The 60,948-nt window shown below is 43.2% G+C and overlaps 1 protein-coding gene across 1 annotated transcript; it reads left to right on the top strand.

The window, feature by feature from the left end:
• The first annotated feature begins 3,106 nt into the window (after nucleotides 1-3,106).
• On the top strand, nucleotides 3,107-50,843 carry LOC124605092 (ketohexokinase-like). The gene is made up of 6 exons (XM_047136541.1): nucleotides 3,107-3,240; nucleotides 3,332-3,507; nucleotides 18,519-18,638; nucleotides 28,209-28,416; nucleotides 28,537-28,766; nucleotides 50,377-50,843. Exons 2-6 carry the CDS (start codon nucleotides 3,410-3,412, stop codon nucleotides 50,648-50,650), a joined length of 930 nt encoding a protein of 309 aa, XP_046992497.1. The 5' UTR covers nucleotides 3,107-3,240; nucleotides 3,332-3,409; the 3' UTR covers nucleotides 50,651-50,843.
• Nucleotides 50,844-60,948: the final 10,105 nt, after the last annotated feature.

The following is a 60,948-nucleotide window of genomic DNA, read 5'->3' as shown; positions in this document are numbered from 1 at the left end:
TGCAAAACATTTTTGGTGTGTGTATTACGTCTGAAGACTTCTCTCCGTTCAGAATGAAGTGATGTGTTCTGTTTTTGCTAGAAATTCTTCAGGTCAATCACACAGTTGGTCTTATTTTCGTACGCTAGTAGTTTGTTCATCAGGCGGCAGTGCGGAACTGTATCAAACACCTTCCAGAAGTCAAGGGACAGGCCATTTATCCTGGTGCCGGTATCTACTGCTTTTTGGATATTGTGGACTAAGAGAGCGAGCTGTGTGTCACTTTAACATTGTGTTCGGAATCTGTGTTAGTTCCTACACAGGAGTTTTTTCGCCTAGAGCAATGTAATTATATGCGAGCATAAAACGTATTCCAGAATTCTACAACTGACCGACGTCAGAGATATAGTCCTATTATTTTGTGCATTTATTCGACAAGCCTTCTTGATAACAGGAATGTCTGTGCTTTTCTTCGATCATCAGGAATGCTTCGCGCTTCCAAAACTGATTAGGGTTGTAATTTTCAGTGACAGGTAGAACAGGCACAAAAGTCCAGTATGGTTATTCGTGATTAGTGTAGTTACCAGACCTGGCAGGGTATATAAGGGACGTGAACAGCGTCACATATTTAGTTATCACTGTGAAGGACACGAAGATGCCGCGCCCGTTGTGAGACAGCGTTATCAGCTCCTGATGGAGTTTGAAAGAGGCCTCATATTGGGTCTTCGTTAGTCCGGTTGGTCGAATCGTTCGGCATATAGATGTGTGGGGCATTCGGATGTGCCAGAGGCTCGATGTTCGACTGCATCGGCACATGAGGATACATGTACTCGTCGTCAAGGTTCACGACTGACCACCACGAGGATAGGTCATCATTTTGAGCACCAAGTGCATCCAACCCTTTCACATCTGCGCCTGTCACCCGAGGACAAGTGTGTCATCCACACTGTTGGTAGGAGACTAGCAGCAACTAGATGAGAGAAATACAGTCCCATGCGAAGGGTTCCATTTACACCACTACACAAAGGGCTGCGTTTGGAGTGATGCTGTCATTGGGTAGCACGGACTACTGATGACTGATGTCACTTTGGTTCAGCAATGAAGCACAGTTCTGCAGTGTATTGGATGTCAATCGTCGGTGAGTATGGCGGCGACCTGAGGAGAGGTTCCATCCTTCTAATGTTTTGGAGAGGCATAGCGGTGTTACTTCTGGCATTGTGGTGTGGGGGAACCATGGGGTATAACTTCAGGTCACTGTTGGTAGTGAGTGAGGTATTTTGCCAGCACGACGGCACACCACAGGCACCCTGTGTCTCATGCGTTACATCTCGAGCAATAGTATTGTGGTGCCATTTTTCAGTAGGACAATGCTTATCCACACATGGCATGGCCAGCTTCAGTTATTGAACTTCATGAAAAAAAACGTAAATTAGTTACAAACTACGGTGTGCACACACTTTATTCAACATCTAAACGCCACTACAGATATTCGGATTTAGGTTATGACATGTTCGATACGTCTACCATCATTGGCGATAACGTGGCGCAGATGAATAGCAATATCCTGCATGACCCGCTGAAATGTCGGAATGTAGATACTGTCGATGACCTCCTGAATGACTGTTTTCAGCTCAACGATGGTTTTGGGTTTATAACTGTATGCCTTGTTTTTAATATAGCTCCACAAAAAGGAGTCGCATGTGTTCAGATTTAGAGACTATGGAGGCCATTCAAGGCCCATGCCAATGGGCTATGGGTACCACAGAGTCAGAAAGCGGTTCCCCAAGTGCTGTTCCAGGACATCAAGCATTCTCCTGCTTCGATGGGGTCGAGTTCCGTCTTGCATGAGCAACTTCCTTTCTTTCTTCCTTTCTTTCTTTTGCTTGTGCCTTTTCCTGCAGTTAGGCAGAGTCGGCAATGTTAATCGGATTTGGAAATGTTAGTAGAAGGGATGGCCGGATGTCCTTCCTGCCGCCACCCCTACCCCCCAGGACCGAATTAGTGTACCCCAACTGTTTGCGACTAGTGTAATCCATGGAATAGTACGAAAGTGTTCAAATGTCTGTGAGCCGTGTAACTGAGGCGGACTGTGGGGACCAGCACGGTATTCACCTAGGGGGATGTGGAAAACCGCCTAAGAACCACATCCAGGCTGGCCGGCACATCAGCCCTCGTCGTTAATCCGCCGGGCGGATTCGATCCGGGGCCGGTAGCCTACCCGAGTCCAGGAAGCAGCGCATTAGCGCTCTCGGCTAACCTGGCGAGTCCGTCTTGCATGAATCACATCTTGTCGAAATCAGGGTCGCTTTGGATAATGAAATCATCTTCCAAAAAATTTGTGTGTCATTCGGTAGTCACCGTGCCACCAAGGAATATCGCACCGATTATTCTGTGACTGGATATTGCACGCCACACAGTCACCTGTTGAGGGTGAAGAGACTTCTCTATCCCGAAATCGGGATTCTCACTCCTCCAAATGCGCCAATATTGCTTATTGACGAACCCATCCAAATGAAAGTGGGCTTCGACGCTAAACCAAACCATATATACGCATACTAGTTCCCATCATGCCCCGCGGCCAACCGTGCAGTTTGAACGTCCTAACGCAGACCGTTCAGAAGTTATGACGATTTTATTTCATATAGTTTAATAATTGTCACCATGTACCTATCCGGTGCACTGCAATCTCGCTAACGGTCAGTAAAAAACTCTGACGACAACACAGTCACGCGTCACGTCTAACTGTTCCTTTCACCATGGTGACAGACACGCTCTCTGACTGACGCAACAGGTCTGTAAAGCCATTTATCGTAAGTGTTGGTATTGACTTGTTCTAGTAACTGCGGAACAGGATCTACACACAGACGAAATTTGAGGTTTTCATGTTCGAAAGCCAAAAGGCGAGTATTCTTCCGTATTCGTTTACGAGACTCATAAATCAATTCTTGAGGCTTATATTGTACTTTTGGTACTCACTCAGACATTTCACTGCCATTGCACACGTGCGACAGTCACGCTGCAATGTCGCCCCTGCAGTCGTTTACGAGACTCATGAAGCAAATTCTCAGCTTCCTACGTAGAAAGACTTTTCGCCTCTGTCTTTGACCCGTGTTCCGTTGATAACCGCGGCTATTACTGCTCCCGCCCGTTATGTCACCAGTAGTCGGCAGCAAGGCCGAGTGCAATGTTCGCTCACTCATTTTCATGCTAAGCAGTAGCTTTAGAACGCGTTCCTTTTGCATATGGTGTAAATGTTACAAGGTAAGTTTTTGAAATCATGAATTTAATATTATGCTTCCTCGTAATTCATGTGCGTGCTCGTGTTTCTAAAACACCATGATATCTTTCATAGAAGTATTAAGTGCGCCGTATATTCCCGCCATTGGGTATTGCCGTCAAAACTAGTCTACACAATCAGAGACATACACAAATGGCTGGGAACGACCTCAAGTTCCTGTGTATTGGTATGGTGTGTCTGGATGAACTGTTATACTGCAAATATTATCCGATAGAAGATTGCCTTCAAAGGTAATTAGAAGTAATATACTTCAGAAATTGTTTGTTAATTTAATTTATTTCGCATGATATAAATTCAAGTACAAAAGTAAACTAATTAATTATTTTCTTCCAGTTCTTAAGAAAATTGAACGAACTGGTCAATTATTTTAATGCTGTGATGAATGTAGTTAAAGCAACATAGGTTACGTGCTACAGCGTATTCATCAATGAACTCTATCTAGGGTCATGCATCTGAGTGTCATTCAAGTAACGCTCTTCATTCACAACTCCATCAATATTCCGCATCGTATCTCCTTTTATTCGGTTCTGTAAGCCTCCAGAAGGTTTCACCATCCCAACGTACATTCCTTTGCGTTTGACACATTGAATTTAATAACAGGCTATAATATCAATAATTCGCTACACAACAACATCATCTTAATTTCGAGATTTAAAACAAAAATTAATACTACCGTTAATGATAAAGTGACAATCAACATGCGCAGTGCCTGACACTAAATATTGTCTTGTTTGTATATCACTGTTAAGCCGATCCTCTTTCGCAGAAGCTCAATAGGGGCAAAATTATCTTGTAGGTATGCGGGCGGCGTTATCCAGAAAACGTCCGAGAGATGATTAAAAAGAAAATACGTTATTGTTCGCTCTACGAAGGAATTGCTTTTCATTCGTTACTAGCCCGCGATTGTTTTTCGACCGCCAACTGAAACCTTACGTGACACGTTGGGATCTACATAATGTTTAGCTTTGGCGAGTAAACGAAGCTCTAAGTACATAAGTTTCTGGTTTCTGAAATTCGCAACTTCGTTGGGTATAATTATCTTTTGGGGATCTTAGGTCTGTCCAGAAGTGCAGGTATATTTTAATGTTGCACTGTTTATCTATCATTTTGCAACTCAATAAAAAAGAGTAGACCACACACACACGCACACACACTGATTAATAATTTAAGAATGGTTTACATCAGTGTTGACAATTCAGAATAAACTACTGATGCAAGACGTGTATCATACATTGCGTATCAACCTCCTATTGGCGCTTTTGCAGCGTGGCTGGTGACAATACTCAAGCGTCTGACGAGTCACACGTCATATTGACACGTCTTTCAGTTCACTTTACATTTTATATAATGTTAAATGAAGCTGAAAGCTAAATGCATGATGCAGAGTATCATAATACATTGACGGAAAAAAATTGCAGCATCAAAAAGCAGTTTTACGACATAAACGGAAGTTGGTAGGCGTGTTTCTAGGTGTGAAAGATGATGTCTATTCAAATTCGCACCAGTCGCACGATAGTGGCGCTAGTACTGTCACAATGGAAATGCAAATCACGTTTGTACACACTGTAATGGTTGTGAGAGTTAGTTACCTCTGACGGGGGATGTGGTAAGTTGATGTTTGTGGTGTCACCGCCAGACACCACACTTGCTAGGTGGTAGCCTTTAAATCGGCCGCGGTCCGCTAGTATACGTCGGACCCGCGTGTCGCCACTGTCAGTGATTGCAGACCGAGCGCCGCCACACGGCAGGGTGCGGGTGGCACAGCCTCGCCTGTTCTTAGGCTCCCCACCTCGTCACATACGTCAACATGGGGTCCTTCCCCACGGCGGGCGGAAGCCTTATAACACAACCGTACGCCGATTTGCGGGGGAGGAATGTGGTGTCACCGCCAGACACCACACTTGCTAGGCGGTAGCCTTTAAATCGGCCGCGGTCCGCTAGTATACGTCGGACCCGCGTGTCGCCACTGTCAGTGATTGCGGACCGAGCGCCGCCACACAGCAGGTCTAGAGAGACGTCCTAGCACTCGCCCCAGTTGTACAGCCGACTTTGCTAGCGATGGTTCACTGACAAATTACGCTCTCATTTGCCGAGACGATAGTTAGCATAGCCTTCAGCTATGTCATTTTCTACGACCTAGCAAGGCGCCATTATCATTTGCTATTAATCTTGTGATGCATGTACCGTCAAGAGCGATGTTCACCAATTATGGATTAAAGTTAAGTATTCCAGAAGCCACGTACCTTTTTTACTAGTCTCACCTCCTTTAACTGTTCCAGACCTCACGCCAGCCTGCGTGAGCTTAAACGCGTGCCTTTCGGCTTCACCTCATAGTGGCTTGGCTGTCTAGCCAAGTCACAACAATGTTAGTCAAGAATGCCTTTAAGGCGACAAAGACGTCACAAACAACACCTCACTGAGTTTGGATGAGGTCGTATTATAGGGCTACGAGAAGCTGGATGTTGTTTCTGCGATACTGCAGAAAGACATGGCAGGAATGTAGCCACTGTACATGATTGCTGGCAGCGCTAGTAACGAGGCACTACCGAAAGAGAAGACCATGGTGTTCGGCGTATGGCTCTAGCGCATCGTACTGCTTCTGGAGCAGCAGTCTGCGCAGCTGTTGGCATCACAGTGACGCAACGAACTGTTACAAATCCGTAACTTCAAGGACAGTTCCGAGCCAGACGCCCTCTAGCATCCCAGTGGCTCCAAACCGCCGCCATTTGCGACTTCAGTGGTGTAAAGCGAGAACTTTGTGGGTCAGGGTGGAGGTCTGTTGTGTTTTCTGATGAAAGCTGGTTGTGCTTTAGTGCCAGTGATGTCCTGTGTTGGCAAGAACGAGACCAGTTGGAAACATTAGACTTACGCCCGGAGATATGGTCTAGGGAGCGATTTTGTACGACAGCCGCAGCGCTCACATGGTTACCCCACGCACCTTGACTGTAAATGTGCACGTCAGTCTGGTGATTCGACCTGTCATGCTGTCATTCATTGACATCATACCAGGGGGTGTTTTCCAGCAGGATAACTCTTGCCCACATACCGCTGTTGTAGCACAACATGCTTTACAGAGTGTCGATATGCTGCCTTGGCCTGCTCGATCGCCAGATCTATCTCCAGTCGAGGACACATGGAACATCATCGGACAATTCCAGCGTCATCTACAAACAGCATTAACCGTCCCTTTATTGACTGCAAGTGCGACGGACGTGAAACTCCATCCCACAAACTTACGTCCAGCACCTGTGCATAGGATGCATTCACATTTGCATGCTTGCTTTCAGCATTCTAGCGGTTCCATCCATTATTAATGTACCAGCGTTCATATTAGCACTGGCTTACCTCACCATTACATTACTTGTGATCTTGCAATATTAATCACTCAAATATGTTACCCACACAAATGTAAGTATTATTTTCTTGGCACTGTGATTTTTTTTCCGTCAGTGTAAAAATGGAACTCCTTCATAGAGTATCTGTTCTGTAAGCTTGAGATAATGCTTATAATACGTTGATTCAACCGATATGGTATGAAAAGAATTAAAACCAAATTGCCGCAATTGAAATTCAATAGAGTTTCATCATTATGAATGTCGACGGTAGCGTTTGACTTGAGGGGTTTATGGTTCAAATGGCTCTGAGCGCTATGGGGCTTAACTTCTGAGGTCATCAGTCGCCTAGAACTTAGAACTAGTGAAACCTAACTAACCTAAGGACATCACATACATCCATGCCCGAGGCAGGATTCGAACCTGCGACCGTAGCGGTCGCGCAGTTCCAAACTGCAGCGCCTAGAACCGCTCGGCCACTCCGGCCGTCTGAGGGGTTTAAATTTGGAATCAGATTTCGTCTGTGCATTTAGAATGAAACTGATTTATTCTTTTTGATGTTTCAATTAATTCATATTAATTAGCACATCTTATTTCAGAAGAAAGTAGTCTAAAAGAAATAAGAAAAAAGTAGCTGCATCCATGCTCTATCAATATCTTGCAAACCACTGTGAACTGTGTGGCAGAGCGTACGTCGCATTGGACCAATCATTCCGTTCCATTCACTTACGAATCGCGGGGGAACGTTTGTTTAGACGCCCCTGTAATCACTTTGATCTTGTCCTCGCGATCCCTATGGGAGTGATACGTGGAGGCTGTAGCATATTCCTAGATTCATCATTCAATGTCGGTTCCCGAAACATTGTATGAAGGCTTTCTCGCGATCGTTTCAGTTCTTTCAACATCGCTGTGACACTCGCCAACAAGTCAAACAAACCTGTAACCATTTGTGCTACCCTTCTATGTATAAGTTCAATATCCCCTGTTAATCCTGTCTGGTACGGTCTCCATAAACTAGAGTAATATTCTCAGGCGGGTCGCACGAGTGATTTGTAACAAAACTCCCTTGTAGACCGATTGCATTTCACTAGAATTCTACCAATAAAACGAAGTCTGCAACCTGGTATACCGACGAATGAGCCTATGTGGTCTTCCCATCTCATGTTCACACACAAAGTGTTACACCCAGGAATTTTACGAGTTTATCGATTCCAGTTGTGACTGACTGATAGTACAGTCATAGGATACTACTTTTTTTCGTTTTCTGACACACAAGTTCACATTTCTGAAAATTTAAAACAACTTGCCAAACTGCACCAATTTGAAAACTTATCAAGAACTGACTGAATCTTTGTGCATTTTCTTTCTGACGGTACTTCGATACAGATAACGGCATCGTCCGCGCACAACTGAGGCTCCCATTAACACTGCAGGCAAGATTATAATATAAATAGCGAGAGACCGAACACACTTCCCTCAGGTACACCCGAATTTACCTCTAAATCTGTCGGTGACTCTCCATCCAAAATAACTTGCTGCGTCCTTCCTAGCAATAAATCTTCAATTCAGTCACAAATTTCGCTTGATACCCCATACGACTGAACTTTTGGCATTAAAGCGTAGGTGCAGTACTGAGTAAAACGCTTTTCAGAAATCCTGCTGCTTTTCTCCGTGGCTTTCAGTATGTCCTGTAAGAAAAGAGCGAGTTGAGTTCACGTGTTAGGTGTTTTCAAATCAATGCTGATTAGCACGGACTAAGTCATTCTGTTCGAGATACCCCATTATGTCGAGCTCAGAAGATTGTACAGGTCAAGGATCTTGGACGGTAGTTACCTGGATCAACTCTGCCATCCTTCCTGTAAACGGGTGCGTCCTGTGCTTTCTTCCAACAACTGGGCACGGTTTTTTGTCTGAGGGATTTGCCATAGATTATAGTTACCAGGTTTGGCAGGATTGTCTCATTGATTCTGTCTCTCATAAAATATTTTATCTCACTGCGAACAGAAAGTGGCACTAATTTCAGTAAAAGCAACGTTACACGTTGTTTTACAAAACCTGAAAGCTTGAATTACACGATGATAACCAACTGAGTAAATGGAAGTCAAGTTTGTGGTTTGAAAAGAGACGGATAATTGAGGCGATTTTATTTTCAACCGAAAGTGTGTGTTGCGTTACATCAGGACTAACTTATAATACGCGAAAATTTGGGTTAAAAGGAACAAGGAACTTCAGTCAAAAGCAGTCGATCAGATGTCGAACGTTTCCCTGCAGTCGGTCTTTGATTGTTAATAAGTGGTGAGTTCGACACAGTTGCATCACGATGTCTCACCAAAATCGACAAACTCAGTGAGAGTGGAGCAGTTCACTACTGACGAGCTCTTGCGGGACTCCCGTGTGGTCTCACGGAAAATGACTTGCGGAAACGTTTTGAGCAGCAGGAAAACGAACGGAAGTATATATCGACTGAAATGAGTTCTACTTTGAATGTGGCCAATACTAATCGAACATACCTGTATGAACGCAAATTGCAGCACGAATTTCGCACCAGTTACATGAGTGGCGCTAGCAGTGCCATTATGAGGACCCAAATCAGGTTTCCTTTAAATACATGCTGTAATGGTCGTGAGCGTTAGCTACCTTTGAAATTGGACGTACTGAGTTAATGTTAGTCAAGAATGTCTTTAAGTCGACAAAGACGCCATTATCAACACCTCAATGAGTTCGAACGAGGTCGTGTAAAAGGGCTACGATAAGCTGGATGACTCTTCTGTGATATTGCAGAAATACTTGGCAGGAATGTAGAAACTGTACTTGGTTGCTGGCAGCGAGAATGGGCGGTCACAAAAGACAGGGCTCCAGACGGCCACATGGCGCTGACGAGAGGGAAGACCACCGTTTTCGGCGTAAGGCTCTGGCGCATCGTACTGCATCTGCAGCAGCAGTTTAAGCTGCAGTTGGCACCACAGTGACACAACGAACTGTTACAAATCTGCAGCTTCAGAGAGAATTTCAAGCCACACGCCCTGTAGTGAGCATTCCACTGACCCCAAACCACCACCATTTGCATCTTCAATGACGTCAAGCGAGAGCTCGTTGGAGGGCACAGTGGAGGTCTATTTTCTGACGAATGCCGATTGTGCCTCGTTGTCAGTGATGGCCATGTGCTGGTAAGAAGGTGGCCAGTTGAGAGCCAGCAACTAACCTGTCTTTGTGCTAAGACACACTGGACCTATACCTGGATTTAGGGTCTAGAGTGTGATTTCGTATGGCACTCTCGTGGTTATCCCACGCACCCTCACTGCAAAATTGTACGTCACTCTGGTGATTCGAGATGTCGTGCTGACATTCATTAACAGCATTCCAGGGGTGTTTTCCAACAGGATAACGCTCCCCCACATACCGCTGTTTTAACCCATCACGCGCTACAGAGTGTCGACACGTTGCCTTGGCCTACTCAATCACCAGATCTATCTCCAATTGAACACACATAGGACATCATCAGATGACAACTTCAGCGTCATCTACAAACAGTCCCTGTACTGGCCGACCAAATGCAACAGGTATGGAACTCCATCCCACAAACTGACATCCTGCCCATGCCCAATACAATGTATGCAACTAGCATGCTTGCATTCAGTAGTCTGGAGGTTACACCGTTTATTAAAGCACCAGACCTCAAGTTTGCAATAGCTTATCTCCGCTTGCATCAACCGTGATCTTTAAATGTTAATCACTTAAATATGTAACCTAGACAAATGTATTCCAGAAATTTCATTACTCTATGTCAATTAGTTTTTGGTTTTGCGATTTTTTTTTCCCCAGCTCTCGTACAAGACACTTCTTGATGAAGCCTAAGGACACGTGGATAGTAAGGTACTCCTCCAAAATCACCGAGTTTATCAGTTTCAGCGAAACGTGTCACAGAATGGGGATACAGTTAAACGTAACAAAAAAGTGCACTCTATTACGCCATGAATCGCATTTCGTTAGTAATCCGAACAGTCTCGTTTGTTTATGGTCGGACTTTGTACGTCAACACTAAATTTAACTGTTGCCTTTACGAAGCCAAACATTGCTCAGTCTTTACGAAATACACACATCAAAAAAAGTTTTGCATCACCCCGGTTCCCAGAACTCATGAAGAGAGACGTTGACTGTGGATATTGTATCACAGACACAGTCCCTTTGACTGTTCAGAGATGTTCCCGCTGTTTTGGTGTGGCATTATGTGGGGCCGACGTACGGCGCTGGTGGTCATGGAAGGCGTCATAACGGCTGTACCATTCGTGAATGCCATCCTCCGACCGATAGTCCAACCTTATCGACAGCATATTGGCGAGGCATTCGTCTTCATGGACGACAATTCGCGCCACCATCGTGCACATCTTGTGAATTACTTCCTTTAGAATAACGACATCGATCGACTAGAGTGGCCAGCACAAACATGAACCCTATCGTACATGCCTGGGATAGATTAAAAAGGGCTGTTTATGGACGACGTGACCCACTAACCACTCTAAGGGATCTACGCCGAATCCCCGTTGTATTGTATCGCACAGGTGCAGGTGTCAGGCTGTAGGATGGAGTCCCATGCCTGTTGCACATGGTCAGTAATACAGCGACGGTTAACGCTGTTTGTGGATGCCACTGGAGTTGTCGTCCGATGATGTCCCATATGTGCTCGATTGGAGGAAGACCTGGTGATCGAGCAGGCGAAGGCAACATGTCGACACTCGGTAGAGCATGTTGGGTTACAACAGCGGCATGTGGGCGAGCGTTATCCTATTGGAAAACACTCATGGAATGTAGTTGACGAATGGAGGCACAACATGTCAAATCACCAGACTGACATACAGATTTGCAGTCGGGGTACGCAGGATAACCACGTGAGTGCTCCTGCTGTCATACGTAATCACATCCCTGACCATAACTTCAAGTGTAGGTTCAGTGTATCTTACATGTAGACAGGTTGTTGTAGGCCCTCAACAGGCCTACTTCTAACCAACGCACGGCTATCACTGGCACCTAGGCACAACCAGCTTTCATCAGAAAACACAACAGTCCTCTGTCCTGCCCTCAAACTAGCTCTCGCTTGATACCACCGTAGTCGCAAATGGCGGTGATTTGGGGTTAGTGAAATTCACGCTACAGGTCCTCAGGCTTGAAGCTGTCCCTGAAGGAACCAATTTGTAGCAGTTCGTTGTGTTACTGTGGTGCCAACTGCTGCTCAACCTACTGTTGCAGATGCAGTACGAGGCGCCAGAGCCATACGTTGAACACGATGGTCCTCCCAGTTGTGAGTGCCACGTGGCCTTCCGGAACCCCGTCCTCTTGCGACCGTACGTTCTCTTGACCGCCGCTGCCAGCAGTCTTGTACACTGGCTACATTCCTGCCAAGTCTTTCTGAAATATCACAGCAGGAACATCCAGCTTCTCATTGCCCTATTGCAAGGCCTCATTCGACCTCAATGAGGTGTTGATGTGACGTCTTTGTCGTCTTAAAGGCATTCTTGCCTAACACCAACTCACCATGTCCTGTCTCAAAAGTAATTAACACTCACGATCGTCACAGCATGTTTTGAAAGAAAACCAACTTCCATCCTCATAGTGGTCCTACTAGCGCCTCTCTTATACAGGGTGATTCAAAAAGAATACCACAACTTTAGGAATTTAAAACTCTGGAACGACGAAAGGCAGAGCTAAGCATTATCTGTCGGCGAATTAAGGGAGCTATAAAGTTTCATTTAGATGTACATTTGTTCGCTTGAGGCGCTGTTGACTAGGCGTCAGCGTCAGTTGATGCTAAGATGGCGACCGCTCAACAGAAAGCTTTTTGTGTTATTGAGTACGGCAGAAGTGAATCGACGACAGTTGTTCAACGTGCATTTCGAACGAAGTATGGTGTTAAACCTCCTGATAGGTGGTGGATTAAACGTTGGTATAAACAGTTTACAGAGAATGGGTGTTTGTGCAAAGGTAAAAGTTCTGGACGGCCGTGAACGAGTGATGAAAATGTAGCACGCATCCAGCAAGCATTTGTTCGCAGCCCAGGAAAATCGACTCGCAGAGCTAGCAGAGAGCTGCAAATTCCACAATCAACTGTATGGAGAGCCCTACGAAAAAGGTTAGTTATGAAACTACCCGAGGCAATGGATCGGCCGCCAGGCAGCCCGTGACAGAGCACTTCATCACTGGCCTCCAAGAAGCCCTGATCTTACCCGCTCCGATTTTTTCTTATGGGGGTATGTTAAGGATATGGTGTTTCGGCCACCTCTCCCAGCCACCATTGATGATTTGAAACGAGAAATAACAGCAGCTATCCAAACTGTTACGCCTGATATGCTACAGAGAGTGTGGAACGAGTTGGAGTATCGGGTTGATATTGCTCGAGTGTCTGGAGGGGGCCATATTGAACATCTCTGAACTTGTTTTTGAGTGAAAAAAAACCTTTTTAAATACTCTTTGTAATGATGTATAACAGAAGGTTATATTATGTTTCTTTCATTAAATACACATTTTTAAAGTTGTGGTATTCTTTTTGAATCACCCTGTACGATTGGCGCGACACATGAAGAGACATCTTCTTTACGATGCAGAAACGTGCCTACCAGCTTTCGTTTATGTCGCACAACTCCTTCTTGGTGGTGCAATTTTCTTCCGTCAGTGTATTTAGGACGTTGTGGACCGTTCTGGAGCACGTCCGACAGCTTTCAAGATTCCTTTCAGAGTGAGCTTCTGGCTCGCTGTTATTTACAGGCTGCCGTTCCTATTGCCTTCAACTCTAAATGAATCAGTGGGCGACCGCCGTATACCACACTACAAGTCATGTCTCTTTCCCATTAATAATTAGCGATTTCCTCGCCAGGGGCTGTTCTCACAGTTTCGTGTGACCATTGTAAAATTCTTCTCTCGAGTGATAGCAGGTCTACGGAATGTCTCGCCATTGTCGCTACGGACGTTTTAGCGAAAAACAACATAGGAATGCGCCCCTCTGGGCGCCTGCTAATTTGTACCCTCAGCACCACGGCCGATTGGTCATATAGGCCCCCAAGCACACCAATTCACAGCTGGACAAAAGCCAGTTAGCGACAGTGAAATCGAGAATCACTTCCTGTCTGTGAGTACGGAAGTCACAGCCCCACATACTCTGAGTCATGCGATATCTCCTGATATCGTGCCGGAGCTTCTTTTCTTCGAAGTAGCGCAGCAACTCGACGTGACATGAATTCAACAAGTCGTTGGAAGTCTCCAGAAGAAATACTGAGCCATGCTGCAGCATTCCATAATTGTGAAAGTGTTGCTGGTGCAGTACTTTTTGCAGGAACTGATCTCTCGATCATGTGCTATAAATGTTCGATGCGTGGTCAAATCATTCGCTAGAATTGTCCAGAATGTTCTTCAAACCAGTCGCACACATTTGTGGCCCCAAGACATTGTGCATTGTCATCCGTGAAAATCCCATCGTTATTTGGAAATATGAAGTCCATGAATGGCTGCAAATGGTCTCCAATGTGCTTAAAATAACCATTGCCAGTCAACAATTGGTTCATTTTGGCCAGATTACCCGACCCATTCCATGTAAACACTGTCTGTACCATCAGTGTGCACAGTAGCTTGTTGACAACTTAGGTCCATGGCTTCATGGGGGCTACGCCACACTCCAGCCCCACCACCAGCTTTTACTAATTGAAAGCGGGACTCATTTGACCAGGCCACGATTTTTCAATCGCATAGGGTCCAACCGATATGGTCACGAGCACAGGAGAGGCGCTGCATGCGATGTCGTGTTCTTAGCATAGGCGCTCGCGCCGGTCGTTTGCTGACATAGCCCGTTAACGCCAAATTTCGGTGCACTTTCCTAGCAGATACGTTCGTCGTACGCCTGACATTGATGTTTGCTGGTTTTTTTTTCACCCAGTGTTTCTTGTCTGTTAGCACTGATAACTCTGCGGAAACGCTGCTGCTCTCGGTCATTAAGTGAAGACCGTCAGCCACTATGTTGTCCGTGGTGAGAGGTAATGCGCGCAATTCTCAGCACACTCTTGACTCTATGGATCTAGGAATATTGAATTCACTAACGATTGCCGAAACGGAATGTCCCATGTGTCTTGCTCCAAGTACTGTTCCGGTTCAAAATATGTTAATTCCCGTCGTGCGGCTATAAGCACGTGGGAAATCTTTTCACATGAATCATCTGACTGCAAATGACAGCTCCGACAATGCACTGCCATTTTATATTCTGTGTACACGATACTACTGCCATCTGCTTATATGTGTACGTCTATCCCATAACTTTTGTCACTTCAGTTTATCTATCTCTAGTTTTCACACATCACAGTGCACAGATATCTGTGCACCGGAATGTCATCACTGAAAGCATTGGAAAAATGTTTTCTGGACTGATGAGTCGTTGCACATTTTCATACCTGCCGACAGAAGGGAGAATGAGTATACCGAAAACTGTGTGAGGTGAAGTCTGTACTTGTCAATAGACCGCCGTTCAGGCATGTCCTAAAGGTAATAAGATGTGGGGGATCTTTACGTGGAATGAAATAGGAGCCTTAATTCCTTTATCACGGTATCAAACCGGTGTTCAACGCAGGTGATCGCCGACAAATTGAATCGTGACAGTTTGAGAAAGAGTACATAGATATGGTGGTGCTTGTGTGGCCCTCATGGAAACCTGATGTCATTGTACTGAGCAAATGCGGAACGCCGAAGAGCGAGAAATTTCGCCGTGGACACAGGTCGCCTTATTTTATTTATTTATTTTTATTTATTGATTTATTTAACCTGGCCTTATGTCTGCGATCTGTGAACGACAACTGACAGGTCACGGATCAGGATGACGCCACAGTACTATCTGTGTCTCCTGGAGTACATACCACGATATGTAGCCTCCGTGAAAAGAGGATTCTACACGCTGCTAGCCAAGTGTCTCTAAGTCTGTTGCTAATCAGTGCTTTTAAAAAGCATCAGGCTGCACTGTTGCCATACAACTTCCGTCAGACAAAGACATAGCAAATACATCGCCTGAATATGAAAGCATCTGGATATTGCAGAACTTTGACTCCACATTTTCTGATCATGTGCTAAGTGAGGACCAGCCGCAGTCCCATGTTCTACAATTGGCAAAGAAAAGACTATGAAGTTCAGCTGAAGGCCATATACTAAACATAAAACAGACAATATTAATACACGGCTGAAGGCCTGACACAGTACCTGCGACCAAATAAAATGACAATCACAAACAGCAAACAGTGGTTATCAGAAGTGTTCCAAGGGTCGGCCTGGGGAGGAAACTGTAACCACAGTTTAGGTGAGACAGGCAGCCAAATGTAACACTGAACAAGCGGGTTGCAGCACGACGTACGGACGGCTGACAAACCAACCAACAATCTAATCAATTCCCTCTGTCGCAACCGACCGACTGGCTACTCCAGTACGCAGACAGCATTCATCTGCTCAGTGGAAATCACAGAAGCTACACACAGTTCCACGTAAACATTTGCACCAAGAACTCCGACAATCCTAAAACCAGTCACCATGGAACAACAAGGAGAGCTGACTGTGGTGTCACCGCCAGACACCACACTTGCTAGGTGGTAGCTTTAAATCGGCCGCGGTCCATTAGTACATGTCGGACCCGCGTGTCGCCACTTTCAGTGATAGCAGACCGAGCGCCACCACACGGCAGGTCTAGAGAGACGTACGAGCACTCGCCCCAGTTGTACGGACGACGTAGCTAGCGATGCACACTGACGAAGCCTCGCTCATTTGCAGAGCAGATAGTTAGAATAGCCTTCAGCTAAGTCAATGGCTACGACCTAGCAAGGCGCCATTAGCCTTACATAGCAATTGATAGTTATCGTATGAAGCATGTCTCATCAAGAGCGATGTACCACAAGGATGGATTAAAGTTAAGTATTCCAGGAGCTACGTACTTTTCTTTATAGCATTCATTACGTATCCTGTTTCAGACCAATCTCTAGCCTGCGTGAGTTAACGCGTGCCTTTCGGCTGCTTCAGAGTGGCGTGGCTGTCTTGTTACGCCACAACACTGACAAATCACACACACACAGAGCATCCATAAGAGGTCGGCGACCAAATACGCGTCGTCCGATGAGACGACCGACCGAACGACCAACCAAGGTCGTCCCAAGTTATGAGTGTCGGCAACGGTCGGGCGAGTCTTGGCTGTCCGGAGCTCACTGCAGTTCCAACGCGACTCAACTCGATGTCCGTTCAGAGCTCGGAGACACGGCGGCTCTGGGCACACTAGCTCGGACTCACCCATGCAGAGGGAACAGTTGCCCATTGGCCATGACATCTCTGCACGAGGAAGGAACCGACGTACGGCCGGCAGGATGAGCAACTGACGCGGCCCAGAAACGATCAAAAGACCAAATACACGCCGCCCAATTAGACGACCACCTGAACGACCAACCAATAGTGTTCCTGCTCAAGTCTCCTTCCGTCAGACTGTACATGTGTATCACCAGCGGTCGACAAGTACTGGCTGTCAGCGCCCCACTGGCGCTCTGTCCCCGACTGAACTCCAGACACACGACGAGCCGGAATACTAGCGGTCGCTCCAGAGATAGTACGACAGTGATCTTATCGATAAGCGCTGCTGCTGCCACTCACGGGCAAGCAAACCAGCAACCTAGTGACGCCAGTAAATCGAATTAAAAGAAAAACGAGGTGACAGAACCACCAAAACAAGATGACGAGCAATAAACGGCATGACCGCGAGCTGCGTACGGCTCAATTGACATGTAACTTATTTGGGGTATTTCACATTACGTTTGTCAGTTCTACCTTTTACACTATATCTGCATCACCTTCTATGGGCAATATCTATTCAGTTTATTCTCCAGTTCTCTTGGAGTGTATTAATATTTTTTTATTGTGGTTGTAATTTTATTACAATTTTTAGCCGGCCGCGGTGGTCTAGTGGTTCTAGGCGCGCAGTCCGGAACCGCGGGACTGCTACGGTCGCAGGTTCGAATCCTGCTGGGCCATGGATGTGTGTGATGTCCTTAGGTTAGTTAGGTTTAAGTAGTTCTAAGTTCTAGGGGACTGATGACCACAGAAGTTAAGTCCCATAGTGCTCAGAGCCATTATAATTTTTACAAGCCTACTAGGTTGTTTCACTATATTCATATCTTCACTCCTGTTGAGTATATTTCTTCGCTAATGTTGTCCTCCTTCTCTTCCATCTCATCTTAACACGTACACACACACACGCAAACAGATTATTTTTTATGTTTAGTCTGAATATTTTTCTGGCTAGTTTGCTTTATATGTATTTACTGTCTAATTTCGTTACGTTAACTCTGCACTGTCAAAGATGAAATTTACTCTGATTTCGCACTTCACTCTCCTTGTGTAGTATTTTTGCAATATTGTGAAATTTTGTGCATCAGTGCTGTATCCTCATTGACGATGTTAATCAGTTAAAGTCTGATGATGGCCTTGTAAGACGAAAACCGACTAACAAAATAAATTAATAGTGTACAACGTCGCCGCGCGGGATTAGCCGAGCGGCCTAGGGCGCTGCGGTCAGGAAGTGTGCGGCTGGTCCCGGCGGAGGTTCGAGTCCTCCCTCGGGCATGGGTGTGTAGGTTGGCCTTAGGATAATTTAGGTTAAGTAGTGTGTAAGCTTAGGGACTGATGACCTGAGCAGTTAAGTCCCATAAGATTTCACACACATTTCAACATTTTTTTGTACAACGTCACAATTTAGTGCTTTTCACCTATAATTATGACGCTGTTCTACCAAGAAGTGACAGGATAATCAGCTAATACAGGTACTGCCTTTTAAAACAGTGAGGTTTTAGATAATATCGCAACTGTTTAAACACTTTTAGATTGTTAATAATTCCTACCGGAAACTTTTCCAACAGAGTTCTTGAGCGGAGGCTGCGACCAGGAGGCAACGCCGGCAATAACTGTAAAGTGCTATCGGAGCTGAACGCTAAATGCGATTTACTTGGATCACTTAATATCAACTGCACATCTGGTCGGTAAGTGACACACAATTTTACTTCTTTTACTGATGCTGACAGTGACATCAAAAGTTATGAACACTTCTTTTACCTTAATATTACAATTTTGTGAGCTAGCAGTGTCAGGCAAATGTCGGAAATGTAGTTCCATAACCGAGAACAAAAAAAGGTTCAAACGAACATAGAACCCTGAACACTGTTTTTTCTAAATGACACCCCTCCGAAGGTGTATAGTTTGACACTGACATGCACGATAGAAACATTGTCATGCATAGGCTATTAAGAAGCGATTTTTTTGTGGGGGGAGGGGGGGGGGGGGGAAAGAGTGGAGGGGTGTGCAGGCGGGGGCAAAAGAGCAGTGACGAAAGAGAGATGATATTCACAGTTCGATGGATACTGTTGCACCAGTCTAAAGTAGAATAAGGCAAACAACAAATCATTTGTTGGTGCATGGGTGGATGGCTACCTCATTAAAGAACCTAGACTTGTTCTTGGAAATGGATCGGGTGGATGGCTGGCTAATTCGCTAACAGATCCTTAACATAACGGACTTGTTCTTGGAGACGGGGAAAAGCTTTAGCATGCTAATGGATTCCTCTGTAGCTGCCTGACACAATCATTTCATCTCTATGGTCTGACCAGAAACACCAAAACTGATCTATCCTACAAATAAATACTGTAGAACATTCACAGTAGGTGTTCGGCTTTTTCGGTGATTTATGTGGATTATTTGCTACATCAGACTACTTACTCATTTTCCAGGAGTCATTGAATGCCAGGAACACTAGAAAGTGTATGATACCAAGATTCCGAGACACAGGAAGTGTTCGCCGAAGGTCAAAGAACCACCCAAAATAACCATTCAACAATAGTGTCCAAGGCACTGACTGCAAAGCTTACATCTGCCTCAGAGGTTACAGTTTTCTAACTTGTGTACGTGCCGTTTTGGGAGTCTCTGCCATGTAGACTGTTTAACTGCTACTGCTGCTCTTATAATATCGTGAAATTATTTGGCTGATGTTCATTTATACTACTAGGCACGATGATCTCACTCGAACATTGTCACTAAGTGAAGCGGCAAAGTTACGTATAGGGTCGCCACTGTTGGTTGAAGCGAGAAAAAACGGAAATCGCCAAGTCGCTGTTCCTTGTAACGGGAGTACTTCGTAGCGACGCAGGCGCTCATTACATTTTAGTTTGAATAATTTACGTTGACAGTTTTCTGCAACACTTAGTTTACAGCACAGATCAGCGAAATTGATGGAGCTGAAATATCTAGGTGCATCCAACAACAGGTTAATCAATACTATTCTCACAAGGCTGACTAGAGCCAAAACAAATTTTCTGAATGACAGCCGGACTGTCTGTCATTACTTGCACGAGAATATCCTTTTATTTTGTCTTTAAAGTTGATGTGCAGTTTCGGCGATGTAGCGGTTTTCAAGTGTTTGGTATAACCAGTAAAACAGACATTTGTGAGTTACTGTCAAAGCTTAGGTTGGTCATACATTGTTAAAATGTACAAAACTTAGATCGAAATCAATGGGAAATCCAGGATATAATGGAACAATATTATGGAAAGGGAAGTTCCTACTCACCATGTAGAGGAGATGCGGAGTTGCAGATAGGCACAACAAAAAGTCTGTCACAAATAAAGCTTTCAGCAAGTAAGGCCTTCGTCAAAACTAGATCGCACACACACACACACACACACACACATGACTGCAGTTTCAGGCATCTGAAGCCACTCTGCGAGCAGTACCAGTGCATGATGGGAGTGGCGACTGGGTGGGGGTAAGGAGAAGACTGGGATGGCCGGCCGGAGTGGCCGAGCGGTTAAAGGCGTTACAGTCTGGAACCGCACGACCTCTACGGTCGCAGGTTCGAATCCTGCCTCGGGCATGGATGTGTGTGATGTCCTTAGGTTAGTTAGGTTTAAGTAGTTCTAGGGGACTTATGACCACAGCAGTTGAGTCCCATAGTGCTCAGAGCCATTTGAACCAAGACTGGGATGGGGAGGGGCAGGGATAGTAGGAAGGGTGCAGTGAAACGGAGAAAAGTAAAAAGACTGGTTGCTAAGGTGAAATGAGGGCTGTGTATTGCTGAAATGGCAACAGGGAAGGGGCTTAATGGGTGAGAACAATGACTAACGAAGGTTGAGGCCAGGAGGGTTATGGGGACATTGGATATATTGCAGGGAAAGTCCTCTCCTGCGCAATTCAGAAAAGCTGGTGTTGGTGGAAAGGATCCATATGGCATTGGCTGTGAAGCAGTCATTGAAATGAAGGACATCATGTTTGGTATCGTGCTCAGCAACAGGGTGGTCCACTTGTTAATTGGCCACAGTTTGTCGCTGGCCACTCATGTGGCCAGACAGATCGTTGGCTGTCATGTCCGCATAGAATTCAGCACAGTGGTTGCAGCTTAACTTGTGGATCACATGACTGGTTTCACAGGTAGCCCTGCCTTTGATAAGTGATGTTGGTGACCGGACTGGTGTAGGTGGTGGTGGGAGGATGTATAGAACAGGTCTTGCATATAGGTCTATTACAGGGGTATAAGCCATGAGGTAAGGAGTTGGAAGCAGGGGTTGTGTAGGGATGGACCAGTACATTGTGCAGGTTTGGTGGGCCGTGAAATACCACTGTGGGAGGAGCGGGAAGGATGATGGGCGGGACATTTCTCATTCCAGGGCTTGACGAAAGGTAGACAAAGCCCTAGCAGAGAATGTAATTGAGTTGCTTCAGTGCTGAGTAGTACTGTGTTATGAGGGGAATGCTCCTCTGTGACTAGATGATGGGATTTTGGGAGGTAGTGGGAGACTAGAAAGATTTGTTTTTGTACAAGGTTGGGAGGATAGTACAGCCTGTGAAGGCTTCAGTGAGACCCTCGGTATATTTCGAAAGGGACTGCTCATGACTGCAGATGCGACGGGTGGCTAGGCTGTACGGAAGGGACTTCTTGGTATGGAAGAGGTGGCAGCTGTCAAAGTGGAGGTATTGTTGGTGGTTAGTAGGTTTGATATGGACAAGACACGTGAATGACCACAAAATACATGTAAAAACAGCCGAATCTCCCTGATTCAATGACATAAGCTACAGCTTAATGATGAAGATATACTTTCGAATATGTGTATAATTGCAGCTTACTCCGCTGAAAATAAGAGAATATAAACACATACACTCCTGGAAATTGAAATAAGAACACCGTGAATTCATTGTCCCAGGAAGGGGAAACTTTATTGACACATTCCTGGGGTCAGATACATCACATGATCACACTGACAGAACCACAGGCACATAGACACAGGCAACAGAGCATGCACAATGTCGGCACTAGTACAGTGTATATCCACCTTTCGCAGCAATGCAGGCTGCTATTCTCCCATGGAGACGATCGTAGAGATGCTGGATGTAGTCCTGCGGAACGGCTTGCCATGCCATTTCCACCTGGCGCCTCAGTTGGACCAGCGTTCGTGCTGGACGTGCAGACCGCGTGAGACGACGCTTCATCCAGTCCCAAACATGCTCAATGGGGGACAGATCCGGAGATCTTGCTGGCCAGGGTAGTTGACTTACACCTTCTAGAGCACGAAGGGTAGCACGGGATACATGCGGACGTGCATTGTCCTGTTGGAACAGCAAGTTCCCTTGCCGGTCTAGGAATGGTAGAACGATGGGTTCGATGACGGTTTGGATGTACCGTGCACTATTCAGTGTCCCCTCGACGATCACCAGTGGTGTACGGCCAGTGGAGGAGATCGCTCCCCACACCATGATGCCGGGTGTTGGCCCTGTGTGCCTCGGTCGTATGCAGTCCTGATTGTGGCGCTCACCTGCACGGCGCCAAACACGCATACGACCATCATTGGCACCAAGGCAGAAGCGACTCTCATCGCTGAAGACGAGACGTCTCCATTCGTCCCTCCATTCACGCCTGTCGCGACACCACTGGAGGCGGGCTGCACGATGTTGGGGCGTGAGCGGAAGACGGCCTAACGGTGTGCGGGACCGTAGCCCAGCTTCATGGAGACGGTTGCGAATGGTCCTCGCCGATACCCCAGGAGCAACAGTGTCCCTAATTTGCTGGGAAGTGGCGGTGCGGTCCCCTACGGCACTGCGTAGGATCCTACGGTCTTGGCGTGCATCCGTGCATCGCTGCGGTCCGGTCCCAGGTCGACGGGCACGTGCACCTTCCGCCGACCACTAGCGACAACATCGATGTACTGTGGAGACCTCACGCCCCACGTGTTGAGCAGTTCGGCGGTACGTCCACCCGGCCTCCCGCATGCCCACTATACGCCCTCGCTCAAAGTCCGTCAACTGCACATACGGTTCACGTCCACGCTGTCGCGGCATGCTACCAGTGTTAAAGACTGCGATGGAGCTCCGCATGGCACGGCAAACTGGCTGACACTGACGGCGGCGGTGCACAAATGCTGCGCAGCTAGCGCCATTCGACGGCCAACACCGCGGTTCCTGGTGTGTCCGCTGTGCCGTGCGTGTGATCATTGCTTGTGCAGCCCTCTCGCAGTGTCCGGAGCAAGTATGGTGGGTCTGACGCACCGGTGTCAATGTGTTCTTTTTTCCATTTCCAGGAGTGTATGAGAATAATATCTTTCTTTTGTTGTCCCTTCTTATTATGACAGATACTTTCTTTGACATATAACGACTTTGTAGGGAGCCTAGTGTTTCGCATAGTTTTACACTTCACTCGACTTTCTAATACACAAATATTTTAGTAAATTTAACTACTTTACTTCAAAAGCGAATGTGTTGAAAATGCTTCCCGTTTGTGCCTCAGAGCGCAACAGTTGTGTTATTGGTTTCTTCTGTGTTGGGAAACAGTTTCATGGCTTTATTCTCTTATTATCAAGTCAGTCTGGTTTTCCCTTCAGCTACAGTTGCGGTAGTTTATCTGCTACGTTAAATAACACAGGTTGCATTCCATACACGTTTACCATGTTCCACATCCATTGATTTGACTGGATGTGTAATGAAGAAAACTTCACGTTTTTTAATCGATATAAGACGGTTTTCTGCAAAAGGTTGGATCTTCTGCGTTTACTTGCAATTGTTTTGTTCTTAAAGAACACTACATTCCCCAGTAAATATCTGTAGGTTACAAGATAAACGTAAATGAACGGTTCTCTAATGTAGCGGTTCCTTTACTATGATATCACCCTGTCTGATAGTTATTATTAATCAAGAAAGAAAATAAAATTATCGGTGCAATTTCAGCACCTGTTTCAGAGTAGCGTCAGAGAACGATTGACAATAATGGGGAAAGGAATACAATAGAAGAAGAATGGATAGCTTTCAGAGATGAAATAGTGAAGGCAGCAGAGGATCAAGTAGGTAAAAGGACAAGGGCTAGTGGAAATCCTTGGGTAACAGAAGAAATATTGAATTTAATTTATCAAAGGAGAAAATATAAAAATGCAGTAAATGAAGCAGGCAGAAGGGAATACAAACGTCTCATAAATTAGGAAGTGCAAAATGGCTAAGCAGGGATGGCTAGAGGATAAATGTAAAGATGTAGAGGCCTATACCACTAGGGGCAAGCAGGGAAAGCAGAAACGTGGAAGGAGTATACAGAAGGCCTATAGAAGGACAATGTGCTGGAGGGCAATATTATGGAAATGGAAAAGGACGCAGATTAAGATGAAATGGAAGATGAAGAATTTGACAGAGCACTGAAAGACCTGACAAAATTCTACCACCTGGTGACCAAAATGTATGAGATAGGTGAATACCCTCAGACTTCAAAAAGAATACAGTAATTCCAATCTCAAAGAAAGCAGGTGTTGAGAAGCGGGAAAATTACCGAAATATCAGTTTAATAAGTCATGGCTGCCAAATAGTAACACGAATTCTTTACATACGAATTAAAAACTGGTAGAAGCCAACCTCGGGGAAGATCAGTTTGAATTCCGTAGAAATTTTGGAACACGTGAGGCAATACTGTCCCTACGAATTACCTTAGAAGATAGATTAAGAAAAGATAAGCTTTCGAAATGTGGTGCTACAGAAGAATGCTGAAGATTAGATGGGTAGATCATGTAACTAATGAGGAGGTAGGGAACAGAATTGGGGAGAAGAGGAATTTGTGGCACAACTTGACTAGAAGAAGAGATCGATTGGTAGGACATGTTCTGAGGCATCAAGGTGTCACCAATTCAGTATTGGAGGGCAGCGAGGAGGGCAAAAATCGTAGAGGGAGACCAAGAGATGAATACCGTAAACAAATTCACACTATTGTAGGTTGCAGTACGCACTGGGAGATGATGAAGCTTGCACAGGATAGAGTAGCATGGAGAGCTGCATCAAACCATGCTCTGAACTAAAGACCACAAAAGCAACAACACAATATTTTTCAAAAAAAGTTCATTTCATTTGTTTGAGGATGTTGTCGAAGTTAGAAATACAGCGTCTTGTCTTCTAAATTACTTCAATGAATAGTTGTTCCAAGAAGCTGCAACCTGTACAGTCATTGCATGATTAAAACAGGACAACAACTTGAAACAAGTTCATAGGAAATCAAGAACTTCTTCAGCGTGAACATCAAAAGTATGCAAGTGCAATCAATCAATGGAAGGAACGTGTGTGATCTACATATGGAGACATATCGTACACACATTAACACTAAGAAGTGGACCCTGAAGAAAAATTTACATGGCTTCAGTACAAGAATGACAGCAAAGCAAATAAAGTTCTAACAAAAGACGTACATGATCTGCCCGCATTCTGGATGGCCATGAGGGAATACCTCATCACAGCACAAAGTGGAAGGCCATACGAGGATTAACGATCATGATGAAAGAGAAGAACATTTAATTATAGCTGAAAGCCAAATAAATAATCCATCATGTTCATCATGCACAGATACGACTGGTTCAAATGGCTCTGAGCTCTATGGGACTTAACTTCTGAGGTCATCAGTTCCCTAGAACTTAGAACTACTTAAACCTAACTAACCTAAGGACATCACACACATCCATGTCCGAGGCAGGATTCGAACCTGCGACCGTAACGGTCGCGCTATTCCGGACTGTAGCGCCTAGAACCGCTCGACCACCCCGGCCGGCGCACAGCTACGAGATTGGACAAATTTGATCAATACCCTGTTATTGATTATTTAAAACCTGCAAGAATTTGCCACATTACACTTTACAAATAACATACTTACATCTACATGATTTCTCTGCAGTTCACTATTAAGTGTCTGGCGGAAGTTTCATCAAACCACTTATAAGCTACGAGGGTTACCCAGAAAGTAATGCACCACATTTTTTTCTTCAACAATTTTTTATTGAACATAATGAGAATTAAGCACATGAAAGAATGGTGTGTTACCTAGACACCCTATTTTTCCACGTAATCTCCATCCCGTTCTACAGTCTTCCTCCTGCGCGAAACAAGGTCGTGTATGTCCTGTCGGTACCAATACTTGTCACGGTGGCGGAGCCAGTGCTTTACTATGTGAATCACCTGTCACAATCTGGGACAAGAAGAGTGCGGATAATTGCAGCCACACTTCCTTTGCTGATTGGCAGATGCAGCGGCAACTGCCGGGTAGCAATCTGTCTGTGCTCACAAATGACAACATCAGCTCGCTGCAACATGTCAGATGTGACAGCCGTGGATGGTCTCCCCGACCGCTAAAAATCGTGGAGCTCCGCCGAACTGCCTTCTGATGACTTCACCCTCCGTGCGCAGCGAGTAACTGTACTTCTGTCGACAGCAGATGCTCCATAGTCTTTGCACAAACATTTGTGAATATTTCCCACAATTTGTTTCTCCGCAGTGAGAAATTCAATGAAGGCACGTTGCTTGTAACGTACATTATCTACAGACGCCATTTTGTAACTGTCCTGCAGCTACGCTATCTCAAAGGAAGTGACGGAAACCTGGCGCGCTCACTCAGGAGACTTCAAATAACACATACGTAACGTTTCGCTTTTGTAGCATTGTTTTTAGCTAAGAAAAAAATGCGGTGCATTACTTTCTGGGCAACCCTCGTATTTCTCTACTGTTCCACTCTCGAACGGCGAGCAGGAAATAAGAGCACTTCAGTCTTTCTGCATAAGCTCTGATTTCTCTTACTTTATATGCTGATCATTTCTCCCGCTGTAGGTCGACGCCATTAGAATATTTTCGCAATCGGAGGAGAAAGTTGGTGATTGAAATTTCACGAGAAGATCCTGTTGCATACAAGTACAAAATGTTATGTGTGTGACGTGTACCTCTGTTTATCAAAAGATGCCAACTGTTTTTGTTTGTGCCAAATAAAGAAATGAGAATGAAAATATGACACAGCCAAATTGTATGTATCATAAAAAAAGTCGGGGTAAAGTCCCAACACGCACAATTACGTGGTTGCCAAATTTCTAGAAATTTCTGAAAATAAATTTATTTTCATTTTTAATGAATTACTAACTGGTTTTTACATCCCAATAGTTACTATTTTCCAAAAAACAAACGCACAAAATGCAACCTTCGCGCTGTAAGGGCTAGTATTTTGTGTATTACTACAACAACCTGGGAGCACTTTCTCATAGCTCTGCAAATAGCTATAAGCCATGTTGCTTGAACACTTTTATGCTTCATGAGTTATCTGGGCCGGCCGTAGTGGCCGAGCGATTCTGGGCGCTACAGTCTGGAACCGCGCGACCGCTACGGTCGCAGGTTCGAATGCTCGGGTATGGATGTGTGTGATGTCCTTAGGTTAGTTAGGTTTAAGTAGTTCTAAGTTCTAGGGGACTGATGACTTCAGAGGTTAAGTCCCATAGTACTCAGAGCCATTTGAGTTATCTGATGTGTTGCTCATATTCACTTGAAGTCAATTTTCATCATTCTGTGCTGGCTATAAATCACTGTGCAACTAAAATAAGTGTTAACAACCTAACTTTGCAGTTAGCCCTGATTCCTGAATTCGTTTCATGGGACAGAAGTTTTTATATGATGGGCATGTTCGAATTTACTTTCACTGGTAGTCGAAGCTGAAAAATTGCAGGTACCTTACACAATGAGGCAGATTATTGCCGTTTAGATAATACTTTAAAAGTAAAATGCAGTCTACCTTTATAATCAGCTTTGTGAGGTGGTGCTCGACTTGGACGTTGCCGGTTCGAATACTAGTGGTGAGAGACTTTTTTGGCACCAGTGTTTGTCTGGCAAGACGAGAAGAAGCGTGGCACAAAATTCCTCGTCACGACGGTTTTGGCAATTTCTTGGGTTAAATTCTGAAACTATCCGCTGTGTCTCATGTCGCGAGATTTTGTGACACTTGAGGGTAAGCAGTCTGTCATATGACAGTTGTTCCCACAGTGATATTCAAGACGAAAAGGCTATATGCTAGTATTAAGTTTTACCCTCTCTTTTCTCTCAATACCATCATTAACGACACACAAACATTACACAACACTATACTTGCATTCATCAATCGCCTAATACATGCACATGACACGAGGGAGTTATTAAACAGCTGAAAACTGAAGACCACAGATTAACCATCATACTTTTGTATAGTTTAAAATGATCCCTTAAGGTATTCTACAGCTAATAACTCTTAGTGTTTCATATACAGTATAATCAAGGAGCACTTGGAGTCATTTGGCATCAACCTGGACAAATGTGACTACATTGAAGGCTACGAAGTACCTATAGCAACCTGCATTATTAATGAAGAAAACGGATCGCGCACGTCTTTGTATTACAGTGAGGAGTGGCCTGAAGTTTCGTATGAAGCTTTCCTCAAGGTAGATTTGTCTCAGTACTCCTGGATCCACTTGGAGGTAAGTCTGCGGACACACAACTCTCGTTTTTCTGTACACTGTCTATTTATTCTTTTGCGTCAGCATTATTTCAAAGTATTTATTTTTGTCTCCAAACACTTACGTGCCTCTTTTATACAGATGCGAAATTTCGACGAGCTGGATAAAATAATACCAAAGATTACGGAATGGAACTCTGGGAGGCGCAATCCAGTCCCAGTATCACTGGAAATGGAAAATTATGACGAACGCTGTATGAAATACATGTCCTATGGAGACGTAATCTTCGTCAGCAAGGATTTTGCAAGAGATCTCGGATATAACTCGATGTCTGCAGCCCTGGATGGATTTTACGGACTTCTGAAACCAGGGTAAGCTAGTTGAAAAGATGCTGCGGGAACTGGCTATAGCTCTGCATTTCAAATGCGGTTTAACTTCGACTGCCCACTCGTGAAGTCTTGTATTCTGTTAATTACATTGAATCGTGGTCCGTATTGCTTTTGTAAGCTGGCTGAGATCTTAACACTTGTCGACAACTTTCTTCTATAAAAGTCGTCGCTTTTACCCCATTTCTGTATGCACAGGGCTTGGGCAGAAAAATGGAAACATTGTGGGAAATACACGCTTGAATAGAAATGCGGAGGCTAGGGCAGTTTTCGCTATTGTATTTGACCACGAACGGTACCTGTGCACTGTTTTCAATACTTTGCCTGTGCTAGTTATTGTGTCTCACTGTTTAGACACACAAAACACGTGGGTGTTTTCAGCTCGTTACTAAATGTAGGAGGCCGAGTTGATAGGAGCTGAAGGATTCCAGGTTGCAGGAGAGCTTCTGTGAAGTTTGGAAGGTAGGAAACGAGGTACTGGCGGAATTAAAGCTGTGAGGACGGGTCGTGAGTCGTGCTTGGGTAGCTCAGATGGTAGAGCACTTGCCCCCGAAAGGCAAAGGTCAAGAGTTCGAGTCTCGGTCAGACACACAGTTTTAATCTGCCAGGAAGTTTCAAGAATAAAATTATCTATACCAGTTACCTTATACACGGTGGTCAATTGATAGTGACGAGGCCAAATATCTCAGGAAATAAGCGTGAAACGAAAAAACCACAAAGAACGAAACTCGTCCAGCTTGAAGGGGGAAACCAGATGGCGTTATGGTTGGCCCGCTAGATGGCGCTGCCATAGGTCAAACGGATAGCAACTGCGTTTTTTAAATAGGAATCCCCATTTTTATTACATATTCGTGTAGTACGTAAAGAAGTATGAATGCTTTAGTTGGACAACTTTTTTCGATTTGTGATAGATGGCGCTGTAATAGTCACAAACATATGGCTCGCAATTTTAGACGAACAGTTGGTAACAGGTAGGTTTTTTAAATTAAAATACAGAACGTAGGTACGTTTGAACATTTTATTTCGGTTGTTCCAATGTGATACATGTACCTTTGTGAACTTATCATTTCTGAGAACGCATGCTGTTACAGCGTGATTACCTGTAAATACCACACTAATGCAATGAATGCTCAAAATGATGTCCGTCAACCTCAATGCATTTGGCAATACGTGTAACGACACTCCTCTCAACAGCGTGTAGTTCGCCTTCCGTAATGTTCGCACATACATTGACAGTGCGCTGGTGCATGTTGGATCACGACAACAAATATCCTTCAACTTTCCCCATAGAAAGAAATCTGGGGACGTCCGGTCCGGTGAACGTGCGGGACATGGTATGGTGCTTCGATGACCAATCCACCTGTCATGAAATATGCTATTCAATATCGCTTCAACCGCATGCAAGATATGTGCCGGACAGCCATCATGTTGGAAGTACATCGCCATTCTGCCATGCAGTGAAACATCTTGTAGTAACATCGGTAGAACATTACGTAGGAAATCAGCATACATTGCACCATTTAGAATGTCATCGATAAAATGGGGGCCAATTATCCTTCCTCTCATAATGCCGCACCATACATTAACCCGCCGAGGTCTCTGATGTTCCACTTGTCGCAGCCGTCGTGGATTTACCGTTGCCCAATAGTGCATATTATGCCTGTGTACCTTACCGCTGTTGGTGAATGACGCTTCGTCGCCAAATACAACGCGTGCAAAAAATTTGTCATTGTCGAGTAATTTCTCTTGTGCCCAGTGGCAGAACTATACACGACATTCAAAGTCGCGCCATGCAATTACTCGTTCCTATGATAAGGGTGCAATCGATGTTGATGTAGATTTCTCAACACCGGCGTTTTTGAGATTCCCGATTCTCGCACAATTTGTCTGCTACTGATGTGCGGATTAGGCGCGACTGCAGCTAAAACACCTACTTGGGCATCATCATTTGTTTCAGGTCGGGGTTGACGTTTCACATGTGGCTGAACACTTCCTGTTTCCTTAAATAACATAACTATCCGGCGAACGGTCCGGACACTTGGATGATGTCGTCCAGGATACCGAGCACCATACATAGCACACGCCCGTTGGGCATTTTGATCACAATAGCCATACAACAACACGATATCGACCTTTTCCGCAATTGGTAAACGGTCCATTTTAACACGGGTAATGTATCACGAAGTAAATACCGTCCGCACTGGCGGAATGTTACGTGATACCACGTACTTATACGTTTGTGACTATTACAGCGCGATCTATCACAAAGCGAAAAAAGTGGTCCAACTATAACATTCATATTTCTTTACGTACTACATGAATATGTAATAAAAAATGGGGGTTCCTAGTAAAAGAAACGCAGTTGATATCCGTTTGACCTATGGCAGCGCCATCTAGCGGGCCAACCATAACGCCATCTGGTTTCCCCCTTCAAGCTGGACGAGTTTCGTTCTTTGTAGTTTTTTCGTTCGATGCTTATTTCGTGAGGTATTTGGCCCGGTCACTATCATTGGACCACCCTGTATACTATCAAAACTTCCAGCCTGTGGGTCGTGGTCGATAGTAAAACAACACAGCTGGACTTCAAAACTGCAACGAAATGAAAACGGCATGCAACAAACGTCAAACTGTTATTAAGAGCACTACTCCGTTGGATGTGCTGTTGATTATCATATCAGCGTAACCGCACAAAATAGTTAAGAATTAAATTATCTATACCAGTTACCTTATATAATGTAATGTACCTATTTCTTCATATGTTATTAGCTTCCGTGTAACTATTCTGTATACACCCTATTGTAACTACTATTTTACGTCTTGTCTGCCTGATTGCCTATCGCTGACGTATTTCGGTATGCAGAGGACGAAGCACCGTGCAATCGAGCAACAATTACCTTGTTCTCCTGGTAGTCAGCTGACGTTCGTGGAGTCATGACACCTGCTCCGTCCATCGCCACCACCTACCATAATGGGCACTATTTCTTCTTTTAATATTTGTTAAATGTGATGTATTTTAAATGTTGCTACTATTATGAGACTTCCCTCTATGTCCATTCTGTGTTCATATTTCCCAATAAGGGGTCTGAGGGTGGTCACATTCCGACCGAACCCGGTAACCATTGAGATAAATATTTTATTGCGGTCGAGAATGTTTGTAATCCATTTTTTAGAAAAGTCTACATTTTGTGTATAAGGAAATGTTACGCAGCGAGTTTCTCATCCAGAAATCCCATTTCTTCATCTGAATCTATACTCTTTAATCTACCTTACGCTGTGTGAGAGAGGGTACTTTCTGTACGTCACTTGCCCCTTATCCTGTTTCAGTCGCCGCATGGAGGCGGGAAGAACAGTTTCTGGTAAACGTCCATTTGATCTCGGATCTCACTCATTTTATATTCGTGATCTTTTCACGAGTTGTATATGGGAGGAAGAGATATATTGGTTGACCCTTCTAGGAATGTACGCTCTCAGAGCTTTAACAATAAACCACACTGTGATGCAGAACGCTTCTCTTACATTGTCTGCGACGAAATGACCATCTCCGCGGCGCTTTCGCGATTACCAAATGAATTTGCAACGAAACGTGCTCCTCTTCTTTGTGTCTCCCCTATTTCCTCTTTGAATCCTATCTGGTATGGATCACAGACTGAAGAGCAATATTCGAGCATTGTTCGAATGAGTGTTTAATAAGCCGCCTCCTTTGCTGGAGAACCACATTTCCTGAGGATTCTCCAATGAATCTCAGACTGGCATTTGCCTTACCAGCGATTAATTTCATGTGGTCGCTTCACTTCAAATCGCTCCGTACATATAGTCGTGGATATGTTATGGACAGAACTGCTTCCGATCATCGTTCTGGAGTCGTATATCATACAATACATACGTGTATCATACAATGTATATCATACAATCTATGTATTCGCAATACGTTGCTTTTGCTTATGTTGAGAGTCAATTGCCGCTCCCTGCAACAAGTGTCGACCCTGTGCAGGTCTGCCTACGCTTCGCCACAGTTCTGTGGCGTTACGACTTCTCTGTATAAAAGAGCACGCTATTATTTGTTTGTGAGAAGGTCGTATTATGCCAAGTGTAAAAAGGATAAACGCCAACCAGCTCGTGTCAGAACTGGAGAACAGCAGGATCGTGGTATATAGGGACTACAGTTTACCTGTTCGCTCGGTCGGGATCACGCGATTGCCACGCGTATATGGAATCGATAGGTTCAGAAGTGCCGTACTGTAAGTCATGCAGGTTCTCAATGGACCCCACATGATTAGCGCACAAGAGGAAAGACATACGTATTTCTCACTGGGGCGTGCAGTGTCGTAAACCCATGTCACATACCTTGAGTTAGGGTACAGGCTAGTTTGCCTCGAGACAAGTAGCCACAAGGCTAGTGTGATGACGTGACGTGACCTTGTTATCCTTTCACACAGCAGCGGACAGAAGCGCGTCTACAATGATGCTCCCATCAACAACGCACCGGTGGCGCAACATCGTCCTTTTCAAACACTGGTTCTGCGTACAACATCACGATGGACAAATTCCAGTGTGAAGGTTCTGAGGAGAACCAATGTTGCCAGATTGTAATCGCCAGTTTTATACGGGCCCAGCACCTAGGGTGATGATATTGGTGTCACTGAGTAAACAATGCGATCATCTCTGGTGAACATAAAAGGTAATTTAGAAACAAGTCGTCACATTTTTTTCTTGCTTGTTAATGCTGGTGGTTGCATTCCATAATAGTTTAGACAAGAAGAGAATAGAAGCTTTCGAAATTTGGTCACAGAAGAATGCTGAAGATTAGATGGGTAGATCACATAACTAATGAGGAGGCACTGAACAGAATTGGGGAGAAGAGGAATTTGTGGCACAACTTGACTAGAAGAAGGGATCGGTTGGTAGGACATGTTCTGAGGCATCAAGGGGTCACCGATTTAGTATTGGAGGGCAGCGTGGAGGGTAAAAACCGTAGAGAGAGACCAAGAGATGAATACACTAAACAGATTCAGAAGGATGTAGGTTGCAGTAGGTACTGGGAGATGAAGAACCTTGCACAGGATAGAGTAGCATGGAGAGCTGCATCAAACCAGTTTCTGGACTGAAGACCACAACAACAACAACAACGATCAGTTTTGTCAAAAGCTGCTAACATGAAGTTCTCCGATACATCTGAGAAAGTACTAAAACCGTTGATAAGAGTTTCATCTCCCTCCCCCTAACTACAGCGCCCATCTCTCTTTACAATCATAAAAACTATATATAACTGTTTTGTTACAGAGCATGTGAATTATTCTTTGACTTCATTCCCAGTATTTGTGACAAAGGAGAAAAGGTTTTACCGCGCCTAACAATCCCTATATACATTTATATCAACGAATATTTTAATATAGAATAAAACATACATTTTTATAACCTCGCTAAATTAAAACTGTTGATGAATTTCTCTTCTTTCATTCAAGTTTCCGCCACTCATGGCCAGTTAGCACTAAAGTCGTTTTCTTGGATTGCCTCTTTCTCAGTACAACAGCAGTTTTTTTAGTGCCATGAAAACGAAAGCAAAACAATAAATAACTCCACTCCCTTAGTTCCTGTCCAATAAAATAAAACATTTAAATCAAAATTTAATTTGTTTACTCTATGATCAGTAAATCCTCACCAGAAAAATCATCCCACATCCAAACATGTTTCCTTAACTCACCTCTTTGATTCAGATATTTCCTTCAGGAGACATGATGTTAAAGAAATTCGTATTATCCTTCATATCATTTTTGAAGCTCTCAGTAAAATTCAGATTGTAAAAATATGCTTAATCTTTGCTACATATTCATTGTCTCCTTTTCGTGCAAAAATCCAAATTTACATCTTTTATCGTCGTTACTCTACCTGGTAAGCACAAACATAAATTTTTGTACAAAGTATAAGCTGATTAAATCACATTTATTGGTGCATTTATCGTCACATCACCACATGCATGTTTGTGCACATGTCAAAGAGAATTTATGAATTCTCAGAGTTATTAATGCACACTTCTCCAGTTAATGATATCATGTAACAGATTACAACTGGTGTTTGAAAGTCATCTATAGCTAAAAGATGTGATACATCACGTTCACATTAAAAGTCCCATCCATACTTTCCTTCGAATCAAATAGTTCAGTGTTGTCCTTCAAACTTTTCATTAGACATTAAACACTAAGTAGTCTTCTCAGTATTCCTCTACAACTTTTCCACACAAATCGCCTTCTCAGGACTCCTCAGATAATTAACAAATAATTCCTCTCTTCTTCTCTCTATAGCATGATAATCCATTCTACACCACTCACACAATAAATAAACAAATAAATCTGTTCTTTCCCAGAATGACACTTACCTTTTACAGTCTTCACAACACTCACAAATAATAGTCACACCACACTGTCAAGTACACTCAAACAAAATCATCTCATTCACTTGAATAGTACTGTAACGTATAAACAAAAATCGTTTGCCCCCTTTTTTATGTCATTGCAAAGCTTTCAGTAATCTAAACCCCTTTCACATCTTCTGCATTACTCACTAATAAAGTTTCCTGTATTGTACCTAATTATTTATTCATACAAAATGCAAATGTTTATAACATGTGTCTTCAACACTGTACAATGTGCAAAAAGTAGAAATAGCCCTTTACTAAAACTAACCAATGTATTGCACAATGATAATCTTCATACACACTGTATGCATAATTTTACAAGTAAATTTCATCTTCAACTTTACAGTGGCATGTCTCCTTCTGTTTCTGGAAAAAATCTCTTCTCTCTTTGGTTCTCAATTCTTATATTTTCTTCACCAGTGCATAAATTTACTGAATTATTTGTTAACCAATCCATTCTCCAAATAGTCTCCACCCTCATATTGGCACCAACTAATGCTGATTGCACAAATCACATTATTTTATAGAAAATTCCATTAGTACTTAATTCTTGATCTTAACTTTGTTCCTTCCAGTGATATCCTTAATACAGACACCAGCCACTGGGACTACTGACTCCTCTGAATTTTCAGTTTTTCCCCCATGGCTGTTCCTGATGAGACTCACCCTATGTACTTCCTGTATCCAAAATGAAAAAAACTTTTATCTCATCAATTTCTCTAATCACACCAGCACATAGTTCTCCCTTACTGTTTAATTCTTTTGCTCTCTTAGGCTATCCTAGCTACAAAAATTCCTCCTGATCCAGCAATGGATAAAGTTCTTATTTCACAATGTCAGTTTCTTCTGCTGGTACACCACTTTAGAAATCTTGTTTGTTGTGTCAGTTCATAATTTTTCTGAAAATCTTTTAACACAAATGCACTTGAGTGCTTCATCTCTATGAGTGCAACAACATTTGATTTGTTTACTAGTTTGGTGACTTTGTTTGTGTGTCCTCACATAAACACTTTCTCCTACTTTGCTGCTTGGTAAGTCTCACGCTTCATTTTAGTTACAGTGATAATACTCTGCTGTGCATTTTCAACTGTTGTTAGAATTCTCAATAATCGCTTTCATGCCTACATTCTCCTCAGTAATCCAATTAATTTCCTTCAAAACTGGTTATGATTCTCCTCCAGTGACTGCTCTAGCTGCTACACCTGTATTGAGTTAGATCATTCAGAATACTTCTTCATCTGTCTTCAAATACCATTACAGCAATGTGTAACTGTTATTGTAGCAGTTTCGAAATAATCTCTGCTGTTCTCATATAACTTTTTCAGGTGGTTTCCTTGTAGGTGGAATTTTGAAATCAACAATGGGTTTACTCCCTGATGCAGTAAGAATTCCTAAAATAACACAGGCTTGAAAAATTAAAACTAACGAAGAAAATAATAATTGATCATTGTATACTCAGAAATTGTTTAATCTACATGTGGATTAACACATAGAGGAAAACAACTCTGTGGATATTTCCAATATGAGGAAGCAATGACATACACCGCCTTCGTAATATTATCATGAGTGCAGGAGGGGTTAGGAGAGGACACTCAGTAGAGGCAGTGAAATCTCCTGGCCACCACGATCATGTGGGTTCTCTCCTTGTGATTTTTATTCGTGGGGAAAATTCAAGGTTCATGTGCACTAAAATAATTTTCATACATTGAAAAAACTACAGCAGTACACTGATAATACTATTGCCATTTTGCCTTTGGCAGAGCTGCTACACAAGTCGTAAAATTAAGCATAGCACTGCATTAATGTCAATGGTAGCCTTTTCCAGCATCTTCTGTGGCGTTCTTTTTCAAGAGTCAATCGTATGTCAGTCTTATTGCAAATTATTATTATTATTATTATTATTATTATCATCATTATCTTCCCTTTCTCAGACGTTATGTGTGGTTAAAAATGGAAAGTGACACGGACCTTAATCAAGCATGACTTCCTTTTAACTGTACGGTATATGTTACATTGCATTTAACAACTTTCGGGTAATTGAACATGTATCAATAATTACAGATTTCTGTAGTTGTATATATCCATTTGGATGTAGCTGTATTGTGTTGATGTACTGGTGGATATTGTGTGGTATGACTCCTGTAGTTGATAGTGTAATTGGTATAATGTCAACTTTATCCTGATGCCACATGTCTTTGACTTCCTCAGCCAGTTGGATGTATTTTTCAATTTTTTCTCTTGTTTTCTTCCGTATATTTGTTGTATTGGGTATGGATAATTCGATTAGTCGTGTTCATTTCTTCTTTTTATTGGTGAGCATGATGTCAGGTTTGTTATGTGGTGTTGTTTTATCTGTTATAATGGTTCTGTTCCAGTATAATTTGTATTCATCATTCTCCAGTACATTTTGTGGTTCATACTTGTATGTGGGAACGTGTTGTTTTATTAGTTTATGTTGTATGGCAAGTTGCTGATGTATTATTTTTGGTACATTTCATGTCTTCTGGGGTATTCTGTATTTGCTAGTATTGTACATCTGCTTGTGATGTGATGTACTGTTTCCATTTGTTGTTTGCATAGTCTGCATTTATCTGTAGTGGTATTGGGATCTTTAATAATATGCTTGCTGTAATATCTGGTGTTTATTGTATGATCCTGTATTGCAATCATTAATCCTTCCATCTCACTGTATATATTGCCTTTTGTTAGCCATGTGTTGGATGCGTCTTGATCGATGTGTGGCTGTGTTAGATGATACAGGTGCTTGCCATGTAGTGTTTTCTTTTTCCAATTTACTTTCTTCGTATCTGTTGATGTTATGTGATGTAAGGGTTGTAGAAGTGGCTATGAAATTGCAATGGCGTAGCCGATGTATTTATATGAGAGATTGCTTTGTGTATTTTGCTAGTTTCTGCTTGTTCTATAAAGAATTTTCTTAAATTGTCTACCTGTCCATAATGTAGGTTTTTTATATCGATAAATCCCCTTCCTCCTTCCTTTCTGCTTAATGTGAATCTTTCTGTTGCTGAATGTATGTGATGTATTCTATATTTGTGGCATTGTGATCGTGTAAGTGTATTGAGTGCTTCTAGATCTGTGTTACTCCATTTCACTACTCCAAATGAGTAGGTCAATATTGGTATAGCATAGGTATTTATTGCTTTTGTCTTGTTTCTTGCTGTCAATTCTGTTTTCAGTATTTTTGTTAGTCTTTGTGTATATTTTTCTTTTAGTTCTTCTTCAATATTTGTATTATCTATTCCTATTTTTGTCTGTATCCTAGATATTTATAGGCATCTGTTTTTTCATCGCTTCTATGCAGTCGCTGTGGTTATTCAATATGTAATCTTCTTGTTTAGTGTGTTTTCCCTTGACTATGCTACTCTTCTTACATTTGTCTGTTCCAAACGCCATATTTATATCATTGCTGAATACTTCTGTTATCTTTAGTAATTGGTTGAGTCGCTGATTTGTTGCTGCCAGTAGTTTTAGATCATCCATGTATAGCATATGTGTGATTTTGTGTTGGTATGTTCCAGTAATATTATATCCATAATTTGTATTATTTAGCATGTTGGATAGTGGGTTCAGAGCAAGGCAGAACCAGAAAGGACTTGAGTCTCCTTGGTGTATTCCACGCTTAATCTGTATTGGCTGTGATGTGATATTATTTGAATTTGTTTGGGTATTAAGTGTGGTTTTCCAATTTTTCATTACTATATTTAGGAACTGTATCAATTTAGGATCTACTTTGTATATTTCCAATATTTGTAGTAACCATGAGTGGGGTACACCATCAAAATCTTTTTAGTAATCAATGTATGTGTAGTGTAGCGACCTTTGTTTGGTTTTAGCTTGATGTGTCACCTCTGCATCTATTATCAGATGCTCTTTACATCCTCGTGCTCCTTTGTGGCAGCCTTTCTGTTTTCATTCATAATTTTGTTCTGTGTTCTATGTGTCATTAATTTCTATGTAATGACTGAAGTTAATATTTTGTATATTGTTGGTAGGCATGTTATGGCAAGATATTTTGCTGGGTTTGCTGTGTCTCCTTGATCTTTAGGTTTCAGATAAGTTATTCCTTGTGTAAGTGTATCAGCGACTGTGCATGGGTCTGCAATGTAACTGTTAAATAATTTATTTAGATGTGAATGTATTGAGGTGAACTTCTTTAGCCAGAAATTTGGTATTTTATTTTTCCCAGGGGCTTTCCAATTGTGAGTAGAATTAACTGCTCGGGTAACTTCATGTTGCAAAATTATCTCTTCAGGCATTTGTGGTATCTTCTTGTATGTGTCTGTTTCTGCTTGTATCCACTGTGCATGCCTTTTATGTTGTACCGGGTTTGATCATATGTTGCTCCAGGAGTGTTCCATGTCTGTTATGTTTGGTGGATTGTCTATTTTAATGTGTGTGTTATCTATTGTCAGGTAAAATTTCTTTTGGTTTGTGTTGAATGTTTGGTTTCGTTTCCTTCTATTTTCACTTTTTTTGTATCTTCTAAGTCCTTTGGCCAATGCTTGTAATTTCTGCTTCTTTTCATCTAATTGCTCTATGCTCTATCGCTTCTTGTTGTGAGATTTTAACTAACCTTTTTCGTTTCTTTGTCTGATATTTCATTTCTTATAAATTGTGTTAGCTGCCCGATGTCTTTTCTCAGTTTATCTATTCTGATCTGTAGCCTGTGTTTCCATGCTAGTTTTGTGGGTTTCTTCTGTGTGTTAGTTTGTTCTGATCTATGCCTAGCGTGTATATTTACTGTAGTGAGTGCTCCTATATAAACCAGTAGTTGTAACTCTTCCATAGTTGTATTTTCATTTATTTTGTTGTGTGTGATTGTGTTGAAAGTTGTTATTGTTGTTTCGACTTGTGGGTTATTTGGTGGTCTATGCAAGAATGGTGTAATGTCTGTATTTGTGTCTTTGTATTCTATATACACTCCTGGAAATGGACACCGGTGTGTCAGACCCACCATACTTGCTCCGGACACTGCGAGAGGGCTGTACAAGCAATGATCACACGCACGGCACAGCGGACACACCAGGAACCGCGGTGTTGGCCGTCGAATGGCGCTAGCAGCGCAGCATTTGTGCACCGCCGCCGTCAGTGTTAGCCAGTTTGCCGTGGCATACGGAGCTCCATCGCAGTCTTTAACACTAGTAGCATGCCGCGACAGCGTGGACGTGAACCGTATGTGCAGTTGACGGACTTTGAGCGAGGGCGTATAGTGGGCATGCGGGAGGCCGGGTGGACGTACCGCCGAATTGCCCACCACGTGGGGCGTGAGGTCTCCACAGTACATCGATGTTGTCGCCAGTGGTCGGCGGAAGGTGCACGTGCCCGTCGACCTGGGACCGGACCGCAGCGACGCACGGATGCACGCCAACACCGTAGGATCCTACGCAGTGCCGTAGGGGACCGCACCGCCACTTCCCAGCAAATTAGGGACACTGTTGCTCCTGGGGTATCGGCGAGGACCATTCGCAACCGTCTCCATGAAGCTGGGCTACGGTCCCGCACACCGTTAGGCCGTCTTCCGCTCACGCCCCAACATCGTGCAGCCCGCCTCCAGTGGTGTCGCGACAGGCGTGAATGGAGGGACGAATGGAGACGTGTCGTCTTCAGTGATGAGAGTCGCTTCTGCCTTGGTGCCAATGATGGTCGTATGCGTGTTTGGCGCCGTGCAGGTGAGCGCCACAATCAGGACTGCATACGACCAAGGCACACAGGGCCAACACCCGGCATCATGGTGTGGGGAGCGATCTCCTACACTGGCCGTACACCACTGGTGATCGTCGAGGGGACACTGAATAGTGCACGGTACATCCAAACCGTCATCGAACCCATCGTTCTACCATTCCTAGACCGGCAAGGGAACTTGCTGTTCCAACAGGACAATGCACGTCCGCATGTATCCCGTGCCACCCAACGTGCTCTAGAAGGTGTAAGTCAACTACCCTGGCCAGCAAGATCTCCGGATCTCTCCCCCATTGAGCATGTTTGGGACTGGATGAAGCGTCGTCTCACGCGGTCTGCACGTCCAGCACGAACGCTGGTCCAACTGAGGCGCCAGGTGGAAATGGCATGGCAAGCCGTTCCACAGGACTACATCCAGCATCTCTACGATCGTCTCCATGGGAGAATAGCAGCCTGCATTGCTGCGAAAGATGGATATACACTGTACTAGTGCCGACATTGTGCATGCTCTGTTGCCTGTGTCTATGTGCCTGTGGTTCTGTCAGTGTGATCATGTGATGTATCTGACCCCAGGAATGTGTCAATAAAGTTTCCCCTTCCTGGGACAATGAATTCACGGTGTTCTTATTTCAATTTCCAGGAGTGTATGTTAGCTGAAATTTTTCTTCTATATCTGACATGTGTGTCACTTCATGTTCTATTTGTGCTTGTTCTGGTGGCTGTCTTAAGATTTCGTTTTCCTCTGATTGTTTAATTGATGCATGATGTTCTTTGTTTGTTTGCTTTGGGATGTTTGAGTCCATTACTTTATTTTCTTCTTCTTCTGATTGCACATTATTTTGTTCCAGTATTTGTTGTACTTGTTGTTTGATGTTTCCTAATTCCGACTGGGGTATCCTGTTATTTTTTATTATTACACGGATCTGATCAGCTAGTCGTTGTTCTGTTAAAAATTTTAATTCTGGGTATCTGGTAATAAATTTTGTGTATACTTGTGATCTGTATCCAGTTGTGTTGGTTCCTAAGTTTGTAGCTTGGTAATAACAGAACATGAGGTGTCAGTTAACTTCATCTGACCATCTCATCCTCTGTCTTTGTTTTCCTTCTAGAGTGGTTGCAGGAAGCATATCCTGCAAAACACCTCTATTTGGACTTAAATCATTTTCCGTGTGGCTAGCAGTGTCGTTACCATTGTGGACGGGCATAGGGTTCAAGCGTCGTCCCCGACAGCACTTGTCCAAGGCTTCATTAGTTCTGTCCTGAACCAACTAATCACACTAAAAGGAGGGTTAGCCCTATTAGTGGTTTGTTCTTTTCGTCGCCTTTTACAACTGGCAGAACATACCGGAGGCCTATTCTTTTCCCGGGCCTCCATGGCAATTATTATTATTATTATTATTATTAGGGCCACTTTGACAATATCATGTAACACACAGTTATTGTGTTTCAATATTCAGAATTTCCAAGAAGCTCTCATTTTATCTCTGTGGCTTCTTTTTCCTTCTTCAGATCACTTTGTCACTGGTAGGGTGGTGACCTCATTCTTTAGTAGTAATTCCCTTGTGCTAATTTTTGGTTGTATGATTTCCTATTGAACATGTCTGATGGCCTTACATGAGACATTTCTAAATAATTTTTGACTTGTTGGATCCAGAGTATAGTTTTCTGTTATTGTATGTAATTGCAATTTTGTGAGAGAATCTTGTTGTTGAAAGTCTGTGGATACACCTGTGAATTTTCAGTCTTCTTTTTCTGATGTCTGCCACAAGATTCGGTACTTTTTCGATTGTTTTTCGGATTTGTAATCTGTGTACATCTTCTGTTCCTTTGGGCTGGAGTATCTTTCTTAGAATTTAGCATTCTTCTGTTAGGATATCTTCCAGGTCACCTTTCAGTCTTATTGTCAATATTTTTGAGGCAAGTTCCTTTTTGCCAACCCCATATCTGAGCCATGCATTGTGACCCAATGTCTTATAATAGTTTCAGTGGATTGTCCATGTTGTCAAAATATTCATCTCGCAAGATAGCGATATTTGTTTTTTTCATTAACTCTCATTTTCGCTTATAGTTTTTTAACTTTAGATCAGACTCCTAATACTACCAAAACATATTGTACTCCTTTTTGTAGCTACAGCAATGCTCCATGTAAATCAATTGCTACTATGAACAATGGAATACTCAGTTTTGTAAGTTTTCCACTTTGCCTTGCAACACATTTCACACACTGGGTAACTTTCCGAATATTCCTGCTTGTCCCCTAAAAGTAACAACATTTCTTCAAATCATTTAAATGTTTATGGTACTGAACAGCCATATCCAGCGTGAAGATATTTGGTTAAGGAAACTGTTCCTTCAGCTGGGATACGTAACTTCCATTAATGGATCCCAGATCCTTGAATCCTGAACAACAGCCCTTTGTGTAATTTTTCACTTGTAATTATGTCTGCATGTACTTCTGATATCCTTTTCAATCCAAGGGCCTTCCCTTTGTTTCTCCGTAATTTTCTTATCTTTTATTCCTTCACAACATGCCCCTTTCTAACAACATATCTCACACATGGCATTCTCTCGCATCCTGACTGGAAAACCAGACAGTGCATCAATGTGATTCTCATTTCCTCTCAGATAGCAAATGTTGAGGTTAAACTCATCCAAAACCAATGCTACTCAAATCATTTGCATAGCATAAAAAACAGGATGGTATTTTTCTATCCAGCTAATAGCAACCCATATTTTCTTCCTCTGTGATCGAATATCTCCAACAACAATGAGTTGTTTCTCAGATTGTTTAGTTTTGTCTGTTCTCAACCTGATGAACCCCTACTGATATTCCATTACTCGAGGAATCAGAAGTAACGTGAAATTCGTACAATGAAGGCTTTCACGACCGGATGTTTCAGCTGCCGAGAATTCTTCTGGGTTGCATGGCTGTGGTGCATGGAACTCTTCTATCCTTGACGTTTCGTCCAAAGCTACGTTGGACATCTTCGGATATGCTCCTGGTTGAGCAGAGTCTTGCTGACTGACGAGCCGGACGTCGAAGAACGGCCTAAATACCGTGAAAAGTGCGCGTGGTCTCGATTTCACGTGATAGCAGAGATAAACCTTGTTCAAAAATGGTTCGAATGGGTCTGAACACTATGGGACTTAACATCTGAAGTCATCAGTCCCCTAGACTTAGAACTACTTAAACCTAACTAACCTAAGGACATCACACACATCCATGCCCAAGGCAGGATTCGAACCAGCGGCCATAGCAGCAACGTGGTTCTGGACTGAAGTGCCTAGAACTGCTCAGCCACACTGGCTGGCTGATAAACCTTGTCAAGGATAAAATATAACTATCGATCATAGTACATCAAAGATAAAAACTTCTCATCGATTCTCTACCATTCATCAAAAAAAGTAACGGATCAAATTGGCAAGATTTTAAGGAAACATAATGTTCGACCGATTTTCAGATCACCTAAGAAAATAACCCAAGCACTTCGTTCTGTTAAGGGTAAATGTCCCCCTCTGTCTGCAAGTGGTGTGTACAAGATCCATGCACATGTGTTAGGGTCTACATTGGAACTACTAAGAGAAGTGAGAATACATGGTTGAAGGAACATACATAAAAGTCTTTGCTGACCAGGGAAAACAGACAAGTCAGCCATGGCGGAACACATTGTGAAATTTTCGGAAACTGAAGTTTTATTTACTATGAAGAACCATTATCCACAGTTATATAGAGAAGCCATCGAAATATATAAACATGGGGATAATTTTAACAGAAAAGAAGAAGCAATGAAACTTAGCGATATACGGACAGTTGGGCTACAGAATCTATGAGAAGTTTTAATCGTTGACATGCTATGATCGATAGTTATATTTTATCCTTGACAAGGTTTATCTCTCCTATCACGTGAAATCCAGACCAGCCCACTTTCCACAGCATTTAGGCCATTCTTCGTTGTCCGACACATCAGTCAGCAAGACTCAGCACAACCAGGAGCACCTCCGAAGATGTCCAACGTAGCTTTGGACGAAACATCAGGGATAGAAGAGTTCCATGGACCACAGCCATACAACCTGGAAGAATTCTCAGCGGCTGTAATATGAAATTCTTTCACCAAGTCACGATAATTTAATATTTTTTAGCTCCACTATGTTTCTTTTATTTTTTGAGACTTTTGTTGTACCCAAGGTCCATCTTTCTTCAAAAATTACATTGTGCATTCGTAATTCATTATCTGCTCTGGGGAAAAGAGCTCTAAAAATTTACTTGTCCTGGAAATGCTTTCAATTTTTTCTCATTTTTCGAGGTGGGCACTTCAAAATTGCCTCCATCCTTTTAGGTTTTGGTTGAACTCCTGTACTATGTAGCACATGTTCGGAAAACATTAATCTTACACAGATATAATTAGACTTTTCCAACTTAATAGTGATGTTCTTCTCCTCTAATTGCTTAAGCACTAAATCTGGAATACTGATATGTTTTTCCCATATTTTGCTAGCAACATTATCTGCTCTGGGGAAAAGAGCTCTAAAATAACATGATTTTTCTAGAACCTACTTTCGAGTGCCTGGTCCAGTGCCAACATGTTTAAGTGAAAAGGCACCTTAAACTGATAACTGTTTTCCAGTTAATAAAAAGGCAGTATGTTTTCTTGACTCAACCACTAATAACAGTTGCCCATAACCTCCAGTAAGGTCTATAGCACTGAAGCACCTCACTCCTGGAAATTTTGCTAGTAACTCCATAATATTTAGTAGTCAATATTTCTCTACTTCTATATGTCGATTTAGTGTTCACACTTCTAGTTCTAACCTAATCTCATCATTATCCTTCTTTACTGGAATAATATGGTAATTAAAGTAGCTGTCTTGTCATCCAGTAACATCCCACATTAATATTTTATTGATCTCTACTTTTACATGCTCTCTAACACTCAAAGATATAGGATTTTAAGATCTGTAGAATCTATACCTAGGACATTTCCAAGCCTTTTCGAAAAATCGAAAAAACTTTCCTTTTACTAGTTGCTGTCTCTGTACTGGTTCCAGGTTTTCACATTCATCAAGTGGTGTGGGTAATAACTCTTCTCTTGGGTTACCACATCTACATACAATTCCTCATTCCTTTTTACTAAATCATTATGCTGGCCACTTATATGCATATTTCTGTGAAACTTTCTCCTTCAGTGCCACTTGTCCACCTAAAAATTTTACTTACCTTCTCTTTCCCTCACAACACATTCCCATTTTCAATTCCCAATGAACCTGTTGGTTTGGTATTTCCTAAGCCAGTCCACTCCCAACGAAATTTTTACTCTTAATCCCACTACTGGAAACCCCACTCCTGGAAATTCATTCCTGCAATACAAAATTATATGGTAACCTTTTCCTTCACAGTCTTACGGCGAACTATAGTCACCCCTAACAAAATTATACCTTTGATGCGTGATGTAACTGCCTCCTCATGCCTCTTAATCACATTCGAACATGTTCTGTAAACTAAGCATATATTGCTTCCAGGATTAATAATTATGGTACCTTTGTGTAAATCCATATGGGAATGATTTTGACCAGTCTGATGGCTCCATTTTTCCACTAATAATACTTCTTTTAACTCTACTCCTTCGTGAAATCTGAGAAAATTGTCTCATATACTACTTCATTGGGTCTGACATTGGCAGCTGAGTTGGTTTCTGGCTCAGGTCCAGACACTCACTATTTCTCATAAATTCTGCAGAAACTAGCTCTTTCCAAGATCTTTAAGTATCTCTTGGCACTTGCCACATTCATTGACTCCCTGGAGTTGCATTGACTCTTTCATAGCTCTTCCCATTATTGTTCTTACTATTGTTTTGATATTCCTTATTTCTATGAGGGTATTACCTATTGTTTCATTACCTATACTTGTTACTACTCTGCTGGTTGTGTACCATCCATCCATAACCTCCTTGACAGGTATAGCCCTCCTTGCTATTCTCTCTTCTTGTCTACTCTGTTCAATCTTATTACTACAACTGTCTCTAGATGAACCTAAAATAATCAAGTTGGTCAAGAAATTCTAATAATTTCTGGACACTGTCCCAGCAATTTTTCATAGCTACTGTTGGCGGTGTATTGATAAGCGCTTCAATCAGATGAGGTTCATAAGTACCTTCTTCTAAATATTTCACGTGACTGATATACCACTCCACGAAATTCATTAACTACCACACATCTCTCTGTACACACATGATCCCAGCAATTGCAACCTTAGTCTTTTCTGTGAGCCTATTGACCAAAATTTCGACTAGAATTCTAGTTCATGTCTCTCACAAGACTCAAATCTGTCTATATTCAACAGACCTCACAATAAAGTACTTTCATCAGAATGACTTAACACACACACAAAAAAAATTCTTCTGCAGTCCCAAACTACTGAGAATGTTACTTCAGAAAGATAACTGGTTGGCTTTTTCCCTCTGGATCAAAGGTCAGAAATTTCTGTTTACACCTCTGCTCATCTCAGATCTAAATTTTGCTCTAAACTGATCCCCACTAATACTCCATTCTGCTTGAGAAGGAGTACCATTTCTAAAATTGATCTTTTCCTGCCTTTCTCGAAAAGTCTCACACCATTTACAGTAGTGAATCCTAGCTGTCCAACCCCCAAATGTAAGAAATTCTCATCTTTGTGACCACTGTGAGGAGTTGGTGTCTCATCAAAATAAAAAAATTGTTCAAATGGCTCTGAGCACTATGGGACTTAACTTCTGAGGTCATCAGTCCCCTTAAAACTTAGAACTACTTAAACCTAACTAACCTAAGGACATCACACACATCCATGCCTGAGGCAGGATTCGAACCTGCAACTGTACCGGTCGTGCGGTTCCAGACTGTAATGCCTAGAACCGCTCAGCCACTCTGGCCGGCAGTGTCTCATCACTATGCTGAACTATTTTCTCATGTCAGCTACTACACCCACTATCACACTTATCGCACAAGCTATCCACAGATCTCTCAACTTATTTGCTGCCCATTTCTAGACCTCTGAAAGTTCTGTATTCACTTGTCTAAGCATTCCAACCCTCCTTGCAGACGTTGAGTTTCAGTCTTAAGAAAATGTAAAATGACTTTCATGTTGGATCAGAAATAAATGAATTTTTACCTCACAACCTCTGCTTTTACTCAACCCTGCTCCGGCTCTGACAGTGTTCAGTTTTTTAACAACATGCTATGTCTGTGGTTTTCTTCAGTTACAGGAGATATAATTTTAGACATGTCTACTATATATCTTTGGAAGCGGATGTGGTCACGTGCCTCCTGCTCCCATAATCCAATTCGTGCTGCATGATAGGCGTAATTCCATACAACCATTATATATATTTTGTTATCTTCCATCTTAAACTTCACTTCCTTAATAGCACTCCTCTTCAGCAAACACTGATGTCATTTGAGACGGTGCTCCCACACTGGCAGCAGCATCAGTTTGACGGGTAAATTCAGTGACGATCGCTAGAAAGAATGCATCCTACGCTATTCTGGGAAGCACTGGGGCATCTATCTCGTTGCTAGACCTGCATCACAACTATGCATCAAATGGTTCAAATGGCTCTGAGCACTATGTGACTTAACTTCTGAGGTCATCACTCGCCTAGAACTTAGAAATAATTAAACCTAACTAACCTAAGGACATCACAAACATCCATGCCCGAGGCAGGATTCGAACCTGCGACAATAGCGGTCGCCCGGTTCCAGACTGTAGCGCCTAGAACTGCATGGCCACTCCGGCCAGCAACTATGCATCATTGTGCCAGAAATGGTACCTAGGTGAATATGTTTCGACAGGAATTTCACGGGTGTCATGTATGATAGAGATGTCGGCACCTCATCCTTACGGGACCTGAACTGACACCTATGCGTCGTTCGGCAGCTGACGGTAGCTTACACTGTATTCCACCAATTTCACTGACCAATAGAATGCTGTGAATTTAAAAAAAACTACCCCATATATGAACAATAGTTATGGGGGAGGGGGGGGGGGGTGAGTGGGTGACATGGAGCAGAACAGCAGGTTAAATGCATAACACTTGGTTAATTTGCATAATTTTTATGTAAAATGCAGTACAATAGTTTAAGGGGTGGGTGACGAAGAATGCGCCAGAAATGGCATTCAAAAGCCTGTGAAATTCGAAAAGTGTACCAGAAAATGGTGGGAGGACATAACTAATTACTTAATTTGGCATCAAAGGTGGTACAATAGTTTAAGGAAATGGGACTTAACAGAACAATAGGTTAAGTAAGACTTATGTCCATCCTATCCAGCACAGGCTGAGTCTTTTTCCAGCCAATTCCTGGGAAGAGGTGGCAGTTGGATGACTTAGGTTAGTGGAGGTAGCCCAAGTGCCCTTTTTCCCACCATTTTTTTAGGTTAGTGGAGGTAGCTGTTGTATGTTGCATTGTCCTGATGGAACCTGAACTTCCCGCCATTTTATGGGGGAGGGGGGGAGGGGAGGTGTTTTACCAGTGGGTGAGAAGTTAATTAATTGATCAATTTAATTAAGAAGTCAATCAAATTGATAAGAGTGAGAGGAGCTATTCCAATAACTCAGACCTGAAAGTGTACCAGTAGCACGAGAGGGGGAGGAGGGTTGGGGGAGGTGGAGGGGGCGGAGGGACAATAGGATATGTGCCTGTCCATGAAAAGGAAATGGGGGTTACATGGAAAACCACTTAACAGGACAATAGGTTAACTACCTGTCAATCAAAGGAGAACAATAGGTTTGCCCCAGAGAGCACACCTTCCTCTGATGTAGGCAACCCACACAAACAAAATGCACTGGCACTGCCCTTGTCCCCCTACTTACAATTGCACTGTTAAATACTCACCAGAAAAAAATGCTCACACACCTCCTTGTGATGAAACTGGGCAGACAGAGTGGGGACTCGCCTGCCCACTCTTCAGTATGTAGACAAACGATGATGATTATTGATTCTGAACATTCGGCAGTACAATCTTTCTCATCTTTTCATAAAGTGGTAGCAGTATTTGATTAAAACTAAGTTGAAATATTGGAAATATGATGAGAAACACATTATTCTTCTTCTTCTTATTATTATTATTATGATTATTGTTGTTATTATGACTGTTATTATTATTATATTTGTCCCCATCTCGTTCTCACAACACAGTAACTCTCTAACAGCACGCTACTTTAGACGATCGCTGCTTTAGTGACTGAATACTACAACAGCGCAACTTGCGGAAACAGGGTGACTTAAATTTGAATACAACCAGCAGGAATATTTCTCTGACCTCTGCGAATAGCAAAGATGTAAAGCGAAAGCTGGAATAGCAAAGATATAGAAGAAAATTTTGATTGAAAAAAATGTCGTGCATTTCTTTTGGGCTAACCCACATATATTATCTTCATTCCCATCCTCATGTAGAAGAAATTTCCTGGCAACTCGAAATGGAAATGTTCATATCGTCGGTGGCGTATGTTGCAGGGCGAGACTGGTCATACCGTGGGCGGAGGAAGGAGCTGCTGCCCGAAGTCCCGGCGGCGTATTCTTCTCGCCCGCCTTCCCTCCAGAGAAGGTGGTGGACACGCTGGGGGCGGGGGACACGTTCTGCGCGGGTATTATGCTGGCTCTGGCCAAGGGTCGGCCACTGGAGCAGAGCCTGCGGTTCGCCTGCCAGGTCGCAGGCGCCAAGGTCGGCATCCGCGGCTTTAAAGGTCTTGGGGAGATCCTCAGGCAGCGAGGCGTTCTCCTCGACTAGCTGCCAACATCAGCAATCAGTCGGCGGGGCGAGCCGACGACAAGTGCTCTTGTGTCGTTTTTTTTTTGCTTTTGGGTCAATTTCAAAACGAACAAAGTAAAAGATCTGACGTTCCTACGTTAAAGCTTGTGCCTGTACGTTATTTGTTGTATTTAGCTGTTTACAGTCTGTGATAAACCTGCTTTAATTCAAAGGAATTGCGTTATTGCTACAACTCACTCCCAACGTCGGGGAGGTCTGTCGGTTCCTTCCCTGAAACAATCTGCCAGGACTGGAACTGAAGTCTTCAAGCCAAGAATAGACTATCTGATGGAAAGTATCCAGGCATCCCCAGGTAATGCTATATTGACCACTAGAAGTCACCTACCAGCACAAAAGGAGGCGGGGAATATTGTGTGGTCAGTGACAGCAGAACGGGTCGGCCAGCCGCGGTGGCGAGAGGTTCTTGGCGCTACGGTCGCAGGTTCGAATCCTGCCTCGGGCATGGGTGTGTGTCATGTCCTTAGGTTCGTTAGGCTTAAGTAGTTCTAAGTTCTAGGGGACTGATGACCTCAGACGTTAAGTCCCATAGTGCTCAGAGCCATTTGAACCATTTGAAGAATGGGTCGGTCAGGACAGCTCTGTAACTTGGAATGTGGACTGTTCATTGGATATCATCTGAGTAGTAAATCAGTCTAGGTAATTTCAATCCTTTTGTAGCTGCCGAAGTCGATCGTTAGTATAGTGATTTCATGAAGCGGAAATATGAAGGAACAACCACAGCTAAATCAAGACCAGGCAGACATCGTGTACTGACAGATAGGGACCGTCGAGCATAGCAGAGGGTTGTTAAAATTGCATGAAATCAGTAGAAGGAATTACTCATGAGGCACAAAGCGCTATTAGTTTTCCAGCTAGTACACCAACTGTATGTAGGGAGTTAAGAAGAATGGGGTACAGAGCAATGATAAAACAAAAGTCGTCTGCCACAGATAACACGAAAAGAGGACAATTGAATGTTTCACAGTAAATTGATCTTCATAAGGATTGTTTACAACATGTTGATGTTGCGGGTCCTAGGATGGTGGGTAAAATTAGACATCCTGCTACAGTTTGTGATGGTGCGGTGAGTTTATTTGGAGGGCAGCACGTTCCTACAGCCAGATGGATGCCAAATGATAAATCACAGAGGCAGTACAATGTAGGCCATTTATCCAGTCTGTACAGTATAGGGGTTGCATTGTTGTCTTGCTGCAGTCATTGTCCAGGAGCAGATGCAGGCCATGGAGTGAGGTTGCTGAATTCAGCATATGCCCTTCGAAGACAAGACTAGCTTGCAGCATCACCCAACCAAGCAGGTGGCAACAGAGCAGAGTCGTGGTGTCAGCGCTCTGGCACTGAGAGAAGTGCAGTGTCAGGACCCAGACAGGTAACAGGCTAACAGCTATGATAGTTTCCACAGAAGTCAGTCACGTTGACTAGGACAGACGTGAGGCTAAGTACAGGAAGCATCTGAGCATGCAACAGTCTACCAGAGACCTCAGTGTGCAATACAGGGACAGCTACCTGCAGAGGCATGTCTGCAATACTAGAACATGCCTGCACAGGGTAGGTGGCTGTTTAGTCGGTGGTCAGACTCAGGTGTGAATCATGTACCCTCGAGTAGGCAACCAGAAGTCAGCAGGAGTCGGCCAGCAGATGGTCCCCTGGCTGGAAGGCACTAATTGAGCCCCCAGCGGCAGCAGGCCAAGGTGCAGCCCATAGTTACGCAGCTAGTGGAGGTGGCGCCTAGCAACAGCAGAAGATGATCCATTTCAGTCGACGACTGTTATGGAGTACCTCTCGAAGCTGGCTATAGATGGTGACAGAAACTGCACAGCTGAAATGGGTGGTATCTATGATGTTTCGACCCAGCACTCTTGTGTCAAGCTATCACTGTACGTCACTTATAACAAGCCAGTGCCCTAGTGTCAGGCCTGGTCATGTAGTAATCAAGCTCAGTACTGCTGTAGTCTGTCTTCAGTACCTGTGCTGTGAGTTACACCCCTGACAGTGGTATCAAGGCTGAACACGTGGTAACTTGTTCTGCTGTGGGTTCCACCTGGTGATTCTTGCTGTGTTAACAGAGCCCACTTGATGCTTCTTCCAGAAGAATGCCTTGCAGGATTCCATCTGCTTTTCCTCCCTAAGGCTTCTTGCGTAAGTTCTTGGTGGCAACTGTCCACTTGCTTGGTGCAACACTGCTCCTCTCTTTGTACGATCCAGTCCACTGGATCACACCCTGACAAAATCTCTAAAAATAGCTTAATAATACATATTATAATTTTGCATATATGTAAATTCTATTCATGTTTCACTTATATTAATTCAGCTTGAACAGCTACTTTCATTGGCTGTGTACTTAATTACTGACTATTTACTACAGTGAACTACTCGGTCGGTATTTGATGTGCAGAGAGTTCAGGTGGGCAGGCAATTCTCTGCCTTTAATAGATATAGGCTTCACAGACAAAAATCAGAACCATGATTGTAGCTGAGGTTGAAATACTTATTGCAACAGCTCTATGGTGGTGAGTACTATGATACTGCTCCACGTGCTGAAGGATTTGCTCTGCACTTATACAGTCCGGCTGCTTAGCTGGGTAGTAACGTGCTCGCCTCCCTTGCAAGCGGGCCTGTGATCGATTCCCAGCCGGGTTGGAGATTTTCTCCGCTCGGGGAATGGGTGTTCTGTTGCCCTCATCATCATTTCATCCCCATCACCGGCGCCCAAGTCGCCCACTGTGGCGTCGACTAAAATAAGACTTGCACTTGGTGGCTGAACTTCTCCGGATGGGGCCTCGTGCCCAACGATGCCATACGCTCACTTCATTTTTTGCACTGATACATGCTTTCTGTGTTGCTATTAACACACCGAACTTCTCTCTTTTTTCACTCACAAATATTACTATATTGAATAATCACATAAAAATGTAGAGAACAAATTAACAAAATAATATTGAAATTTTTTCTTTCCGGTTATCTGCTGGTTTATTCATTCGCTATTTGGTACACACCTTGGTACTTTTGTTTGCAGCAAAGGTTCGCATATTTTTTTCCCAAGAAAACCGTCCCTAAAACTATGCTGGCACATAACGTACATATCGTATTACTTGTACCCCTTATGGCATTCTCACCTTCGTAGCCCACTCCAATATTAATTACAAGATGAACCGTATCTGCTTCGGGTATTTACTGTACTCCCCCACTGGATTTTTCATGCTGTATGTTTTGGCTGCCGACTTCATCCCAAATCCTCATGGCCGCCTCTGACTGGTATCAGAAGTCACTTTTGTCTCCTGTTGTAGCTTAACTGTTGTGGATACTTCTGACGTCAGTTCTATTGGGGATCAGGATAGTGGCTGCAAAGAGGCACTGCATGATGGCAAGGCGAGTTGATTAGCAAGGCAGCAGGTTCTTGGAGCCAGGTGGACGTCTGCTGATAAATCATAGAAGCAGTACAATCAAGGCCATGTGTAGGGTGCTGCACTTGTATGGTTGTCTTGCGGAGGTCAGCAGACAGGGATGGACGACAGCCCTGGAGTGAGGAGAGGGTTCTGAACTCAGCACATGGCCTTAGAAGACACAGCTGGCTCAGAACGTTACCCCACAAAGCAAGTGGTAACAATGGAGCGGAGACACAATGCCAGCACTCTGGCGAGCTGAAAAGTCCAGCGTCAGACTCCAGGATAGTGGCAACTGGCACACAGTTACAAGTAACACAGTCTCCACAGAAGTCGGTCACGTTGGATGGAGTAGAAGTGCGGCTCACTGTAGGAAACACCTGAGCAGTCAGTGATGAACCAAAGATTCCAGTTCAGGATACAGCGACTTTAGCCTGCAGTAGTAGATTGTGCCCACACAGAGCAGGCGGCGGTTCAGCGAGTGGTCAGACCCATGTGTGAACCATTAATCCCTGAGATGTCAACCTGAAGTCGGCAGAAGTCTGCTCGAGCAGATGACACCCAGCTAGAAGCCACCTATTCAGCACCTGGTGACAGCACGGCTCAGGTGCAGCCCATAGATACTCATAGGCGCTACAGTCTGGAACCGCGCGACCGCTACGGTCGCAGGTTCGAATCCTGCCTCGGGCATGGATGTGTGTGATGTCCTTAGTTAGGTTTAAGTAGTTCTATGTTCTATGGGACTGATGACCGCAGCAGTTAAGTGCCATAGTGCTCAGAGCCATTCGAACCATAGATCCGCAGCAAGTGGAAGTGGCGCCTAGTGACAGCAGTTAGACGACACGCTTTGGGTCGACGACTTCAGTACCTCACGAAGCTGGCTTCATGCAGTTATAGAGACTGCATAGTTGAAACAGGTCGTATGTATGGTGGCTTGATCCACTATTGTTTTGGCAGACCATCACTCTTCACGATGTAGACCAAGGCAGTGCCCTGGTGCCAAGCTTGGACGTTTGGTAATCTAGGTCATCATTGCTACAGCCTGGCCTCCGTATTATCTCTGTCACAGTGGTGTTGCAGCCCTGGCAGCACCAACGAGGTTCTGTACAGTATGTGGTAACTTGGTCCACTGTGAGGCACCGCTGGTGATTATTGTTGCGTCAGCACAGCCTGCCTGGTGCTTCTTGCGAAAGAACGCCTCCCTAATGCTTCTTGCGTCAGTTTATGATGGCAGCTGCCCACTTGCTTTGCTGTGGGTTATAAATGCAGAGTCACAGAGCAGGAGCGCAACAAAAGTATCTCGAAATCCAAATATAGCCTCAACTTGCCACATGGTGAATTTTTTGATCTGGTGTGCTGATTGGAGTGTATGGCTACATAAACGGTAACTGCGCTATCACTGCAAAACGTTTCTGCTATTTGTAACAGCTATCATGATGCATACGTTACGAAGTTGTAAGTTATTGCACACACAGCCAGTGGAATATGTAAGCAGGTAATCATCCAATATCTCAGTGGAAGTTCACAAGAAGAAAAAACGCCTAGTTCTTCAAGGTGTATAGAATGCGCTAGCCTGACGACCTCGTAAAGTTTTTACTCTCAGCCTTTATTGAGGACCTTATCACACGGACTGGGAACAATAGGCTATAGCTGACGATAGGCAGCGATACAGTTCCACAGGCTGGCATCGTTTGGTATAAGAAACAGAGCTGCAAGCTTCCTTCTTTTATCAGCAGACATGTTAGTGAGCAAGAAAAGTTCCACCATCATAAACAGGGTGGTTATATAGGAGCGAAATTTCTATCTCGCATAAGCGGTGCCACGTATCTTAGAAACACGAGCGAGTTCTCATCAGCATCAGCACGAACGTCACAGAGCAGTGATAGAAGTGGCTTGTATCTGCAGAAACGTCATATCGATCCAGGACGTTGTAGGAATACGAAAATTGACAGCGGAGTTTTCAGAATTTCACAGATAAACCTTCAGTATGCTACAGTGTTAAAAGGTCTCGCCTGTGCTTTGAGGACCGATAGCCACGAGAGCTCTCACCATTTTCGCCAGAAATGATACAGAGAGGCTCTGAAGAAAATCACATCGTATTTTGTCCTGGAAATTCTCTTGCAAGTCTGACGGAGAACTGTTGAGACGACTGTACGAAACGGCAATAAGGTTGTCTTTCTGACAGAAATAACAGAAACCCTTGTCGGTATCAGATGTCGCAACGGTTTCTTAAAGAATAATAAAGAGACACTGTAATTCGTAATAGTTTGTCATTCTGCAAATGATGTACGCAAGTACCAATTACAAAAAACTGATGGCTTACAATAACTATGCTTATAAGAATGCATAGCTTAGCTTCTGGGTGAATATTTGTTCACAGTCCTGATGAAAAAGAAAAAGCTTTCTTCCTAATACTACCACTGTTGTCACTTAAATTCCATAAATATATTTACATTACCTTAAAAGGGTATCAACAAATGGTAAAAATGTGAGTTTAAGAATACTATAATACTCGTTAGTGTGAACAGATGGCTGAAGTCAAACATCAGGAGTTCGATCCACAGTCGGTCCTACAATTTTTTTTCTCACTTATCGTTTCTTTCACGTTGGATAATGATTGGTTAAACTGAAAACGCCAACTTGCGCCGTCGTCAGAAGTTCACGTTAAGCCGTACGTCCATCTACAGGATGGTCAGAAACAGCCTGAAAAGCTTGTAAGGATGCTGCAGGGTAGATTGCGCTAAGAAACAATTGTGAAGAAAAAGATTCGATAGGCTGCAGCGTTTCCGATTTAGGCTAAGTCCGGGAGAGTTGGACCACTTTTTTTCTTCAGCACAAACGTCATGTGTTTTTCAACTTTTCTGAACTTCTGTTCGCATAGAGGGTCATATCAACTTAAGTACAATATGTCACTGAGGCACTGCCACTTAGTCCAAGAATTATGTTGAAATCAACGTGTACAAGAGTGGCCCAGCGCACTCATAGGTGTATGAGTGAGATGGACTACTGTTCTGGGAGATATGGACAATATAAAAAATTCCATATTTTTATTTGGAAAATGTTGTAAATAATACAGAATTATACTATTAAGTATTTTAGTCCAAAAGAGTTTTATTATAAATTTTGATACAACATTGGCTTCTTTAATGGGTTGTTGCTTTTATTCAAGCATTAGCTTATCTCTCTCTCATCAGAGCAATTACGCTTACTACCAAATGTTGAACAACATTCATGTGATCATCGTGAACGGGAAACACACTAAGTCCAATAGTCTGCTTTATTAGTTTCGTAATAGATTTCACCACAGCCAACACATTAATCTTCAACCCATTCATCTAAGTTACTTGCGTAGTCTTATACAATGTCTTCAATGTTCTAGCATTCTGTATCTGATGAACACAGTGAGCTATGTGCAGTATTTTTCCTTTTTAGCATTTTCGTTCTGTTTTTCTTTTCACTAGTACTTTCATTTGGTGATCTTTTTGTGCTTTTTTTCTGTTTCGTTTCTTTTCTTATCCCTCTTTTCCTTTAAAATTTCAATATTTTCAGCAGATTTTAGCACTTTGGATATAGCTGCTGCCTTTCTCTTATAATTCATAGGTGTATCCAAAAGTTTGGTCTATGTTGGCTTAGGAGTAGTGAGCTCTGAAGTGGTAATTCTGGAAATTTCAGGTTTAGTATGACTGGAATCTGAATTTGTATCAGTGAAGGAATTTCACTTGTGCAGGTAAATGTTCTTTTGATGTGCTTGGTGTCACTACGTCTTTTGATAAGCTTTAAAGTTGTTAGTTTGCCTGTGTGTGAAATTCTGCTCTTCCATTTCTTGGCACAGACGTATCTTGTGACAAACAACCATAGCCTGGGACTGCGACCATATTCAGTGGGATTATTTTACATGCCTTGAAGCTAAATTGAATTGTGGTCCATCGCCCACATTAATACATGTGGTCTATCTCTCCCGATTTTCTGGGAAAGATGGACCACCCCGACTTCTGTCTGCAGGTAGCGAACTCGGTGGTGATTTAGGTTAGGTTAGGTTCATGCCTAAGTATTTGTCAAGCTTGCAGTAAAAAAAAATTGCGTCAATATTACGCAAACTAAGCATTAATGATAAAGTTATGTAACTGCACGATAAAACTTTTCGGCTTGCCAAAACAGAGGATGTGATTTTTTACTAGAACTAATACGAAAATTACACCAACACCTTTGCATCATCATTGTTCGCAAAAGAGCTTCCTCGCAAGTAACGGAAGCTGCTCTAGCGGCACATTTATGAAATACGCCATTGATCTCTCTCACCCATTGGTCCAACTCTCGCAGGCTTACCGTAATTAATACTGAAGATAGCCAATCAGCTCGCTGTGCGTGCAAATTCAAGCAGCCTGCCAGAGACAGTGTCGCCAAACGTGTTCTTCGTTTGGTTTCCTCAAACCGAACATACGCAGCTTTTGCTCACCTATCTTAAATTTATCACTGCCAAAAAAGGCACATTTTAACTGGTACTGAGCATTTGAAGAAGTGGTAACTCACAGACCCACAGATGTTTGAGCATTACCGCATTTTAGCGCGTGCAAGTGTTTGAATTTGAGCATGCAACGACCTTTTCGGCTAACGTCAATGCTAATTAAAACGGGAACGGCGCAACATATCGACTGGTTTCCTAACTATTATTTCTCGACACAGTCTACTTTGCAATAGGCTTACAAGCTTTTCAGACTGTTTCTGATCACCCTGCATAACTGGCTTCTACGAAGCTCGAAAAAAGCCAAGGGAAAACCCCTCCTAGCAAAGCACTGTGTTGTAAAATTTTAACTTTCTGTTGCGGACAGTTTTACTTTTCTTAATACTTGTAAATAAAAACACTGACTGTGAATATTCCACAGAATTGCCCACCCTCGTTAGCTGAGTGGTCAGCGTAGCGGAATGCCACACCAAGGGGCCCGGGTTCGATACAATTTTCTCCGCTCAGGGACAGGGTGTTGTGTTGTCTGCATCATTTCATCCCGATCTCCGACGAGCAAGACGCCCAATGTGGCGTCGAATGCAATAAGTACTTGCCCTCGGTGGCAGAATTTCCTCGAATGGGGGACTCCCGGCTCACAATGCCGTACGCTTATTTCCATTTCCACAGAACTGAGAACTCACTTCGGGATGATTTTCTCCTTCCTCAGCGTTTGTCCCGCAATGCAGTAGGGATCTGTTGTTTTGACACTCTGTCTCCATTGCGTCAGGGCGGAGTACCGTTGTCTTGAGGTTTAAATGTAGTTTAGGAGGGTATCTAGCCAAGGTTGTCTAGGTCTCCCAATGGCTAGTTTACCACCGAATATCAACGAAAGTCCTTGTTTTCTCTCTTCCATGTCAGGACCACAATAGAAGACTTTCCCCCCATCTTCTGAGCGATAGGTTGCCACTCTGTACCGCCTCCGAATTCCATCATTGGTGACATGTTCATAAAGTGTCAGGCCAAATGTCCACTGTAGCATTTTCGTTTCAACAAGTCGTTGTTCTCTTAATTTTGCTGCGAGCCTTTATTCTGCACAATCCAGCTGGGCGGTTGCAGAGCACATTATTCTCCACTTGTCTCGCCTCACTATCTTCTTGCCACAAAGCACTGAAGTCAATGGACGCACTATAACCCATGTAGTTCTAGCGCCGTCTGTAAGTGAGCCGTTGGCAGCGATTCCTGAGCCAAGAAATTTAAAATTATTATTTTGCAGATGTTGATGGTGCCTGTTACGAACAGACGAAACAACAATCGTCCAGCCATAACTGCGGGTTCTTTTATTGTCAGGGAAGATAGCTAATTGGAGCTACATCATATAAAATATTAGTTCACTTTATGACATAAATGATAAAAAGATTTACTTAACTTGATACAATCCTTTGCCACGTGAGTGCTTGATAATTTACAGCTGTCATTGAATATTATAACGTCACTTGATGCACAAATTAACAAATCGTTCTCTTGAAGTACATTTCCATCCGGGACTTGACTAACTCTGTAGCCCTAATCGATGATGATGACTGCTTCAGCTGAGGTCATGAACTGGGCAGAGAACTTCCATACTCGGCTCTACACTGACTTCCATGCGAGGGCGCTGCTGCCCTGAAAAACAGCTGTGGTGTTCAGGAGCGCATCCCATTCGTTGTTGCGGATTCCTATCACATCACTAATGTCTGTCATATCGATATGCATTTCCAACTTTAGTGTGATACCGTGATCATGGATGGTCCGCAGTATTCATATTATTTGTATCTGCGGACACTGTAGATTACACGCTATAATTCACGCAAATTAAGGGCTGAAAACAGGTAGGCTATATAAAACAATGTAAAGTTCGCACTAATGAAAATGATCTTTTGCTAAGGCATCAAAAAACACCTTCTACAGTACATGTAATGTTGCTTCTTTCATCTACAGGAATGAACGAAGCAACTAAGGCAAACGGCCAAAAATTTTGTGGTACGAAGAAAGCACAAGAAAATAAAATCTGAGATGGAGATAGGCAGTTATTAAAGAGACTTCGAGAAATTCAAGCAGACAATAATAGGTACAATATGGCAGAAAACGCTGAGTTAAAAACGTACATTCGGGAAAGGAGAGGATGTGAGCAGATACGAGAAAAAAAATGATAACAGAAACAACTACAAATAACAGTATGAAGTTAGAGAATACCGACGATCTGAGATCGTTGAAAGTGTCAACAAACATTAATTTTATAAAAGAGGGAGGGCGGAGGAAAAGGCGAACAATACCACCACGTAATAATACACACCTACCTCGTGCAATGTACAGCACGAAACGGAGAGGTTTAGTTTCTGTGAGATTCGATCACATTATTTTGCTGCAGGCACGTCACGTTCAGATACATGCGA

The sequence above is a fragment of the Schistocerca americana genome, chromosome 3, assembly GCF_021461395.2.
Source record: "Schistocerca americana isolate TAMUIC-IGC-003095 chromosome 3, iqSchAmer2.1, whole genome shotgun sequence".
Taxonomy (NCBI): domain Eukaryota; kingdom Metazoa; phylum Arthropoda; class Insecta; order Orthoptera; family Acrididae; genus Schistocerca; species Schistocerca americana.
The sequence above is the reverse complement of the archived record's forward strand: the minus strand, read 5'-3'. Positions and strand labels throughout refer to the sequence as shown.

What these genes read in the sequence shown, in the direction of transcription:
- LOC124605092 (XM_047136541.1), top strand. Translation starts at nt 3,410, where the DNA reads ATGGCTGGGAACGACCTCAAGTTCCTGTGTATTGGTATGGTGTGTCTG. An exon ending in ATCAACTGCACATCTGGTCG is followed by an intron (nt 18,639 to 28,208) that starts GTAAGTGACACA and finishes TTTCATATACAG; the next exon opens with TATAATCAAGGAGCACTTGG. An exon ending in ACTCCTGGATCCACTTGGAG is followed by an intron (nt 28,417 to 28,536) that starts GTAAGTCTGCGG and finishes TCTTTTATACAG; the next exon opens with ATGCGAAATTTCGACGAGCT.